The sequence below is a fragment of the Mirounga leonina genome, unplaced genomic scaffold (genome assembly GCF_011800145.1).
Source record: "Mirounga leonina isolate KUSES-001 unplaced genomic scaffold, KU_Mleo_1.0 Mir_174, whole genome shotgun sequence".
Classification (NCBI taxonomy): Eukaryota; Metazoa; Chordata; class Mammalia; order Carnivora; family Phocidae; genus Mirounga; species Mirounga leonina.
In genome coordinates, this window is record NW_023270451.1 from 83,710,488 (window position 1) to 83,772,553 (window position 62,066).

At 48.1% G+C, this 62,066-nt stretch overlaps 2 protein-coding genes across 2 annotated transcripts in view; both read left to right on the forward strand.

Annotated features, from left to right (window-relative positions):
* The first annotated feature begins 4,217 nt into the window (after nt 1-4,217).
* On the forward strand, nt 4,218-33,747 carry ZNF398 (zinc finger protein 398). Its single transcript, XM_035021335.1, has 6 exons — nt 4,218-4,515; nt 7,936-8,331; nt 16,681-16,807; nt 17,362-17,475; nt 26,888-27,001; nt 28,344-33,747. The coding sequence occupies exons 1-6, from the start codon at nt 4,492-4,494 to the stop codon at nt 29,495-29,497; spliced, it is 1,929 nt and encodes a 642-aa protein (XP_034877226.1). The 5' UTR covers nt 4,218-4,491; the 3' UTR covers nt 29,498-33,747.
* A 6,303-nt stretch (nt 33,748-40,050) lies between these two features.
* The window catches only part of ZNF282 (zinc finger protein 282), a 23,010-nt gene continuing 994 nt past the window's right edge, over nt 40,051-62,066 (forward strand). Inside the window, exons 1-8 of the mRNA XM_035020324.1 lie at nt 40,051-40,328; nt 42,583-43,002; nt 49,758-49,884; nt 50,406-50,525; nt 52,223-52,342; nt 54,267-54,380; nt 55,767-55,880; nt 61,911-62,059. Of these exons, the coding sequence (XP_034876215.1) occupies nt 40,164-40,328; nt 42,583-43,002; nt 49,758-49,884; nt 50,406-50,525; nt 52,223-52,342; nt 54,267-54,380; nt 55,767-55,880; nt 61,911-62,059 (1,329 nt within the window). The 5' untranslated portion in view covers nt 40,051-40,163. The remainder of the gene's footprint in view (nt 40,329-42,582; nt 43,003-49,757; nt 49,885-50,405; nt 50,526-52,222; nt 52,343-54,266; nt 54,381-55,766; nt 55,881-61,910; nt 62,060-62,066) is intronic.

Sequence of the window (62,066 nt, forward strand, 5' to 3'; positions counted from 1 at the left end):
TCAGCTACCATGTCATCTGCTCCAGGAAGCTTCCCAGAAACTCCCAAGACATAGAAATGTTTTCTTTCCTATGTCCTACTTACAACAGCTACTTTCATTTCATGTTTGTATCTGTTGTGGGTGGAACTATGGAGATTTTCATCTACAACCACAGTAATCTGATCACTGCACAGTTGCCAGATTTTTCAAGTGTGCCTAGATGAAAGCTACATGCACCGTGTACTGGGGGTGCCCCGACCTTTGGCTTCAGACTCAGAGTTTGTCCAAATTCTACCATCCAGCCTTGACCATTGCAAAGTAGAATAGCTGATGCTCACTCAGTGTCGTTGCTGGTGTTCTTAGACCTATTCAAGAGTAATGGCTGTGCGATTGGGTAGATTTCTATCATGTCCCATCGGTGCATCAATCTTCAATAACATAAACATGGCATCTCATTTATATTTATTGTTAATATCTGAATATCTACTTTCAAATGTAGGTATTCTAAATTCTAGATAACTTGGTAACTTGAAATGCTAAATTTGATGATGTGCTTTATATGTTGAACTGCTAACAGTCAGTTGAAGTATTGTATTTTTAATATTGCAAAAGTAAAATGTTGCAATAATTATTGAGGATTATGGAAGATGTTGGTTCTATGTAATAAAAAAAATTTCAAGTAGTTAAATAAATATGTTAACAGTTAATGTGAATATTGAAAGAATGCTATCCAGATAGCTTTAGGAAGAATATTATATCCTTTTTGAGCCTACAGGTATTTATAAACATATAAATACTACCATAGGGCAAAATAGTAAAGTTTAGATTATATCATAATTCTAATTACTGTAGAATTCTTTGATGCAATTGCATTTTAAATAAAACCTGTAGAAGGGCACCTGGCTGGCTTGGTAGGCAGAGCATGTGACTCTTGATCTCGGAGTCATGAGTTCAAGCCTTATGTTGGGCATACAGCTTACTTAAAAAAATAAAATAAAATAAAAAATACTTTATAAAAATATATAGAAACTAATGTTTAATTACTTAATTCCATTTAGTCTATGAATCTTAAAAAGCCCTATTTTGTAATTTTTCACATAGGAGGATAAATTAAAAGCAGAATGTCAACACGGCCACCTCAATATTTCACAAAGACAAAAAAAACTCATGTATAACACAGATATGATAAATCATCTTTGAGTCATGTACTCTATACTTAAAAGTATAGAGACAGCATTAAAAAAAAGAACATTTAGATAAAATGAGACACCCAAAATACATTTGTCTCTCTAAACAATGAACTTTTCAAGAATGCTTTTAATAAGGCAATATGTCATGGTTTAGTATCTGTGAAGACAAATGCTTTTTAAAGCTTGTAGAAATAATTGCAATAGATTAATTAAACAATTTCAGCAGTGGAAGAGAAAGAATTTTTGAGATTTGCCAAAGCTGTGGATTCTAAATATTGCTTTATTTTAGAAAACATTCCTTTTTTTTTTTTTAAGATTTTATTTATTTATTTGACAGGGAGATAGAGCCAGAGAGCACAAGAAGGAGAGGGTGAAGCAGGTTCCCCGCTGAGCAAGGAGCCCGATGTAGGGCTCCATTCCAGGCCCCTGGGATCATGACCTGAGCTGAAGGCAACGGCTTAACTGACTGAGCCGCCCCTAGAAAACAGTCCTAAAAACTTTCTCCTGGTTTATATTTTCTTATACACAAAAAGGTTAATGAAAATGTTAAATGTGCTCCCAAAGTATATGGTGTGATGTTTGGACCCAAGGTTGGAAGAATCAGCCTTAAGTTTTTAGGTTTGATGACATAGAGGATTACTTTCCTTACTTGATGAAAGTTTCTTGGGGCACCTGGATGGCTCAGTCAGTTAAGCATCTCCTTCCAGCTCAGGTCATGATCCCAGGATACTGGGATGGAGCCTCACATCAGGCTCTCTGCTCAGCGGGGAGTCTGCTTCTCCCTCTCCCTCTGCCTGCCTCTCCCCCTGCTTGTGCTCTCTCTTTCCCTCTCTCTCTGTCAAATAAATAAATAAAATTAAAAAAAAAAAAGAAAGATTCTTGTGTCTCACACAGTGAATCTGACTTTGAGAAATATTTATGGAATATAAAATCAGTAAAGACAAATGCACAAAATTATCATTGACTATACAACAAATATGGTAAAGGCTGTGAGCTCAAACATACTGTAATTTGTTTGCACCATTCAATTTTATATTCAAAAAATGGTTATAGCTTTAAAAGATGTAATAAAAGGGCAACCCCTTTGGGTCCCCTCCCTCCTTGGGAGCTTTGTACTATCACTTTGCTATTGCTCAATAGACCTTGCTTTGCTGCCCACCAAAAAAAAAAAAAAAAAGAAAGAAAAAGAAAAAAAGATGCAGTAAAAAATGACTGGCTGCAAGCAGAACGATTGTAGACCCCTTCCATAATTTTTCTTTAGCCAATAACAAATTATACAATACACAAGAGATTGTGAAATTGTCTTGTCACATACATATACAAGATATTTAAACAAGCTATTACGTCTTTCAAAGGCTGATCAATAAGGCCTTAATTTTGTATTTCCCAGAGAACATTACCAAAGTAGCAAAACTTACTAATAATGAATGGTTGGTTATATAGAAAGCAGTTTGTTTATTGGAACATGCTGAATAAAATGATGTGCCTTAAGAGTGTATTTCCTGCACAATGATTCCTGCGGAAAAGATCTTCCTTTGATTCTTCCGGGAAGAAGCTGAAATTGGTGTGCATACAGGGAAAGCTACTACAGATGGAAACTTTGATTATTTTCTTAACTTGAAAAGTAGTTAAATTGCTTCATTGTCATATTTCTAAATCCAAACTTTAAGGACAAATTTTTTCTCTAGTGATTGTGTATAGTGGCAAGAACAGACAAGAATATTAGAAATTAAAAATATGAATACAACCATCTTAAATCTGCTTCTGAAAATATGCATCTTCTTGAAAGTACAGAAAACTTCAGTCGGTGAAATTGTTTCACTGGAATCCTGTCACCGCCCAAGAAATTATCAGGGTCAAGAATTAAAAAGGAACAAAGTCTTTACCATAATAATTGCCTATTAGAGGAAGAAACACAATAAATTGGTGGCAGTATTACCATATTATGCTGACAGAAGTAGCCTTGCTACTCCATGAAGCTCAGTTTAAAGTATCTTATTAAGTAATGTAAATGTCCCTATTTATTGGCCATAAGAGCATCCAGCAGTCGCCAGAGCTGAGAAATTACTGTTCTTGACCTTATAAGGTCAAACATTAACATTTTAACTACTACGTTTTAATGATAAAATCAAAAATGAATTTCCTTTCCAAGAAAGTTCGTGTTTTTTCTTTTCTTTCTCCAAGTTCACTCTGTTACGGTGACATTCTCATTTAGGGAATAGCAATTTTTGACTATCAAACATTCACCATTTGACCAAAATCTATTTCCCGGCAGACTTCAAACTACAGGTATAGCGAGTCTAAAAATCGCTTGCGCGCTCCAGAGCAGGTGCCCCAACGGGGTGGTTCTCACACTTTTGTGATTTGTTACTTTGACGGTTATGGACATTGATTTGATTCGTTTGTAGAAATACAGGTTTGGGAGGATTTCCATTCGTGCTGAGCATGTCTGACATGAGGGCTGAGCCAGAAACTCGGGGTCATGTGGTTATCGTAACCGTAACACACACTCCGTCAACCCGAAACACACAAGCCCCATAGATAACGCTTGGCTCTCCCCTGTCCGTTAGTGTAGACCCAGCAAACTGCAACCTTGATAATCCGAGAGCTAAAGACGACTATGGATTTCAGTTTGGGTCCTAACACGGGCCACGTGAGACGCGAGCCGCTTCATCTTGTTCGCCACATTTGCTGTTCCTGCAAATGACGAATGTCTCTCCATCACAGATTCGTGCCACTCGCTGTAACGCACCGGCCCGCTCGCACCCCGCCCATTGCCGCCTTTCCAAGTTGGGCTGCCCTCCCGCCGGAGCGCCTCCCTTCGGGCGGCGCCTGCTCACTGGGCCTTCAGAAGAAAGCGCTCCCCAGAAAGAGCCCTGGTTCGGGGCTGGGCCCTGAGGTCTCCTCTGGTAACGCCTCCGGGGGTAAGGAGAAAACCACCCTCGGGCGCCGCACAACCGCCGCCGGGGCGGAAGTGGCCGCCGGGGCCGGCAGGGGGCGCGCTGCGCGGGCGGCGCGGGCCTGCGGCGCGTCTAGGCCGAAGCCGCTCCCAGGGTGCGCTCGGTGCCCACAAAGCGCCAGCTGAGGGGCCGCTGCGGGCCGAGCGCCGCTGAGCCTGCCCGCCACCCAGCTTCACCCGCCGGCCGCCGTGCCTCCGCTGAGTCCCCGCGCCCCAAGCAGCCGCGCGAGCCGGGCGGGGAAGGCAGGGCCGGGCGGGCGCCGCCTGCGGAGAGGCCGGGGGCCGGCCTGCGTGGGACCGCGCGGCGGCGGCGGCGGCGGCGACTCCGGCGACTCCGGGCCGGGCCGGACACAGCGCAGGGCCATGGCCGAGGCGGCCCCGGCTCCGGTAAGGGCGGCCGCGCGCCGAGCGCTGCGGGCCCGGGACGGTGTGGCGCCCAGGGCTCTGCGCCGCGGACCCGAGGGAGGGGAGCAGAACGGGACGCCCGGCCTGTCCGGCGCCGGGCGCTCCCGGGGTCCCGCCGGCGGGGAGGGGCCTGAGGCTCCGGGTGGGACGCCGACGCCGAGCTCGGGGCTGGGAGGGCGCGGCCCCTCCCCCCTCGCGAAGTCCCCGCGCCTCGGGTGCGAGGCCCAGGGCTCCCCCTTCCCATTTGGACGTTTGTGGCGGAGAGCGCCTCTTCCGCTAATGAAAGAGGAATGAGTGCAGAGGGGCTCCTGCCGCTTGGTGTCAGCCCCCTGCAGCCCGCCAGACTTGGGGCGGTTCGCTGGGTTTGGGTTTTGCATCAGCGGTTCTCGGCTCCGGGAGCCGTCCGCACAAAATCACCTTGGGTGCAGTCCACCTGAGCCTCGCACAGCCGCAGATGCGGCGGTGACGGTAACAGCGAGGCGGGAGGAGGGACTGCGTGAGCCCAGGGATCCCCGGGGCCCGGTATCTGACAGTGCCCGCCACGCGGGAGGCCCTCGGTCAGGACTGCTGAATGACGGACTGGTGCGGGTTCCGAGGATGGGATAAGCTTGCATGGGTTTATTCATTCCGCGGGTGTTTACCGCAGGCCCGCAGCGTGCCAAGCGCTCTCCCAGTTGCTATAGCTGCAGAGATGACCAAGAGAGTCCCTGCGCACGAGAGCCACGTAGGACCCATGGGGACGGGTCCAGTAACAGGATTGAAACATGCTTTGGGTTTGTCAGCGAAGAAGCCTTTGGGCACCCCGAGGAGAGCCGTTTTATGGGTCAGGGGCCAGAATGGGCAATTGAGGAGTGCTGGAGAGTGAGAAGGGAAGGAAAAGAGGGAACGGTAGCAGTGGGGTGGGGAGTAGGGCAGAGGGGAATGCTGTCTCTATCCTGAGACCGATTTTCCTTTTTCCGAGTTTGTTTTTTTTTAATGTGGTAGAGATGATCCTGTCTCTAATGCCAATCCTATCTAAGAAATACGACGGAAACTACAAATTTAACTTTAAATTTTCTAGTAGTCACATTCAAAAAGTAACAAATTGATGAAATTAAATTTTTTAAAAAGATTTTATTTATTTATTTATTAGAGAGCGAGCGAGAGAGAAACAGCATGAGAGAGGAGAGGGTCAGAGGGAGAAGCAGGCTCCCCGCCGAGCCGGCAGCCGGATGTGGGACTCGATCCCAGGACCCCGGGATCATGACCTGAGCCGAAGGCAGTCGCTCAACCAACTGAGCCACCCAGGCGCCCGATGAAATTAATTTTAATATATTTTATTTAACCCAATGCATACAAAATATTTCAGTGCATAACCAATATTAAGAATTTAATGAAGTTGTACATTTTTTTCCCCATACTGAGTGTGCAAAATCTGGTGTGTATTTTATACTTATGGCACATCCCAATCAAAATAACCACATTTCAAGTGCTCAGTAGCCATATGTGGCTACCATATTGAATAGTGCAGGTCTTTCTTACAGAGAAGCATCAGGAGAGACTGAAATACTGACCATAAAAAAGAGAAAAGAACAATGTCCCTAAAAATGTGGAAGGAGTTGACATTCAGAGCCTAAGTGGAGAGATTAGTTTTAAATAGGATCAAACTTTTTGCTGTGGGAAGGGAGAAAGCATGGGTTAAGCTACTGATGAGTTTGAGGTGGCAAGGGGTGTGGGAAAAAAGGAGAAAGTTGAGAGAGTTTCAGTCTCATTACTCTAATTTTTTTTCTCAAAGTAGGAGGCCATGTTGTCCCCTGAGATTGAGGGGGCCTGCAGTGGACAAGAGTCTTAGTGCTCCACGCATGCTCCTTGCACCAGCACCAGCAACATCAGCATCAAAATGCAGAATTGCAATTTTCCTCCCAGACCTATTGAATCAAAGTCTGCATTTTAACAAGATCTCCAGATGATTCTTATGCACATTACTTTGAGAAGCGCTGTACTAAAAGTTTAAGGAGTGTGCTGGGGGTTTGTAGTGGCCACTTTATGGAATGGGAAGAGAAGCACTGGGGGGAGGGGGGTGGACACCAGGCAGCACTGAGTTCCTGCTTTGCTTAGAAACCATTGGTGTGTGGTGACGCCAGTTTTCCCTGTTGTGTGACTTCCTTTAGTAGGGTTTACCAGCTTGCTTATAGGAAGAGAGGAAGAACAATTAGATTCAAAGCTGGAGCTGGTGAGGCAGAGAGACAGAAAGGGGTTGAAGGTGGTTGAAATGATCAACTGAGGAAGAAAACAAAGCCTGGAACAGGCTAGTAAGCCAGGAGCAAAAGGCATGGTGGGCATGGTGAGGGGTTTAGTAGGATTGAAGAGCAAGTATAGCGGGTGAGCTGGAGAGATGAGAGGTTGTGGCCAGGGAGGGCATTATCAGATTCATGGAGTTGGAAGGCTTTGTAGAGGTCATTCTGGTCCAACCTCCTATTTGGAGATTTTTTTTTTTTTTTTTAAGATTTTATTTATTTATTTGAGAGAGAGAGAATGAGAGAGAGAGAACACATGAGAGGGGATAGGGTCAGAGGACAAAGCAGACTCCCTGCCGAACAGGGAGCCCGATGCGGGACTCGATCCCGGGACTCCAGGATCATGACCTGAGCCGAAGGCAGTCCCTTAACCAACTGAGCCACCCAGGCGCCCTGGAGAATTTTTTTTAATACACTTTTTGTTTCGCAGCATTTGCAGCGACGAGGCAGCCTGTTATTTTCTTGGAGAGATCTAGTTTCAAAAATTATTTATATAGGCCAGGGTTTGCCTGCCTGAAAATTCTGTGTTGGTTCTAGTTCTGCCCTTTGGAGTAAACGCAGTATAATATTAAACAAGTCTGTTCTGCCTTCTGTTTTATAGCCATCAAATATTTGACAGTAGCCATCATGTTTTCTCCATACTCAACATTCTCAGCTTTAATTAACTATTACTGAATGGTGTGGTGGTGGTTTGTAAGCAGGGTGGTGGACAGGGCCAGAGCATATGTCATTAAAGGGTTTATCAGAGGGCAGTGAGTTCAGTGAAACCTGGAAAGATCTGATGCACTTTAGGCCTTTTCCAGAAATAGAGGGTACAGCAGCAACCTGAGCCCCTGGACAGTTGGCTCTAGGGCCTAGCATCTCAGGGAATATGCCAGGTTAGTTCTCTATCCAGTTTCACTCATTCACTGTCTTACTTAATTCATCTCTGAGCCACCAAAGCAATTTCTCTTGGCTTTTGATCCTGATGAGCTCCACAAAGATGAAGCTTATGCAGGCAGTATGAAAACTATATTTAGAGTCATCTCAGCTCGTTAACCAGTTAACCAGTCCTGCTTTGATTTTAGTTTGGATTAGGGCTCCTTCCAACACTCAATGTCTTGTCTCTTCTCTCCACTGCATATAGACTTCTGAATGGGACTCTGAATGTCTTACATCCCTGCAGCCCCTTCCTCTTCCCGTGCCCCCAGCAGCAAATGAGGCGCACCTGCAGACCGCAGCCATCTCCTTGTGGACCGTGGTGGCAGCCGTGCAGGCGATAGAGAGAAAGGTGGAGGTCCACAGCCGGCGACTCCTACACCTAGAAGGACGGACGGGGACAGCAGAGAAGAAGCTAGCCAGCTGTGAAAAGACAGTGGCTGATCTTGGGAACCAGCTGGAGGGCAAGTGGGCCGTGCTGGGGACCCTGCTGCAGGAGTACGGGCTGCTGCAGAGGCGACTGGAGAACTTGGAGAACCTGCTGAGGAACAGGAACTTCTGGATCCTGCGGCTGCCCCCGGGCATTAAAGGAGATCTCCCAAAGGTAATGCCCTCCCTTCTGGCTGGAAAGTGGTGCCACTAGTCCTTAGATGAGGAGGAAGGGATAGTGTTGGCCAATCAGGCTAAAGGAAAGATGAAGGTATTTTTTTGTTTATCCATTTGGGAAGCATTTCATGTTCAATTTAGCGATGATTTGAAGTGTCAAACTTAAGAATGGAAAACTCCAGTTCAAAGTTGACTACCTGGCAGATAGATTTTTTTCTCTTATGCTTTTTCCTATCCTTTGCCTCTGAGTCACTTTTTTCTTTTTTTAAAGATTTTATTTATTTATTCATGAGAGACAGAGAGAGAGAGAGAGGCAGAGGGAGAAGCAGGCTCCCAAGGAGCAGGGAGCCCGATGTGGGACTCGATCCCAGGACCCTGGGATCATGACCTGAGCCGAAGGCAGACGCTTAACCATCTGAGCCACCCAGGCACCCTGAGTCACTTTTTTCTTTGTTAACCTGCTTGCTTCAATCTTGGTGTGGAAACTAAATTAAATATTATTTAAATTAGCCTGTTTGAATCTTTTGGTAGTTCTGGAGAAAAAGAGGAGGACAAGGGAAGAGCTGTAGAGTAAAGGGTTAATAGAAGGGTTTGGGGCGGGATCACACAGGATCGAGTCCCGAGTCCCGCATCGCATCGGGCTCCCTGCTCAGCAGGGAGTCTGCTTCTCTCTCTGACCCTCCTCCCTCTGATGCTCTCTGTCTCTCATTCTCTCTCTCGCAAATAAATAAAATCTTAAAAAAAAAAAAAAGAAGGGTTTGGGGCTCTGTAGATCGAGGATTGACATGTTCCTGTCCCTCAGCATCCTTTACAGAAGTGTGCTGTGGTGCTAGGGACCGGCTCTGCTGCAGGGAGTAGCCCATGAACCAAAAGAAGATAAACATCCTTCCTAAGCTATGGAATACAGCCTTGAGGCATCTAGTTTCCTTGGGCACATACTGTTTGCTCCATATCTACATCCTGAAGGCACAGCATTGAACAGTTCATACAGGCTTCCCTGGAGCTTAAATTTTAGTGGAGAAAGAGAGATAATAAATATAAACATACAAAATAAATTCATGTAAGTGCGTAGATAAAAATAAAAGTGCTATTTGGTGGGCGCCTGGGTGGCTCAGATGGTTAAGCGTCTGCCTTCGGCTCAGGTCATGATCCCAGGGTCCTGGGATCAAGTCCCGCATCGGGCTCCCTGCTCCTTGGGAGCCTGTTTCTCCCTCTGCCTCTCTCTCTCTCATGAAGAAATAATTAAAATCTTTAAAAAAAAAAAAAAAGTGCTATTTGGTGATTTATTTTAGATGGGATTTCAGAGAAGCTATCATAAAAGCGCTAATATTCAGGCTGAGACTGAATGACAGGAAGGACCCAGCTGTGAGAAGATCTGAGGAAGAGCTTTCTAGGCGGAGAGAATGCCCAAGTGCAAAGTCCTGAAGACACAAACAAACATGCAGCACTCAGGGCAAGGGGAAAGGCCCATTAGCTGGTGTGCGGTGAAGAGATAGGCATATGCCTGGAGAAGTGGGTAGGGGGCAGGTCATTCAGGGCAGTGTTTTTCAGCCCTGACTTTTTACATTTTGGTGGACATCAGAGCTAGAGATTCTGACTTAGTGGGTCCCAGATGGGGTCTAAACATTAATAATTCTTTTTTTTTTTTTTAAGATTTTATTTATTTATTTCAGAGAGAGCATGCAAGCATGAGGCGGGGGTAGCGGGGGTGAGGGAAAAGCAGACTCCCTGCTGATCAGGGAGCCCGATGCAGGGCTCGATCCCGGAACTCTGGGATCATGAACTGAGCTGAAGGCAGACGCTTAACTGACAGCCACCCAGGCGCCCCAACGTTAATAATTCTTACAGCTCCATAGTGGAGTCTGATATGCAATTGGGGCTGTGAGTCACTGATATAGGGGTCTGGAGACCAAGGTAAGGAATTGGTTTTATCTTGGGTGTAATGGAAAGAAATGGAAGGTTTTAAGCAGAGGAGTTCTATCTGGTTTATATTTTGAACGAATCGCTTTGGCTGCTTTGTGGAGGACTGGTCCAGGTGGTAAGAACAGAAGCAGGGAGAACCAGTAGGCAGCTGTAACAGTGGGAGGGATGAGAGTGGCTTGGGTGAGGGTAGCAGTGGAGGAGACAGACAGTGGACAGATTCAGGACGTTGGGTGGAATTGATGGGTAGGAGTCACTGATGGGAATTAGGGAATGAGGAACAAAGAACAATGATCATTGTAAATTTACTGTATGATAACACACTTAGAACAATTGGTTATTTTCATAAGAACCCTAAGGGCGCCAGGGTGGCTTAGTCGGTTAAGTGGCTGCCTTCAGCTCAGGTCATGATCCCAGGGGCCTAGGATCGAGCCCCACGTTGGGCTGCTTTTCCCTGTCCTCTGCCTGCCACTCCCCCTGCTTGTGTTCTCTCTCTCTCTGCCAAATAAATAAATAAATAAAATCTTTAAAATAAACTTAAAAAAAAAAAAGAACCCTAACTCGCTCAAGATCATATAGTTTGGGAATACAAATAATAGAGTGGTATCATAACCCAGTTGGCTCCAGAGCATATGCTCTTACCCACCTTAGGTTTACTGACGGTTAGGCTTTTGGCTTGAAGAACCAGATGGATGGTGGTGGCATTTACTGAGATAGGGAATGTCTTGAGGAGTGGGAAGGAATGAGGACTTCTCTTTTGGCAGTATTAGGTTTGAGATGCCCGTGACACATTTAGGAGAGATGTTAAGTGGTCTCCGCAAATCAAAGATGAGAAGTATCTGGCAGTCACTGGTGCACAGATCATATTGTAAGTCATGAGACTGGAAGTCATTGCCTCAGGAGAGAAAGTAGAGAAGCAGGAGGAAGAGTCCAAGGATCATGCTCCAGGAGCAGGCAGGGCCAGCAAAGGAGGCTGAAAAGGAGTGGCTAGTGAGGTGGGAACAAGATGGGAAAGTATGTGGGGTCAGAGGACAAGGAGAAAAGGCATTGAAGGAGAGAGTTGTTGTTTGGGTTGCATGTTACTGAGAGGTCTAGAAAGATGAGGACAGAGTATGATTTGGCAACACAGACCTAGCCGGTGACCTTGCCCAGAGTTCTCTTGGCCCCATGCATGTGTGTCGGGGCGGGGGGGTGGGGGATAGAAATCTGAAAGGGGGCAGGTTGAAGAGTGAGTGGGAAGAGAGAACAGTGACCGACATCTCTGTCCAGGATCACAGGGAGGGACATTAGTCCACATCTGACAGAGAACCTTCCCCAGTATGTTTCACTTGTGTGTCTGCAGCCTCTCCCGGAGTTCTGTGGGATAATTTAGACTTAATATTTGCCATAAGATTAGCAGAAAAGGTAAATTAAAGTGTGTATCCATTATCTTACCTGGATAAATGGATAACATTTAAATTCTTGGGGTGCATTTAAACTCCTGGGATGCCTGGGTGGTACACGACTCGGTTTAGGCCCAGGTCATGCACCACCCAGGCACCCCAGGAGTTTAAATGTCCCTCTGCCCCTCCCTCCCCAAATAAATAAATTGTTAAAAAAAAAAAAGTAGGGCGCCTGGGTGGCTCAGTTGGTTAAGCGACTGCCTTCGGCTCAGGTCATGATCTTGGAGTCCCGGGATCGAGTCCCGCATCGGGCTCCCTGCTCGGCAGGGAGTCTGCTTCTCCCTCTGACCCTCCCCCCTCTCATGTGCTCTCTCTCATTCTCTCTGTCTCAAATAAATAAATAAAATCTTTAAAAAAAAAAAAAAAGTAAATTCTCCATCTTAAACTCCAAAATCATATATAAAATGTGATTTTTCTTAAAGATTTCTTCTTGAAATTAGAATATACTGAAGATTTACTAGCTTTAAATATGGGAAGTAAATTTGTGACTTTGTTGAAAATGCTCTTATTCTGTCCTTACTTTTGAGGGCCAAGTTCAGAATAATTTTCCCACAGTTTTCTTATTAGTTTCAATTTTTAAAATTGTGGTAAAATTGGGGCACCTGGGGGGCTCAGTTGGTTAAGCGTCTGCCTTCAGCTCAGGTCATGATCCCAGGGTCCTGGGATCCAGTCCCACATCGGGCTCCCTGCTTAGTGGGGAGTCTGCTTCTCCCTCGCCCTCTGCCCCTCCCCCTCACTCATGCATGCTCTCTCTCTCTCTCAAATAAATAAAATCTTTTTTAAAAACCCTTTTAAACAGGGCGCCTGGGTGGCTCAGTTGGTTAAGCGACCGCCTTCGGCTCTGGTCATGATCCTGGAGTCCCGGGATCGAGTCCCTCATCGGGCTCCCTGCTCGGCGGGGAGTCTGCTTCTCCCTCTGACCCTCCTCCTTCTCATGCTCTCTGTTTCTCATTCTCTCTCTCTCAAATAAATAAAATCTTTAAAAAAACAAAACAAAAACAAACCCTTTTAAACAGATTCACATGGTGGCAGAGAAAACAGGCCAGCTTCCTGAAGTTAACCTATTAATCAGTCAAATCCTTCATTTATGAATATATAACCTAGCATTACTCAGTATTAAAAAAAAATTACAGCACCACGATGAACAAACACTACAAACTAGAAGAAACTACTACGAACTACAATCCTGGAAGAAAAAAACGCCAACAGTGAACTAACAGACAAGCCCCTAATACGTATTCCCAGAGAAATTCAGATGTTGCGTCCGTTTGAAAAAGTTCAGCCTGCTTCAAAAAAGGAGCTAGAAATAAATGTTCTTGAAAATTAAATTGTTAAAATAAAAATGAGAAAGGCTGGAAAGAAAGGTCGGGGAACTCTAAAAAGGTGAAGAACAAGAAGGGCAAGTTAGAGACAAAGATGATCCATCTTCCCAGCAAGAAAAGGAGAAATGGGGATGAAATATTATAAAAATAGAATTATGGAAGAAAAGGTCCCAGAGCTGGACAGACACCCGTTTTCTGACTGAAAGCTCATACCAAGGTTCTGACACAAATATTAAAAGACCTACCTCAGACACAACCTCAACACCTTTTAGAAAAACAAGTATAAATGGAAGATGAAAGCTTCCAGAAAGAAGAAAACAGACTTCTTACAGATGGATTTGCTGTTTCTTTGGAATACCAAAATATTAATTTGGAATTGAGTTGGCCCTAAGGTTTTCATCAATGGCATTTGATGTTACGAGACAAAGCACGAATGCCCTTAAAGTTCTGAGAGAAACGGAATATTATTCAGCCTTAAAAAGGAAATGCTGACACACTCTAACATGGGTGAGCCTGGAAGGTGTTACGCTGAGTGTAATAAGCCAGTCACGAGAGGACAAAGATTTCACTTATATGAGGTCCCCAGAATAGTCAAATTTACAGAGACAGAAAGCAGAATCGTGGGCGCCAGGGGCTAGGGCAGGAGGGCTGCGGTGAGTGTTTCATGGGGACAGAGTTTCGTTTGGGATGTTCTGGAGATGGACAGTGGTGATGGTCACACGGTAATGTGAATGGACTTCATGCCGCTAAACTGTATTAAACATAGCTAAAATGGGGCGCCTGGGTGGCTCAGTCGTTAAGCGTCTGCCTTCAGCTCAGGTCATGATCCCAGGGTCCTGGGATCGAGTCCCGCATCGGGCTCCCTGCTCAGCGGGAGGTCTGCTTCTCCCTCTCCCACTCCCCCTGCTTGTGTTCCCTCTCTCACTGTCTCTTTCTCTGTCAAATAAATAAATAAATAAATCTTAAAAAAAAAAAGATTTAAAAAAAAATAGGTAAAATGGTAACTATTATGTTGTATTTATTTTACCACGACTTTTAAAAAATATTTTATTTATTTATTTGAGAGAGAGAGAGCAGGAGCGCGGGGAGAGGGAGAAGCAGGCTCCCTGCTGAGCAAGGAGCCTGACATGGGGCTCGATCCCAGGACCCTGAGATCATGACCTGCGTCGAAGACAGATGCTTAACCGACTGAGCCACCCAGGCGCCCCCATATGAGTCTGTTTAGCCAAAAGATCTTTCCTTTACAGGAGAGAGCTGTCTCCATTGATGCTAGATCTAGGTGGGCTTCACTTTGAGGTGCTGTGGCAAGGAGCAAATAGGGAGTGCAGGGGCCACCCAGAGGCCAGGAGTAAGGCAGTGCTGTGTTGTCAACACCCACCCTGGGACCGCATGCCGTCTCCAGGGAGGCTGTTCCATTTCCTTAGAGGTGATGTCTTTGGTGTCAGCTTTGGGGTCAACACTGCTGCTTAGTCGCTCTGCCAGGTCTGCTGAGAGGACCATGGAGGGCCTGCTGTTCCAAAGACAGACCTTCAAACTGCAGTCTATAATCACTTTTATTCCTACTCCGTGTTTCTGCCAGCTTCGAGCTTGGAATTCTCTGGATTCCTCAACTATAGTCCCTCCTGTGCGTGGTCGCAGAGCTGCAGCTTCCTCATGCACCCTGGGCCCCAGCGCATGCCCGTCCTCTGTGTCTCACTGAGAAGCTCATTAAAAACTCTGGTCCTGGGCACCTGGGTGGCTCTTAAGCGTCTGCCTTCGGCTCAGGTCATGGTCCCAGGGTCCTGGGATCGAGTCCCACATCGGGCTCCCAGCTCGGCGGGAGGCCTGCTTCTCCCTCTCCCACCCCCCCGATTGTGTTCCTGCTCTCGCTATCTCTTTCTCTGTCAAATAAATAAATAAAACCTTTAAAAAAAAAAAGAAAATATGCTATTGAGTATCTACATTTGTCCCCACCCTGGCTTTAGATGCTGAGCAAAGTGTAAAATGAATAATTATAGTTCTAGTCCCTAAGAACAAAATTTCTAGTTGGAGGCAAAAGAAATTCCACAAATGAAGCAATTGGAAAATAAAGCCAGTTACCTCATAGTCTTGTATAGACCTTTGTTTCTCAATGGGTATGTTAAGTTTATGAAGATGAGTATGTATTTTTGTTTTTAAGATTTTATTTAAGAGAGTGAGAACAAGCAGGGGGAGCAGCATAGGGAGAGGGAGAAGCAGGCTCCCTATGAGCAAGGAGCCTGATGTGGAACTCGATCCCAGGACCCTGGGATCATGACCTGAACCAAAGGCAGACACATAACTGACTGAGCCACCCAGATGCCCCGAGTATGAATTTTTTAATTTTGGGGAAAAGAGTGTGTGTGTGTGTGTGTGTGTGTGTAGTAGTTACCAAGAGTCTTTCTTGTTCTCTGATTTTTCTTTTTTCATAGCATCCTGTTTTATTTTATGGGTGGTGTTATAGCTCTTAAATCTTTGTGGGGATACTAATTAGGAGTTGGTGGTGGTATGGTTTTGTTTTTTAAATTATGTTGCCTAGGTATTTTTGTTCTTTACACATTTTCCTCCCTCATTTTATTTTATTTATTTTTTAAAATATTTTATTTATTTGTCAGAGAGAGAGAGCCCAAGCAGGGGGAGCAGTAGGCAGAGGGAGAAGCAGGCTTCCCGCTGAGCAAGGAGCCCAATGCAAGACTCGATCCCAGGACCCTGGGATCATGACCTGAGCCGAAGCAGACGTTTAACCAACTGAGCCACCCAGGCATCCCTCCTCCCTCATTTCAGTCTTTATTGTTCGTGTGGCAGTCTTTTCTAACTGGTCATTGAGACTTAGTGCTTAGCTCTTATTTAAGAGTTTAACTATAGAAAGCTGTCCAGTGATAGGAGGTTGAGCTAGCCTTACGATGATGAGCAGCTAAACACCAGAATGAGGAGAGTGTTATACTAGGTGATAGTGTCCATACTAGGTACCTGGGGAGGCAACTCTTATATTTCTTTACAGAAGAACCTTCTAGTTTTTACCCAGGGGAAAGTACCTAGCTTTAGACAAAACTATGCTGGAGGGGTGAGGGATTCTGTTCTGCATATGACCATTCTCTACACGAAGCCTGAATTCCAACTAGGCCACCTTCAGAATTCTCCTCCGAAAGTACTCTCCAGTCTTCTGTGCTTACATGTTCTCCTGTTCCCATCAAGCCTGTCTGTCTTTTAGGACTAGCCAGAGCCCCACCTCTTCTAGACTCATCCCAGCCCCATTATAGCTTGGTATCCAAAATTTCTGGTCCATGTCTTTAATTTGAGTATAATTATGTGCTTATTTTGGGCAGAAACCATTTTTTTATAATCTTGATAATTGGATAAGCCTTGTACTTAGTGGATATTCAGAATATGTTGTATTATGTGAATTAAATACTGCTTGGCATTGGTGCCTATCTATGAGGAACTATTTACAAGTAATATCCTCCAACCTCCCAAAACTTGGAGCCCTAAAGTTTATTACCGTTCTCCCTGAAAACATCTTCAACTCCTGGAGGTTGGATCTGTGCCTTAAGTTTTTCCTCTGTCCTTCCAGCAACTCACAGTTTTTTGTGACAAGTAGGTACTCAGATAAACGGAATGACTGAATTGCAGCAGGAGGGACTAACCCCAGTATGATTATAATTTCAGGTGCCTGTGACATTTGATGATATCTCCATCTACTTTTCCACTCCAGAGTGGGAAAAATTAGAAGAATGGCAAAAGGAACTTTACAAGAATATCATGAAGGGCAACTACGAGTCTCTCATCTCCATGGGTGAGGCCACGCTGTCACCTTTTGAATGAGGTGACCGCAGCACTAAGGGGACTTTGTACAGGCCCTTGTCCTCCAGCAGTTCTCATTTTCACTCTGTCCTCACACACTTCACATTCTGATCGCAAACCAAAGATTTCCAGTTCGCCCTTGCTAAATGGAAAATCATAATCTCTCCTTCTGCCAATTTGCAGGACGGAGAATGCAGCTCAGAGTTCTGGCTGGGCGGGCAGGGTGGTTTCCATGGGCGTCCTTCACCTTGAAAGGGCCTTGTTCTCCATCTTGCGGCACACTGTCCCTGTCCCTCAGTGAAAGTAGCAGGCGAGCAGTGCTAATGAGGCATGTGTACCTTCCCACACATTACCTCTCCTCTTACATGCTTTCCGAAGAGATAGCGTCCGTGCAGGAGGTGAATAGATGGGGCCGAGTGGTAGAGATTCTGAAATGAATCCTCTGGGACCATGGACCTCAAAGCCTGTAGCTCAGCCTTAATGGCAGTTCGTTGTCATCCTCATTGATCTCTTGGTCATCCCCCCTTTCCCTTCTTCCTCTCCTAGATTATGCCATGAATCAACCTGATGTCTTATCTCAGATTCAGCCGGAAGGAGAACATAATACAGAGGAGCAGGCAGGACCAGAGGAAAGTGAGATTCCCACAGACCCCAGTGAAGGTAAGTAGCAGAAGAGATTATCCATTCCTTGTCTCCCTTGCCTGGTCAGAGACAGTGGCTCAGAACTGAGTAAGCAGGGCTTGGGGCTTCCAGAGCCTCTCCATGCTGAAGCAGCTAGGAGAGAGTACTTAGAGATTACTGGTCCTTTGCCTTCTTCCGTCAGTACCACGAATCTGAGGGCTGTTAATGGTATTCCATGACAAAGTTCTGAGACTTAATTATTTAACAAAATAAACGTATCCTTAGATGGCAGGGGAAGCAATTATGCTCATATGAGGGGAAGTGGCTTCTTGAGTGTACACCTGATTGTTCAGAAATGCTGGGGGTGGGCTGGGAGTCCACACGGTCCCTCGGAGACGCACTGAACCAGCAGAGGATGTCCACCAGAGGATGGGCCAAGCGGATTTTGCCTGGTTTGGGAGCCAGCCAGCATTAATGAACTCTCCCTCATTTATTTGGTTGGTAGCTGCTTCATATTGTGCGGGAAAGACTGCTCACCAAAGTCCAGTTGTATTTTCTCTGAAGTCCCACTTCTGCTCTCAGAAAAAGCTCATCATTTTGTTCTTTGCTGGATAGAAAGCTCACAGAAAGTTCATCCTTCAGACATCTCTATTAGATGAACTTTTCTTACAACCTACCCCCTCTCCCATACACTGTTATTTTTTTTTAACATTTTATTATGAAAATTTCCAAACAGAAAAGTTGAAATAATTTTACAGTGAACACCCAGACACCTACTACCTGGATTCTACCACTAATATTTTACTCCGTTAGCACGTATTTATCCATCTCTGCATCCCTGTCAATCCATCCTCTTTTCATTGTATTTCCAAATCAATAAAGATTTTAATACATTTCCCCATTAATAGTTCAGTATGAATATCATTAACCTAGAGTTCACTATTTTTTTCTTTTGAGGTAAATTTTACATACAATGAACCTTTCAGATCTTAACATTCTCTGACTTTGGAGGAATGCATGTATCTGCCACATTTTTTTTTTAAGATTTTTTAAAATTTATTTATTTGAAAGAGCACAAGCAGGGAGAGCGGCAGAGGGAGAGGGAGAAGCACCCCCACACATATTATTTTTTAAGAATGTGTGGGTGAGGGGCGTCTCAGTCAGTTAAGTGTCTGCCTTCGGCTCAGGTCATGATCCCAGGTCCTGGGATTGAGCCCCACGTCGGGCTCCCTGCTCAGCGCGGAGTCTGCTTCTTCCTCTCCCTCTGCCTGCCACTCCCCTTGCTTATGCTCTCTTTCTCTGTCTAACGAATAAATAAAATTAAAAAAAAAAAAAAGAATCTATGGGTGATTGTATTAAGCAATGTAACAGATTGAATTTGATTAACTTTATATCAGGGATATAAATAATAAATCTAAAATCATATCAAAAAGTTGGGTGACTTGATTACAGTAATTATTGGAAGTTACTCCTTAGGGGCACCTGCGTGGCTCAGTCAGTTAAGTGTCTGCCTTCGGCTCAGGTCATGATCTCAGGGTCCTGGGATCAAGTCCTGCATCAGGCTCGCTGCTCGGCAGGAAGCCTGCTTCTCCCTCTCCCACTCCCCCGGTTTATGTTCCCTCTCTCGCTGTCTCTCTCTCTCAAATAAATAAATCTTTAAAAAAAAAAAAAAAGGAGGGGCGCCTGGGTGGCTCAGTCAGTTAAGCGGCTGCCTTCGGCTCAGGTCATGATCTTGGAGTCCCGGGATCGAGTCCTGCATCAGGCTCCCTGCTCAGCGGAGAGTCTGCTTCTCCCTCTGACCCTCCCCCCTCTTGTGCTCTCTCTCTCTCACTTTCTCTCTCTCAAATAAATAAAATCTTTAAAAAAAAAAAAAAGAAATTACTCCTTAGTTTACATTATTAGTTATCTGACATAGTTTTCAGCTAGTATAAATCAGTGTGTCATTTTATTTTTGGGGACAAATGGCAGAGATGTAAGTAACTTGGTTTTGTAATAGTATATGAAAGTTTCATTTCGCTGCCATCTTGTCAGTTCATTTTTACCATGGTTTTTAAGACTCCATTTGTGGGTGGTCAACCAAATATGTTAATGCATGTTTACATAAAATTAAAACAAGCAGGGGCACCTGGGTGGCTTGTCGTTAAGCGTCTGCCTTCCACTCAGGTCATGATCCCGGGGTCCTGGGATCCAGTCCCGCATTGGGCTCCGTGCTCAGCAGGAGGCCTGCTTCTCCCTCTCCCACTCCCCCTGCTTGTGTTCCCTCTCTCACATTCTCTCTGTCAAATAAATAAAATCTTTAAAAATAAATAAAAATAAAGATTTTATTTATTTGAGAGAGAGTGAGCAGGGGGAGGAGCAGAGGGAGAGGGACAAGCAGACTTTGTTCTGAGAAAGAAGCCCAGTGCAGGGCTCAATCCCATGACTCCAAGATCACCACCTGAGCCAAAATCAAGAGTCAGATGCTTAACTGACTGAGCCACCCAGGCAACCCTTTTTTTTTTTTTTTTAAAGATTTATTTATTTGAGGGGCGCCTGGGTGGCTCAGTCATTAAGCGTCTGCCTTCAGCTCAGGTCATGATCCAGGGTCCTGGGATCGAGCCCCGCATCGGGCTCCCTGCTCCGCGGGAAGCCTCCTTCTCCCTCTCCCACTCCCCCTGCTTGTGTTCCCTCTCTCGCTGTGTCTCTCTCTGTCAAATAAATAAATAAAATCTTTAAAAAAAAAAAAAGATTTATTTATTTGAGAGCGAGAGAGCGCGTGTGTGAGTGCAGGGGCAGGGGTAGAGGGAGAGGGAGAGAATTTCAAGCAGACTCCCTCCCCACTGAGCGTGGAGCCTGACAAGGGCTCCATCTCATGACCCTGAAATCACGACCTGAGCTGAAATCAAGAGTCAGACACTTAACAGATTGTGCTACCCAGGTGCCTCAGTACTGGTTTTCTTTAAAAATATGCTCCAGGGGCACCTGGGTGGCTCAGTCGGTTGTGTCTGACTTCGGCTTAGGTTATGATCTCGGGATCCTGGGATCAAGCCCCAAGCTGGGCTCTGTGCTCAGCAGGAAACCTGCTTCCCCCTCTCTCTGCCCCTCCCCCCGTCATGCTCCTTCTCTCTCTCTCTCAAATAAATAAATCTTCAAAAAAAAAAAAATATATATATATATACATGCTCTAGGCTGTGTTGGTCCCCAGCGCAACCCCCAGGTTCGGTCCCTTACTAGGAGGACACACAGGATTCAGCATAAAGTCATGTTTAGGGTTAAGGTTTATTACAGCAAAAGGACACAGAGCAAACCAGCAGAGATAAAAGGCGCACAGGGCAAAGTCTGGAGGGGACCGGGGGCAACCTTCCAGAGTCCTCTTGCAGTAGAGTCTCACAGGACACATGCTATTCCTCCAGCAGTGAGTTGTGACAACATGTGCAGAGTGTTGTCTCCCAGAGAAACTCATTAGAGAATCAGCACCCAGGGCTTTCACTGTGAGCTGGTCACGTAGGCATCCTTTGCCTCACACATACCAAAATTCTAGACTCCCGGAAAGAAGACAAATGTTCAGCATCAACTACACTACACAAACAATTTAGGCCTGGTGAAGCACTCCTAACATTGAGGGGAAGTTTTCTATCAGCATAGGGATGTAAACCTTGCAGGCAGGCCCTTCTGAGAATAGGCAGCCAGATTTTCTTTCTCCTAACACACGAAAAATCCTGATTCCTTTCAGTGGAGAATAGTAATAAACTGTCTGCTTATTAGGGTTCATAACAGATTTTTTTTTTTTAAGATTTTATTTATTTATTTGAGACAGAGAGCACGAGCAGGGGGAGGAGCAGAGAGAGAGGGAGAAGCAGGCTCCCTGCTGAGCAGAGAGTCCGATGCAGTACTCGATCCCGGGACCCTGAGATCATGACCCGAGCCAAAGGCAGACGCTTCACCGACTGAGCCACCCAGGCGCCCTGGGCTCATAACAGATTGTTCCACACAAATATGAGGCAGAGGTACTAATTCTAGGCCACTTTAGTGATGTAACTAATAAAATGTCTTTTTGATAGATTGTTCTTCATTTACAGTTTTTGGGGTTTTTTTAAATAATTTCTAGGGGCGCTTGGGTGTCTCAGTCATTAAGCATCTGCCTTCGGCTCAGGTCATGATCCCAGGGTCCTGGGATTGAGCCCCGCGTCGGGCTCCCTGCTCAGCAGGAAGCCTGCTTCTCCCTCTCCCACTCCCCCTGCTTGTGTTCCCTCTCTCTCTGTCAAATAGATAAATAGAATCTTAAAAAAAAATAATAATAGGAAAGAAAAAAGGCAAGACACAGAATTTAAAAAAAAAAAGTAGTTTCTATACCAAAGAATCAAATTTTTTTTTTTTTTTTGCTTTTCAGCAAGCAGCTTCTCTAAAACATCGTAGTTTTAAAAATCAGTTTTCACATACTGTGTAATTTTTTGTTAGACTGGTGTGTTTATGTTGGAATATTGATATAATTTTAGAAAACTTAATTTTCTAAAATATATTTGGATTTTATCCATATTTCTTATAACATAAAGCCCATAACTTATTATCATATTTCATTCTGGAGCTTTAGAAGACCTGTGCATTATAATTAAATATATAGGTAGAATGGGTAGAATGGATTTGAGGATAGTAATGGTACCATGTGACACCCCTTTCCTTTTATGTCCAAATATCTTGGAATTAATTTTACATTCTATCTCTATCCCCATCATCTGAATCCGATGAAGGGAAAGAAAAATTATTATATCTCCCTAGGGAATAGTCATTGATGCCTACTGTCTTAGATAAAATTGCATACAATTAGTGGAGAATAGTAGTGAATGGGAGAACACAGAAAAACATAATCTTGAGATTTTCTGGAATTCTTTAACTGTATCACCAGGGCCTCATGCAGACCAGCTGTGTGTGGGGCCACTATTTGGTCACTTATAGTTTGAATATTGAACTACCAAGTTTTTAGAATTCTTTGGAGAAAAACTTGACCCAGGAAGTTCAAATGGAATAATTACTGAAAGTCCATTATCTTTGTCTTTCTTCTGGTTCAGAAGCCATGAACTCATGCCAAGATTGTAGAATGACCCGGAAGTAAAGCAAATTCATTTCTAAATCTTGCAGTTGTGGGGAGACTTCGGGGTCATTGTTTCATGTGCATTTCCATGATCCCCTATCTGCGTCTGTTTACTCTGGTCCAGCAAGGCCATCTTTTCCTAAACAAAGCCAGTGATTAAGGCATATCCCAATATGATAATCCTTTTATTTTAGTTTATCCTATTTGAGAACAAGAATCATCCTAGGGATGACAAAACTTTGAGGTTTTAACTTACTACACAAATACTTACCACATTCACCTGGCAATGTTTTAGTCCCACACCTGTTTAACAGAAAATTTCAAAAGAAAGTTTTTATATTTTTACCACTGGTTGTTTCATGTGTTAAGTATTGTTTGTTGTCTGCTTAAAAAGTCCAATCTCAGCACCATTTTAGCTCGGTTTATACCTTTGTACATACCCCAGAACCTCAAGGTTCCAGCTTCTTTTCAGACAGCATGGGTCCTTACCTGTTTAAAACATACACAGACACACAAAATGATTTTCACACAAAATCAGATTTCCTCATAGTTAAAATGACATTCAGGGGCGCCTGGGTGGCTTAGTCGTTAAGCGTCTGCCTTCGGCTCAGGTCATGATCCCAGGGTCCTGGGATCGAGTCCCGCATCGGGCTCCCTGCTCAGCGGGAAGCCTGCTTCTCCCTCTCCCCTCCCCCTGCTTGTGTTCCCTCTCTCACTCTCTCTCTGTCAAATAAATAAATAAAATCTTTAAAAATAATAATAATAAAATAAAATAAAATGACATTCAACCAGTGTAGACATTAAATTTTTATATTTTATTGTGATCAGCTTTTCTATTTTTTTTTTTTTTTAAGATTTTTATTTATTTTAGAGAGAAAGCTCGAGCAGGGGAAGGGGCAGAGGGAGAAAATCTCAAGCAGACTCCCTGCTGAGTGCAGAGCCCTACGCAAGGCTTGATCTCATGACCCTGAGGTCATGACCTGAGCCAAAATCAAGAGTCAGCCGCCTAACTGACTGAACCACCCAGGCGCCCCTCAGCTTTTCTATTTTTAACTTCCTCTCAAATCTAGAACCTCAGCATTTTTCCATTTCCTCCTATCTGATAAGTATTCAGTTTTTCTCTGTTCTCTGGCTTTCTCCAAAGCCTGCTGCTGGTAGGAACCCATGATTTTACTTTCATTCTATGTTTCTGTAAGTATCCACTGTTGGGGTTCCTTAGGCCTGTGAGGGATGTGCTTTGAAAGCTCTTGTGGCCGCCTGACCAGCAGTTGCCATATTCTGTCCCCATGCAGGTGTCTATCAGGCCATCACAGTGTTCAAGTTCTCCTGCTCCTTTCATTTCACTTGCAAAAGGTCCTCAGGCTATACTCCCACCACTCCCACCAAAGTACAGTAGACACTACAGTATGCTGTGCATCCTATGATGTGCCAAGCCCCAATTATTTAATCAAATCAGTATTTCCTTAGCTGTACTGATCTAGTGAGATGACCAGAGGAACTTTTAGCATCATTATTCAACAGGAAGGGTTCGCTTCCTGGGATTTCCCAAGCTCAGTGAAGATGTGCTTAGCCAGTGGGTTCTAATAACAACAGCCATTTACATTTCTGGAGAACTGGGTTGTTTTTTTTACCACTCCAAAGCTTTTATGGTTGGCTGCTGACTAATGTAACAAAAGATTGGAAAGAATCCAAATACCCATCAATAGGGCACTCTTGAATAAACAATGATACCACTACATAGTACAGCTATAAAAAGGAAGGAGAAAGATCTCTATACTGCTATACACATGCCCAGAATATATTGTCAAGAAACTGGGATACAGAATAGTTTGATTAGTATGCCATATAAAGAGGAAAAACATGAAGATGTATATATATTTGCTTCTATTTTTACAAAGAAACAATGGAAAATTGAAACAAAAACCAGTAAGAATGGCTACCTATACAAGGAGACATAGATGTGAGATGGAAACTAGTCCTCTCTGAATGTATCTTATTTTATAGTTTTGATTTCGGAACCTTATAAATATTTTACAAAATTTAAAAAACAAAAATTTTTAAAAATCAGGCACAGGCTGAAATAATTACTGTATGATATATATGTAACATAAATACATAGAATAGATTTCTTCCAACTGACTAAAACAATATTTTAACTATATATCCCTAGAGGGATAGATCCTGAAGACTAAAAGTATCACAAAATAATCTTAAATTGAGTTCATATTTTTGTTTATAATATTGGTATTACTTTGACACAAGTATTCAGATAAAGCAAAGATTATGTTAATGTCATCAGGAACCAAAATTTTCAGGGTTAGGGAGAAAAGATACAAGTATAAAATCAAAGGACTTAATTAAAACCCTGTAATCTTAAATATGAATCATAAATATTAATATAAACTCATGACACTTTTTTTTTTTAAAGATTTTATTTATTTATTTGACAGAGAGAGAGCGAGAGCAGGAACACAAGCAGGGGGAGTGGGAGAGGGAGAAGCAGTCTTCCCGCAGACAGGGAGCTGATGTGGGACTCGATCCCAGGACCCTGGGATCATGACCTGAGCCAAAGGCAGATGCTTAACGACTGAGCCACCCAGGCGCCCGACACTTTTTCTAAAAGATATGTATTTTAATAGCTCTGTCCATGGAAAGGAGCTAGAAGCAACAACAGCCTATGAGCAGTTAGCATCCTTATCATCCAGATTGCATTCTCTAAATTCCATTTCTCAGATCAGTGATTGTGTGCATGGAGCAGGAAATGTACAGGATGAACCTGGGATAGTCTGTCACCCCAGAAATGAAGGAAACTACATGTTTGATGATGTGAAAAGACAGAGCTGCTCTGAAGAGGCTCCTGCTGGCCAAAGAAGGGACAATTTGAGCAATGGACTAAAACTCTGATATCAGATAGATAACATTCTATGAGTTCATAATGCTAAACCAAAAAAAAATAAAAAATAAAAAAAGTCATTTGAATGCCATTTGGAGGTTTCTAGAGCACTAACTCATTCAGAAAATTAATGAAGAGACTCAATTATGCATTTTAAAAGTCTCATAGTTTTAATGAATAGAAAGTTCCTCCTCTGGATATCTGCGAGAAGACCCTCTTCCTCAAACCCAGTCTGTCCCCTCCTGCTTTTCTCTTTATATATGTGTGAGTATAAAATCTGGGAGAAGAGAAAGAAAAGGCTGGACTATGTTTAATACATTTCATCCTGTAGTTTAAAGTCAGGAGTTGGTAAGGCAACCTGCCGCATGTGCCCAAACCTGTGTCTCCCCAGTCTCACCGTACAACCTGCCAGTCTTTCGGGCCTCAGTCTTGTCAAACCTCATATTTCTGCTTTGGGCACACCTTTAGATTTCAGTGGTCTCTAACTGATTTAAAAGGCATTGGGCAAAAACAGTGAGTTCTGCCTATCTGCTACACATAAAACCAGAACCTGCGTACAATTTGAATTTACTCTCCACACCTTCTCAGCTTACCAGCTTGTCCTCTTAGGTCAAAAAAAGGCTACCTAGGCCTTGGCTGGGATAGCTCACACAGCTGTTTCTGCACTGACCAAATGAGCCATGTTATGTGCAAAGCCTTGAGAGGCTGTTCTTTTTTCTTTCCAAAAGAACCACCCCCCCCACCCCCGCCACCAGGCCTGAGGGACTCACAAAGACTGCTATCCCCTCTCCTGGGGGTTCAGGAAACAATGAGCTATATCATTTAATAGGCAGAAGTAATATGATCTTTTAGAGTCCAGAATTGGGAACCTGAAAAGTGTGTTTCTAAGGAGTCAGATCTGTGTTTAAAAGGACCTGACTTTGTAATTCTGGGAATGTCTTTGTTTTTTAATTAACATCTAAGAAAAACTTTTTTGGTCAATCTTGGTTTCTTCTGCTTTTTTCCTGCTATATTTTAAAGCAGACCTTTGATAATATGGCGTTTCATCATAAATACTTCCTTACTGGCAATGTATTTAACCTCTGAAATGGAGAAAATAATCCCTCTCTACTGAAATGGAGAAAAGAGTCCCTGCTTCATTATTTCATAAACAAAGCTGTGAGAGAAAGTAAAAACATTCTGGAAGTGAGAGTGCTAACAAAATGAAAGGCACCACTAATTCTAGATGCATGTCAGGGCATCCTCTCCAAAATAAAAACTGATTTGTTTTAAAATGAAAACAGTCACTGAAGTTGAGTATATCATGTAAAAATACATTAAATCTGGCTTCATTTTGAACTGGTTCTCAGATGTATGCCTTTTTTTAAAGGCTGGTTCAGTTTTGGTTTTGTAATCAGAGATAAATATTTGGGCAAGACAGTGTTCAACAAGCCAACGAGATCATTTTCGGAGTCGAGCCCTGAAGGCTATTCTCTTTTTCCCCCAAATAGAGCCTGGCATTTCAACATCAGATATTCTGTCTTGGATCAAACAAGAGGAAGAGCCCCAGGTTGGGGCCCCACAGGAGACCAAGGAGAGCGACATGCACAAGGGCGCCTATGCTGGTGAGTGAGGAATCAGAGATGCCCACACCCAGCCTCTGCTTAGGCCAGGACCAACAGAGGAAGCCGAGGACAGGAGGGGGTTATGGAGGCAAGGAAGTGGAAGAAGAATGGGGAAAGGGGGGAAAAGACAGGCTCACATAAGTTAGAGATGAAAATGAAATCAAACTAAGATATATTTTAAGTGAGAAAACACTCTCTTTTAAGTATAAAGACAAAGTAGATTTGTTAGAGGACGAGAAACAAGTGCACACAGAGGGACTAAAGGTATGAGAATGGGGAAAGACAGAAGAACATTTGAGGATCATTTAGAAAAGGATAGAACAAAAATGGGAGGAGACTAGCCATAGTGACAAGAGTGTCCTTGGAGAGGCACAAATGTCGACCAAGAGCTCTCCCTCAGGACAGTGATGGCAGAAGAAGCAAACAGCTTCTTTCCAAGGTCCTTAGCACCATCTATATTTTGCCATCTGAATTGTAGAAGAGAACATCAAGGCCAGAAGGAAGCTAGTCATTTATATTACTTAATGCAACCTATTTTTAAGTATCTTCTATTCCCTATGTTCTTTTAGACTCTAGGAAACAGAAATAAAAAATAGCCGTTTCTGCTCCTTGGGATATTTATATCGGGCACACACACATCAGTACTGGGCGTGCCTACTGTTAAGTCTCCAGGGTGAGTGGGACGGATGACTTCTATAAAAGAAATGAGGAGTTTGGAGAACATACGTCAGTTTTAGTTTGGGTGTCTAGATAAGGCCCACAGCAGGCTGTGAAGCCAGAATTGGGCCCTGCAAGATTGGTGTGACAAGGTTGGGCATACTTTGGGAAGATGGGAAGAAAGGGATGCAGGCTACAAAAGGGAGGGCAGACTGAGCAGAGAGCAGAGGCAGAAACACGGACTCGATTTTCAGGGAAAGTATGGAGAGCTAACAGGAAGGATTTATCTGGCAGACTGAAGGGGAGTAGGAGTGGGTGAATGCGTAATTTTAGGCCTTGTCACAAAAGGCAACAGAATCAAAGTCCTGGAGCAGAGGAGAAACCGAATGAAAGGAGAGCTGGCAAAGGTGGATGCCGGGGTTTCTCCCTTTCCGAGCAGGGAGCATTGGAGAGGTGCAGCGGCGAGCCCTCTGATGATTTGCTGCAGGGACTGTACATGCCTTGATGATTATCTCAGACCTCCACTGAGCTTCCTATCTGAGCCAGTTAAGAGCTCCGTGCAGTCTGCTGGAGCTGGGTAGGATTACGGCAGTTGCCACGAGACAGCTGTTGACAGGCGTGACTCTGAGTCCTTTCTTTCAGATGAAGAGCTTGTCATGGTGTGACTCTGAGTCCTTTCTTTCAGATGAAGAGCTTGTCATCAAAGCCGAAAGCCTCGCCAGAGCCTCTCTGTGCCCAGAGGTTCCAGTCACCTTCTCTTCTCCGCCACCAGCGGCAAAGGATACTTTTCCAGAGGTGGCTTTTAAAAGCCAGCCGTCCGCATCCATGGCGCCTTTTGGACGTCCAGCCACTGACCTGGCCGAAGCCTCTGAGGGCCAGGTGACTTTTACTCAGTTGGGTAGCTACCCCCTGCCACCTCCAGCCGGGGAGCAGATATTCTCCTGCCACCACTGTGGCAAGAGCCTCAGCCAGGACATGTTGCTGACCCACCAGTGTGGCCACACGGCTGAGCCCCCCTTGTCCTGTGCCCAGTGCCCGAAGCACTTTCCCCAGCAGGCCGATCTCAGCGGCAGCTCCCAGCCCCATGCTAGCGAGACACCCCCCACCTGCCCACACTGCGCCAGAACTTTCACGCACCCGTCAAGACTCACCTACCACCTCCGGGTCCACAACAGCACCGAGCGCCCCTTCCCCTGCCCCGACTGCCCCAAGCGCTTCGCCGACCAGGCCCGACTCACCAGCCACCGGCGGGCTCACGCGAGCGAGAGGCCCTTCCGCTGCGCGCAGTGCGGCCGCAGCTTCAGCCTGAAAATCAGCCTCCTGCTCCACCAGCGGGGGCACGCGCAGGAGCGGCCTTTCTCCTGCCCCCAGTGCGGCATTGACTTCAATGGCCACTCGGCCCTGATTCGCCACCAGATGATCCACACGGGCGAGCGTCCGTACCCGTGCACTGACTGCAGTAAGAGCTTCATGCGCAAGGAGCACCTGCTCAACCACCGGCGGCTGCACACGGGCGAGCGGCCGTTCAGCTGCGCGCACTGCGGCAAGAGCTTCATCCGCAAGCACCACCTCATGAAGCACCAGCGCATCCACACGGGCGAGCGGCCCTACCCCTGCGCCTACTGCGGCCGAAGCTTCCGCTACAAGCAGACGCTCAAGGACCACCTGCGGTCGGGCCACAGCGGAGGCTGCGGCGGCGACGGTGACCCATCCGGACAGCCGCCTGACCCCCCGGGGCCCCTCCTCCCTGGGCTCGAGACCTCTGGCCTAGCCGTTAACACCGAAGGGCTAGAGGCCGGTCAGTGGTATGGGGAAGGGAGCGGAGGGGGGGTTTTGTAAACCTCGCTCCTTTCACGGGTATCTATGTTCTCCGGTTACCTGTGCCCGCGAGTCCCTGCACCCCCCCTGCGGTAATCGCTATGTGGCCCGGCGATGAATTTGGGATCTTAGACACTTGACTAGAGACATTGCTGGAATTTTGGAACTTCATAACATCACAAGAACACGACATTTTGAAACCCAGAAAGACCTGGAAGGAAGCCCAGCATCCCGATCTTTACAAAAGTATTACCTGAGCAGAAGTTATATAAGAAGGTTGCAGAGAGCTTGGAAAGCAAGATTTGGCCCCTGTTACTCCATCACAGGGTGATAAGTTGATAATGATTGTGGCTCTAGGTGGGGACAGGTGCATGGGAAGAGCCTCCAGAACTCGAAGCCCATCACCAGGCATGAGGATATTTAATTGAACCTCATTAATTCCCTGATGGTAAGATGGTTGTTAGAAGAGAGTGCTGGAGCCTCGGGCCATGGTACTGCTTCTCCCTGGCACGAGCTAAGGTCTGCCCCTCTGCTCATGCACTGCCTCTCCCGGAATGGTAACTCAAGACTGCCTTCCTAGGTTTCCTGGATTAATTCTTCTAATCCATTTTGGTTAATATTGGGGGAGCAAGAAGTTTGACTTTAAAAGCTTCTTAAGGAGAACAGTTCTTTGCATAGTTTGATTTGCAGAATTCAGGCTCTTACTGGCATTTAAACCGCTAGGAACGTTTGCCGAAGTCCTGGTTAAAAAAGTGGGAGCAGTGTTCTCAGCACTAGCTTTAAAATCTAGAGAGCCCAGAGAAATTTCAGAACAGCCTAAGATTTGTGCCTGAACCATGTTTCTTAGAAGGAGTCATTTACATCAGATTTTTCCGTATTTCCAAGCTAATAAGCTGATTTTTCCGTTCCTGGTGTCTTGTATTCTTGACAGTCCTCAGCAGAATAGATCACAGCACTTTCCGGAAGCGTTATGGAGCTTCAGAAAGTGCCAGTGGGTCTCAGGTTTCATTTCCTCAGTTGTGAGATGATGGTGCTGTAATGCAGCTTTCTTGAGCCATCAGAGTGTATGTTCACCCCTTCTGACTCTCCCCAGTGGCAATGGGCAGATTGAAGAACTCTGTAGATCCCTGAGCGCTGAGCACCACATACAGACAAGGACAGCCTCTTGCTGCTTGTTCTGCTTTTAGGGACCTTGGCTACCATGTGTTCTTTTGTCGGGGACATTCGGTCAGAGGAGAGTATCTGAGCGTGGTCCTACTCCTCAGTGGCTTTGCAGTTAGACATAACTCCCTTTCCCTTTAGAAATTGCAAATTTTCATCTGCAAAATGAGGCTGGTAAAAGGAAAAAAGTGAGCCTCTGGAAGTTAAAAAAAAAAAAAAAATCATAAAACTTGTGACACATTTCTTCTGCCAGAATTCTCTATCTCTGGCTTCTATCCAGGCAAAGCCACATAAGACCCCTAAATCAGAGCAGAGACATTTCTTGTTGAAACTTGACGGAACTCGATTTGTGTTACTCTTGCTGGGAGCCTGAGGTGGGAAACAAAGACAGCCCTAAGTCTTGGGCAGTAAAGCTGTTTATTCCTATACTCTGTTTCCCCTGAATCTTTCCAAGATGCCTGGAAACAAGGTCTGCAAGTACTTAGAACACTTTCTTGATGAAATGATAACAGAGAGACCCATTTTTTCCTTATCACCTAGCCCAACCTTCACCCAGCCTAGCTCTGCCTAAACACACTAGGAAAGTGTTACCCCAGCTAGCTTTGCTCCTGGGAAGGTTCTGTCTGAACATGCTCTTTAGAATGATTGCATTTATGAAACATCTGCTCTGTGACATTCACAATACCAGGGGTCATGGGAGACTTAAGAAATGGGTGTGAGACCTAGTCTGCTGCTGTAATTTATAGTCTGAAGGCGATGAAAAAATCCCAATATAGAACAAACCAAGACAACTGACGAACAGAACCCTGGCCTGTTGTTATTAAGAGCTTTCTAGCTAGAATCTGGACCCGTACCACGCGTAAACGTGGGGGTTCTGGGGCTCCCAAAGCCAGGGTTCCAGCTTCACTGCTGACCCACTAGGAACTTGGTGTGAGACCCAGCTCTGGTTTGCACCTTGGTCTCCTAATTAAGAGGGAGAAGAATCAAAGTATTATCTTTAGGTGGTGAGCTCCCTTTTCTGGAGGCATTTAAGCATTTGCCAGAGTGTGCTTGAAAGGGATTCCTACATGAGTTGTGATGTTGGTCTAGATAACATCAGAAATTCTTTTTCTGTAAGTCAAAGATTTAATGAGGACACAGAGCTTATTAATGAAAGAGACCTGTGGGTTAAAATGCTGCAGATAGAGCCCACAGTCCTTTCTGCAAGGAACTGTAGCCAGCAGGGACCCAAACTTTGTCAGGCTGTGAACACGGTTCAAATACCAATGAGGCCAGAGCCACGAAGCTCAGTGAAAGGGAATGGGCAGGACCATGCCAGAAAGATGCAAGTAGGTGTTCTCCTAATCCTCAGCTCCATACACACCAGGGGGTTTCAGCTGTGCATTCTGGTCTCCTTTCCCAGCACCCATCCTCTACCAGGTAAAACTCCAGGCCAGCTCTAGAGTTTGTTTGCTTAAGATTCAAGGGTGGATACATAAAATGCGCTCAGTGGAAAAGTTAAGTCGAACCGCGAAGGTTTCAGTGTGTGGAGAAACCTGGTCCATCGAAGGCTCCTGAGAGAAACCATGCATTTAACTGCAGTTGAAGTACCTGAGGATTGGTTGTCAGGACAAGGCAGGAAAGAGGAGAACCCAGGAATGTGCCCTTCATCAGTCTGCCCCCTGGGCTAAGAAGTCTGTCACACACAAATAGGCCTATCTCCTCGGAGTAGACCCAGATGTGGACTGTAACCAGATTCACTCTTTGCTTACTAAGTTTTTCATTGTCACCATTAGATGAGCCTCTGTTTCAGCCACAGATGTGAAAATAAATGAAGTTGATTGCTTATCTAGAAAGTGAAAGGTCTCTGATCCTTTTTGCTGGATATTCGATATTGGAAACACCATAGCTGGGCTCTGGCTAGAGCAGTGCTTTACGTAACTTTCTCATCATTAATAATAAGGACTGCAAAGTTCCGGTGGGGGAGATTCTGCGGGGCTTCTTTTTGGAGCATTTTGGAGAGACTTGGGTGACCATGCCTATCCCAACCAGGATCAGACCCTACGGCTTATTGGGGAATAACAAATGTTCACTGTCTCAGTTCCTTTATCCATTCCAAATGGGATGGAACACCCGGTTCCTGCTCACGGTTTTCTCTGAGGAGAGTCAGAATACCCCAGTCCTTCTCCCCACCTATCACCCCATATCGCAGCTTCCTAGACAACAAAGAGCTGTCTGAGGGCTGCTCAGCAATGAGTAAAAGCCAGTCTTTCCCCAAATGGCTTACAGATGAGGAACTCTTTGTCATCAGATTTGTTTTTTCTATGTGTTTGGTGGACGCCTCGACCCTGTTCTGTTCACTCTACAAAGGAAGCACTCACTTCTCACAGGGCCTATATACAAGACAGTCTTAGACTAGGGAAGTGTCAGACTCTTAGCAGCAAAAGGACCTCAAGTGAGGTCAAACTGGTAGGCACTGGAGGAGGAGGAGGATTGGGGAATGCAAAGAACCTGAACTTAAGGACACATGTGGGTGAGTACAGCGTCATGGGTCTAGACTCTGAGTCAGACCTGTATTCAGGTCCTGGCATCATCAGATGTAACATATGTTACTTAACCATCAGGAGCCTAGTTTACTTATCTGTGAAGTAGTGAGAACAAGATCTGTGTCTCAGCGGGAAAGGAAGCCAGTGTGAAGTCCTTAGCGCAGAGCCGGACACAGAAGGCGTCACAATGACAGCTATCACCAAAGGTGTCCGGGCCTGACCAGAGAGACGGTCACATCCGGGCTACTCTATGGAAGCGCATGATTGCTGGATGTCTCAGCTTTTTGCCTGCCATCTTTTGTTTCCGTTTAACCTGTTCTTGTATCCTATCTTTTCTGTACTTGCTGGCTCCCACAAGTTTCTATGTACCATGACACCATGTGGCTCTGAGTCTTTTGTTGCTCTTCAGATTCTGAAGCAGGGGGTCTGGCCCAGCTCCTCTTCCTATACCAGGTCACACAAGTTTCCAGCCAACCCTTGGATTGGCTGCCCTCGGGTTACAGGCTCATCTTGGGTCAGCTGTAGTCAGGAGGAAAGGGCCTGTGTTCCTGTGGGCCCAGTAGATTCACTTGGGAATGGCAAATGGTAGCCCAGATTGCACTTCTGGTACAGTAGGATAGGCGAAAATCTGTTTCCCCACCTGTGACAGGGTTCCTTCAAAGACTTCTATCTACTTCATTAGGACTATCATAGACCAGAGCTTATTGTCCTTAGCATAAAGGACCTGGAAGGTACTATTTATGTATCTTGCAAAAGGAGCAATCTCTCACTTTCTAGGGTGTTACTCCTCCCTTTATGACCCTTCTCTAGTTTCTTTTTAAACGTGTAACTCTGGCCATGATCACATCCACATCCACAATGACTTTTGTCAACTTGGTCAAGTTGCCTCTTCAAAACAAGAAAGTTTTTCACCCCTAGGACCAATCAACCACTGAAGAAGGCAGATCAATACAGCCCAGTCAGAGAAGCCTCAAAAGCAGTGTGCTGCCACGTTCTCAAACATTGCCAGGTACATTTAAAATATTTGATAAAAATCTCATTGAGCTGTGTGGCTTTGTGTTTGTTTATCAGCAAAGCCAGTATGCATTGTAAAATCTTGAGACCGGTCCAAAAAAGAGGCCAAGAACAGAGGCCATGTCTTGTTTTGTATCCCTCATGGGCCCAGTGCTGGAGGGACGTGGGTGCTCAGTGCATGATCACATAGTGGGAAGACCACCGGAGTAGGGGTGAAGAACTGGATTCCGGTCCTAGCCGAACACTGTCTACCTACTTGATATGGAGCAAGGCACTGAATTTGTGTAGATCTCATTTTCCTAATTCCGATAGAACATGATGGTAATATCCAATCCCTTCCAGCTCTAAAATCCTGGAATTTAAGAATTTATGTCTGGGTCCTGTTTTCCTTGTCTGGTTTCTCCCCACATTCTGCCCTATTGAGAGATTGCTTTGACACAGCAGAATAAACACCTTGGAGAGGTATGCATTTTTAGAATCTCATTCTAACCATATTATCATTACTCCAAAGCCACACGAACTGACAGAGTTTTAGCAAAACTATAAAATGTTTTAAATATGCACTATGCATTTCATTGCATTTTTTTAAAGCATAGAAAAATAAAAAGACCTACCAAAATAATAATGATGGTTCTAGGGTACTGGGGTCATTCAGTGGTTATTTTCCCCTTGTGTTTATAATGTAAAATATTTATATACAGCATTTATAATATTTTATAAGAATAAGGATTATTGGAATGGAAAAGTTCTTGGAAAGGACTCAGGAGGCCAGAGTTTTTTAATCTTGCTTCGATTTTCTCATTCCTAGCATGAGGATAATACCTACTTGATCAACTTTACATAGGTGTTGGGACGCTCAAATGAGGATAGGTCTTCAGAAGTGCTTTGAAACGTATCGCAGGCCTGTGAAAGTGTTGACATAGTCAATGCAGAATTACTGACCGGTTAAACAATTTCCTGGATATTGTTGGTGCTTCTCTTCATTCAGGACTGGGCAGTGGTCCTTCCTTTGCTTCTAGTTTGCTTGCCTGTGCTGGGGAGAAGCTAGCCCTAGATTGCCATTTGGGGAGCAATAGGACAACAGCAGTATGTGTGAGCAGAGATCAAAAGCAAAGTGCTGCAGAAAGTGTCAAGTCAACCTATTTAACGCGTTGTCTTCTACCAGCAACTTATTATGCAAGATAACCAGTTTTATGTACCTGTGGAATTATAACAAGTTAAGAAGGCAGGCATGTTACTGGAGAGTTCGGGTTAAGCAAGCAGAAAGTACAGAAAGCAGTGTGTGTGTGTGTGTGTATATATATATATATATATGTCAGTTCTTGGCTTTGAATTATAGTTTTAAAAAATTGTGTAAGAGAAACAATATCTACAAGCCAACCTCACTGAATAAACAGCAAGATAAAAACAATGAACAATTATTAAATCAATCCTATATTTAACAGCCACTAAGTAATAATTCAGGATGTTCATTTCTGCATGGTGATCCCGTGAGGCTGGGACAAGCACATGGGGAGGGTTCTTGGCTGAACATTAGAATCACTTGGGGAACTTAGAGAAAAATATTTATGCCAGGGCCCACCCTGGCATGATCTAATTTGCCTGGGGCAGAGCCTGGGCATTTTGTTTGTTTTAAGTTCCCCCACGTGATTCTAATGTGCCTGCAAGTTTAGAAGATCAGAGAATGAGAAAGTGAGTTATTGGACTGGAAATGACCAGTTAGCCTGCTTTACTGGAGCAGGGGGCTGTGGACTGGAGATTAATAAAAGGCAGATGAATCCACCATGGGACGTCATAATTTAGTAGGAAATAAGGCTATGAGAATTGCTGTTGAAAAAGTTCTGACTGATCTCCGTAGTTAAGTTAGGACCTCTAGAGGCTGTGGGAAAAGCAGCATTCAGTTCAGCTGTGCCCACCGCAGGCGCTGTCCAGACACCTGGTCTGGGAAACACGGGCAGGATCCTGGATGCGCACAGACGGGAGCCGCACGGGTTCCTGCGCTGTACCCTGACTTCTATTGTGGTGACGCTAGCAGTTTGCTGAAGAATGAAGAGGGACCGTGGTGATGTCATTACCAGCTTGGATTTAACCATAACATGTGGTTTCACACCCTATTTGTGGCATTTAGAAAAAACAGTATTATTCTGTATGCGCTCCGGACTTCATTTTGAATGAATTTTGGCCATTTTTAGTAATCAAATCCACACTTAAAAATCGAAGGGATACCCATTGAGAAGATTCAAGAGAACATAGTGCAATTGTTAATTCCCAACACAAAACCTGTCTGCACATACAGGGTTTCTAAGCCCCAGGTACCCATTGCGGTAGAACTCTTGAGTAGCTAACTCGCTTAGTCACTCAAGCAATTACATGTTTATTAAGATTGAGCAAAGTACCACACAGTCATTAAGAACTGAAGAAAAGCCAACAAACTTCACTTGTCTACTGTGTCAAGACTTGTGAAAAAGGTGATGAAATGCCTGTTAAAGTAGGCTGAGAATAAACTCAGGAGGGAAAAAGTAGTATTTTCTCTAAACTTTCTGAAAAGCAGGAATTTTCAGAAGTTAGTGGGAAAGAGGGAAAATGTATGTGTGCGGGTGTGTATGTACATGCACACGCACACTTAAGTTTGAATAAAAATATTGGCAAAGGGTGGATCTGAAAAGGCAAGCATGTTGAAAACTCATTAGCAAGAGCAAACTGACCTAAAAACTGTGTGATACAAAATATTGTACTGTGATCCCCACATCAACACTTTCTCCCTCTTCCATTGTCTGATTTTTAGTCACACTTAGGATGCCAGTGATTTGGCCACCTACAGGTTACCCTTCCTTTGGAGGCTGACATAACTTAGATCCTCAAGTGAAGACAGGAAGTTGGAACCACAGACATGCCAGTGGGTGAGGGGAGCTGAAGCTGCTCTCCTTTCTCCTTCCTATGGATTACACTGTTGTCCTTATTAAGCCTGCTTGTTAAATTAGGCATGGGAGATACCGAGATAGCAGTGCTAATCTGGTTACCCTGTTCACTTAGCTGAGTGAATCTGGAGGTTTCCTTTCTCAAATAAAGTTTGCAGTTGTTGGTGGGGCATGGAGTGCACGGGAGCACCAGGAAGACTTAAGAAACGATGGACACATGTATTGGGTTCTCCAGAGAAACGGAACTAAAATGATACACAGAGATATATGAAAGGAGATTTATTCTAGGAATTAGCTCATGTAATTATGGAGGTCAAGAAGTTCCATGGTCTGCCATTGCAAGCTGGGGAACCAGGAAAGCCAGTGGTGTAAGGCCCAAGAACCAGGACAGTTGGCATCCAAAGGCAGGAGGAGATAGATGTCTCAGCTCCAGGGAGGAGCTAATCTGCCCCTCCTTGGCCTTTTTGTTCTATTCAGGCCCTCAAGGGATTGGGTGATGCTCACTCACATTTGTGAGGGCACCTTCTCCAGTCTACCGATTCAAATGCTAATTTCTTCAGGAAACACCCTCACAGACACACCCAGAAAAGTGTTCTACCAGCCAACTGGTCATCCCTTGGCCCAGTCAAACTGATGCATAGAATTAACCATCACGACACATAAGGGTTCTAGCATTTCTGCATCCCCTCTCCTCTGGCCTCTCTCACATCCTCTGGTTCAGCATCTGTCACTTCAAATACCCTGTCCAGAGCCATAGCTATAGAATTCCTACCGAGGAGATGAAAAGCAGCTCCCTCCTGAGGCATGGAGGGGCAGTCCTGGGTCCTTCCCTTTCAGGAGATGTTTATTAACGACGATACTTGACATCTTATAATCCACATTACCCAGCTGCTGACTCTGCTCCTCAGTAATTCAGGTAACTGCCTCACAATTACCCAGTGATTCAGAGAAACGAGCCTAGTGACCCGGCAGCTGTCCCAGGACAGGGTCTCTCCCTCCCCAGCACAGCTCCCAGCCCCGCCAGTCCCTCAGTCACTGGAGTGCCCATCAGAGGGTCCACGGCCAGTGCAGCTACAACAGCCGCCTCCCCACACCCTTCTTGTTTTCCTTCTGGGGGGTGTCCCCTAATCCCCGCATTCACGTCTCCCCCTGCCGCAGCCACTAACCCGTTTCGGTGGCCTATGGTTGCTAGGCATGGCAGTTATGAAACCATGCTAGTACAGTGCAACTGTGCATTTAAATTCCGTTGGAGCTGAGTCGCTTTGCGCATGTCATAGCAGTGAACGCGGCCTCTGGCCCTGGGCAGCCACTCTGGCTGCAGGGGTTTCAAGTGTGGCTGGCTTTGTGAAAATGCACCCTCTGTGAAGGGAGAAACGTGCAGCGGATATGCTATGATGGTGACTTACTGTGTAAGCCAGTTATTATAACTAGTATTATAACTAGTTTAGTGCTTAAGGGGAGTAGTTGTAACTGCTTTTTACTGAAAAGATGGCTTAAACCTTTGGGGCTAACCCAGCCTCTCCCACCTTTAGGAAAGCGGGATGATTGATGGTTGGTGGGTCAGAATGTGTGCTCTGATGTGTGTCACTCGTGGAAATGAATTTACCTGGAACTTTTCAGACTCTGCTTATCTGGTTCCCCTAAGAACAGTGGACATGATATTTACAAACAAGGGACAGCCTGTGGCCAGGGAATGGAGGGAAGGAGATCACTAGCTTCTGGGAACATAACCTTCACCAGCCTGTAAGCTCCTTGAGGATAAGACGGTCCACAAGATACTCATTCTGTATCCAGGAAGGATGCCTAACAGAGAAAGCACTTGATAAGTGTTCTGAATATGTTGCTTTAAGCACATGTCTCACTTGGGGGGATAATGCCTTTTATTTTACTAAGTGCAGTGAGACAAAAGAGTACCCGTCTGGGGTGATTCTGCGGCAGGTCTTCCTCTACACAGGGCAGTAAGTAGCTCTGGAGATCTCTGTCTTAAGAAGATAGGAACCAGTCATCTAGGAAAGCAAAGTAGATACAATTTAATTATAATTATATAATTATAAGATTTATCTTTGGGGAGTAACTACCTTTGTTGGGTGCCTGCTATGTGCTAAGCACTGATCTCATCTCATTTGACTGTACAACTGTGGAGTAGACATTATTTGCTTCATTTCTATTTGGAGAGACTGACGGAAGCTCAGAAGTTAAATTGCGCACAGTCACAGCTAGAGCGCTGTGATTTTGGAACTTAAACTCAGGTATATGCAAATGCAAAGCCCACCATCTAAGTGGTACCTGGCACATAGTAGCTGCTCAGTAAATATTTGTGGAATGAATGAGTGAATTTCCCCGCCCTCACCCTATCTTCTGCATCAGCCTACCCGAGCCTTCCCCTGGTTCCTCCTCTGATTTGGCTTAATGTTTCAAAGTGCTGTTGACCTACATTTAAAGGTTTTGGAAGAGGCTGCTGCTGAAATGCGGTGCGCCTTACCTGGGAGGAGGAGTACGGCCCTCTTCTGACACATTAGCCCAGATCCCTTCTGTAGCATCCAGACCAATGCGAAGGCCTGGAATTGGTCCCGGTGTATTTGGACTGGGGAGGGAGAGTGGGAGGTCAGGCCTGCAAAAGCGTGAGGGAAGGGCAAAGGCCAGAAGATAGAGTCCGCAGACACAATTAGTCTTGCAAATTTTTCAAAAGGGTCAGGCACCATTTTCCTTTGGGATAGCCCAATACATATTTGCAGAATTAACAGAAATCGGGACCTGGCATTGTCTGGGACTTTGGGGCAGGCCATCCCACACGGAGGGCTCTGACGAGCACATCCTCCCAGGGCCACTTTGGGGGCGGCGGTGGGAGTGGCCTGGGCCCCGAAGTGGCCCCCGCCGGTCCCCGCAGGCGGGCAGGAGCTCGGAGACCATTGGCTGGCGAGCTGGCTGCGCAGGGGCGGGGAGCGCCGCCGAAGGGGACTGTTTGCTCCTACGGGCTGTAGATGGAGCTGTCCGGCCCCGGCGAGGGGGAAGGCGCCTGGAAAACGTTCTTCTCCCTGGCCGGCCCGAGCGGGGAACAGCACTCCCAGGATGCAGTTTGTGTCAACACGGCCGCAGCCTCAGCAGCTGGGCATCCAGGGCCTGGGGCTGGACAGCGGGAGCTGGAGCTGGGCCCAGGCTCTGCCCCCGGAGGAGGTCTGCCACCAGGAGCCGGCGCTGCGCGGGGAAATGGCCGAGGGAATGCCGCCCATGCAGGTGGGTGCACCCTCGCCCAGCGCCATGGCCGCGCCGCCTGGCCGTGGGGGCGGGGCTGCGGGGCTGGGGGTGCGGGCGCGGGGCTGCGGGCGCCGGGGGGGGCAGGGGGGGGGCGCACGTCGGCGCCGGAGGGCCCTGGGTGGGCGGGCGCCGAATGGGGGGCCCGGGGGGGGCCGGGGCGCGGGCGGACTCGCGCGGCAGGCGGGGCGCAGCGGCCCCCAGCAGGCCCGGCCCCGAGTCCCGCGCCCGGCCCCGGCGCCCGAGCAGGCCCGGCCCGCGCGCGCCGCCGAGCAGCAGGCCCCGAGGCCGCGTGCTGCCCGGGCCCGGTGCCCGCGCCCAGAGGAGGCCCCGGGGGGAAGGCGGCGGGGACCTAGCGGAGCCGTGACCGCGGCACGCACCCCGGCCCGGGCTCCCCTTCGCGCACTTGTGCCCGGGCCCCGGCTGTGTGCGCAACGGAGTGCCCCATCGGGTTCACACCCTAGCCACCTGGACAAAAAGATTTGTATTAATGTTGTATTGCCATCTCTCACCAAGTATAACGTGTCATTCACTTCTCCTTTGCACCGGCTGTGACGGAGGAAGGGGGCCATTGAGAGGTGACTTTGCCGTTGGCAAACTTGGCTGCACGCTGGAGTCACCTGAGCAGCTTTTAAGACTCCTGACGCCCAAACTTCGTCCCCAGCCAGTGAAATCGGTGTCTCTGGGTGGAGAGTAGACCCCGTCAGTTCTTGAAGCTTCGTAAGGATCTCAGTGTGCGCCCGAGTTTTGAGAGTCAGTGCTCTGGAGTTGTGTACCGTGTACAACGTGAGGCGGTGGTGCTGATCGAGAGCGGAGTCGTGTTCCCCGGGCGAGTGTGGGAACTGACCCGGGGCTGGCCCCGCAGAAGCCCCCTCTGCTCCTAGCCTGCTTCTCCACCGGCTCTGACCAGTTAGCCAGGAGTTGCTGTGTCGGATCATTTTTCAGCCTTACCTCTCCAACCTTCCAAAAGTCATTTGGGCCTGGTGACGCTCTGAACTTCCACTGACAGCCCTTGTCTTCTTCTCTGGGCCGTCAGGAGCGAGGCCTGCATGAGCTCAGATGGATGGCTTTGATGGAAGCATGGTCTCTTTACTTAGCAGGGTCTGGCACCCAGGGCCCTGCTCCCATTATCCCACGACTCGGAGCGAGTCCCTGGAAGCTGTGGGGGTGTTCCTCTGTGGCCATCACAGCTGCTCTGAGTTAGGGCAGTTGGCATGTGTGGCCCTGGCCTGCCCACGTCACCTCTCAGCAGCAGGCCTCCGCTTTGCCCAGCCCGAGGACCTCGTCAGCAGCAACAGGGAGGAAAGAAAATGACACCTGCCATCCCACATGGCAAGGAGAGTTGGTTATCAGCCCTGCTGTTGGCCAGGAAGCCCTGGGTACGGGTATACGGTATGGGGCCAGTTCCCAGGTCACCAGTGAACTGGGAACACCCCCTCTTGGCCATAGGGCTCAGCTCCCAAAGCGGACCCATGGGGCCTCACCTTCCAGGGACAGGAAGTGGACTAGAAAGTCTTCTCCTCTCAGGCGTGTCCCCTCTTCAGTGAATGACGTTTTTTGGCAAACCTATTTTCATTTTAGAAAATATGAATCAGGAGTTGGATATGGAAAAAAGGCTGCTCATCTGCTCACTCAGGCTCTCTGGGGTCTCCCTTGGTCACAGCTGCCGGGTATGGGGGCAGCACTTACCTGAACCGTGCTCTTGTTACCTGTAGCACCTAGCTCTGCTCCGGTGGGCAGTGACACCAGGAGCCGTGGAATGACCAGCCACATCTCTGTGCCTCAGTTCCATCATCTTTAAAGCAGAGATAATCATTCTTGCCCTAACCTGCTTGGAGATTGCAGGGGAGATTAGGGTCAGGTGACTTAGGCCAGAATTCTTACTTTGAATCAGAAGGCACTAGGTGACTTTCGAGAGAGTTCATCATCAGGTCTAGCCCCCGAGGAGACAGCTGCGCTGTGAAAGCGGCAGGTGACATTTTGGGCGGGGGTCTGCAGCCTTGGCTTACGAAGGGTCACGTGGGTAAACGAGTGACCGATCTTGATGGGAAGGTTGGCCGGGAGGCTCCTCGAGGTAGTGCTGGGGCCAGGAATGAACACCATAGCCTGGGGCCGGGGGCACGGTGGAGGGGCGAGAGTCTGCGGCATCTGGTTAGTTGTTCTCTGTTCCCAGGCCCCCCTCCCCACCTCACATAGGCTCTCAGCCCCCGCTGTCACTTTCTCCCCCTGCACACAGGCTCAAGAGTGGGACATGGATGCCCGGCGACCGATGCCTTTCCAGTTCCCGCCCTTCCCAGACAGGGCACCTGTCTTCCCTGACCGCATGATGAGAGAGCCCCAGCTGCCCACGGCAGAGATCTCACTCTGGACCGTGGTGGCCGCCATCCAGGCCGTGGAAAGGAAGGTGGAGGCTCAGGCCAGCCAGCTGCTAAATCTGGAGGGGCGGACGGGGACGGCCGAGAAGAAGCTGGCCGACTGCGAGAAGACGGCCGTGGAGTTCAGCAACCACATGGAGAGCAAGTGGGCTGTGCTGGGGACCCTGCTGCAGGAGTACGGGCTGCTGCAGAGGCGGCTGGAGAACATGGAGAACCTGCTGAGGAACCGAAATTTCTGGGTCCTGAGACTGCCCCCGGGCAGCAAGGGGGAGGTCCCCAAGGTACGTGGTGGTCCTCAGGGACAGGGATGGAAGTGAGGACCAGCACATGTCAACGAAACTCTCAATTTCATTTGGCCGGTCCTTCCCACAAAATTCTCTGGCTCCCTCTTGTATGATTTCAGTGTCTCTCTCTCTCTCTCTCTTTGTTTTTTGAGAGAGAGAGAGAGAGTGCGCACACGGGGGGCGGGGGGAGCAGGGAGGGAGGGGCAGAGGAAGAGGGAGAGAATCTTAAGCAGACTCCCTGAGCGTGGAGCTGGACGTGGGGCTTGATCTCATGACCCCAAGATCATGACCTGAGCCAAAATCAAGAGTTGGACGCTCACCTGACTGAGCCCCCCAGGTGCCCCTTATTTCAGTGTCTCTTAAAGCCTGCCTCCACTTAAACAACTGAATGTTGTTTGACATGAATGTTCTACCTCCACGAGGCTGCCCTCCACCCGTTCCCCACAGAATCTGCCTGCTTCTGTCTGTCAGGCTTTCCTGTCACCTTTCCCAATACCCCCGAGGTATCTGGGTGTCTGCAGACTCCTGCCGCTCGTCATGCTTGGGTTTTCCACTTGGCACCTACAGAGGACCATTTGCCATTGGTTATCTTTGTACATGCTCATTGGAACGCGGCTGAGGCAAACCACGCTGACTGGACTTGCTAGGAAGTTGTGACCATCCCCTCTGCTGGCTTTCTTGCAGCTCAGAATTCATGTTCCATTTCGCCCTTCCATTCCCTCGCCTCCTGCACCCACCCTGCCCCCCCTACCCCCGGATCATCAACATTGTACTGTCAGTCGATGACCCAGCCTTCTGGTCTACCGAGAACATGGAGTCACTACAAGAGGCATACATTCAGCCACGACCCTCACCCACCCGATGCTGCCTCAAGCCTGTTGCCTTCCCTGTTCCCACGGCCTCGCCGGCCCACCCTTCCCCCCTTGGCTGACTCCCCCCACCCACCCGCCTTCCCCCCATTCCCCTCTGTGTCATCAACTCTTCCCCCTACTGGTCGTTCTAGACGTCCTAGAACATCACGCGTCTCTGTGATGAAAACCTCCCTCGGCTCTACCTCTCCCTGCAGTTGGTGCCTCATTTCTCCGCTCTTCGTTAAGCAGAATTCCTTAAACGTGTATTTGCTGTCTCCAGTTCCTTCTCTCCCTGTCCTTTTTAACCTTTTTATTATAGAAAACTCAAACATCCACACAAGTACATAGAATAGTGTGAGGAACCATCACGGACCCATCATCCAGCTTCCGCAGCTGTTGGCTCTCGGCCAGTCTTGTTTGCTCTAAAGCCCGCCCCCCCACATCCCCTCCTGTTTTATTTTTAAGCCAGTCTCAGGCATCAGTCTACTTTCTTTCTTTTTTTTTTTTTTTAAGATTTTATTTATTTGGGCGCCTGGGTGGCTCAGTTGGTTAAGCGACTGCCTTCGGCTCAGGTCATGATCCTGGAGTCTCGGGATCGAGTCCCGCATCGGGCTCCTTGCTCAGAGAGGAGTCTGCTTCTCCCTCTGACCCTCCTCCCCTCATGCTCTCTCTCTCTCTCTCATTCTCTCTCTCTCAAATAAATAAATAAAATCTTTAAAAAAAAAAAAAAAAGAAACTAGGCCTCACATCCTCTTGAGTTTCTTACTCTCTGGATTCTGCTGCTGCATCCTCCACGGTCTCATTGAGCATGTTCCTCTATTCTCAGTATTCCAGTAAGGTTGTGATTGGATCATTCTGGAGTCTCTGCCAATCAGGCTTCTGCTCCTACCTCTCCATCCTGTTGGTCTTGCCAACGCCCTCATGATGTCCACACTCAGTTCTGCCTTCATCTTCTCTGCCCTGAAGGTGGCGTTGCATGCAGGTGGCCACCCCCTCCTTGAGACACCTTTTCACGGGGCTTCCAGGTGACCTCTCCTGATTCTGTTCCTATTTCCTAGTGGCTCCTACTCAGTCTCCTTCACAGGCTTCACCTTCTTTTCCTGGCCTTTTATGTTTGGAGTGGTCCAGGGCTGGGTAATGACCTTTGGCTCATTATCTACACTCCCTCCCTCATGATTTCGCTCAGTCTCGGGGTTTTAAATGCAGCCTGTGTGCTGTCAGCTTCCAAATGCAGTCTCCCCCGCCCACTCTCTCCCTGTCTCTTGCCCAGACTTCCTTCTTCAATGCCAGATTCACATGCTTACCTGCTAATGCAGCGGGACTCGGTAAATACCTAGATTTAACACGACCAAACTGAACTCCCATATTCCGCCTGAAACCTGTTCTACCCCATTCTCGTCTCCGTGAAGACAACTCTACCCTTCCAGTGGCTCAAGCCAAAAACTTTGGGGTCATGTTTGCTTCTTCTCTTTCTCAGCCCTCCTTCCGATATATTAGTAAATGCCATCTGAGTTTTCTTCAAAATACTGTCCCCAGGCTGACCACTCCTTTCCACCTCCACTGCTCCCACCATCATCTGGTGAGAGACTCCGTCACCTCGCCTCTGATAGTTGCCATGGCCTCCTGCCTGCTCTCCTTGTCCCCGTCCTTGTCCCTCACCCTCTACAATCTGTTCTCAGCAGAGTAGCCAGAGTGATTCTTTAAAAATATAAATCAGTTACCTCTGCTTAAAACCCCCAACTGGCTTCCTACCTCATGCAGCATAAAAGCCCCTGTTCCGTCAGGGGCCCTCTCTCCGGCCCCACCTTTCTGACCTCATCTCCCCTCCACCCCTCTTGTCCACTCCTTTCCAGCCACACAGTCTCACCTCAGGGACCTCCCTCCACGGGAAAGCTCCCTCCCTGGGAACCTGCCTGGCTCCCTCCCCATCGCTTCCATCAGGGGTCTGCCCTTCCATGGCCCCCCAACACCAAAGAACCACGTCCCCCCAGTCCCAGCACTCTCTTTTCCCCGTCCCTGCTCCCATGTTCTCCAAAGCACTGTGCCATCGGGCACCTTAAATATTTATTTCTTTTTGTGTCTTCTTGGATGGTCTTCCCTGACCAGAATGTAATTTCTGCTTGGTTCACCGCTGTGTCTCCTTGTCTATAACTGCACCGGCTTCGGTCAGTATCCAGAAGGTGTTTGCTGAGTGACTCTGTCCAGCTGGAGAGCTCACGCTTTCATGTGAGGGACTGGGTCTTCTAGGTCTCCATATCTTTTGGAAAGAAGTAAAGTATAAGTAAATAATTTTGTAAGTAAATACCCAGCTGGTCACTCTGAATTTCAGGGTTCTCACCTGTAAGACGAAGATGACAGCACATTTAGGACACGGGTTGTGAGGATTCACTGATTTTGTAGATGGACAACACTGTGTACCCTGTCGTCTTAGTTTTCTTTCTTTTTTTTTTTTAAGATTTTATTTATTTGACAGAGACACAGCGAGAGAGGGAACACAAGCAGGGTGGAGAGGCAGAGGGAGAGGGAGAAGCAGGCTTCCCGCTGAGCAGGGAGCCCGATGTGAGGCTCAATCCCAGGACCCCGGGATCATGACCTGAGCCGAAGGCAGACGCTTAACGACTGAGCCACCCAGGTGCCCCTGTCGTCTTAGTTTTCTATTGCCATGTAGCAAATTACTCCCCAAACTTAGCAGCCTAAAAAAAGTAATTATTTGCCATCTTGCAGTTTCTGTGGGTTAGGAATTCAGGAGCAGCTTGGCTGAGTGATTCTGGCTCAGAGTCTCATGAAGTTGTAATCAAGCTATTGACTGAGTTGGTGGCGATCTGAAGGCCTGGCTGAGGCCTGAGGATCTGCCTCCAGGATGGCCCACTCACTTGGCTGTTGGCAAAGCCTCAGTTCCTCACTGTGTGGACCTCCCAACATGGCCGCTTGAATATCCTCACAACATGGCAGCTGGCTCCCCCCAGAGTGGGTGAGCCAAGAGAGAGACCGGGATGGAGCTGTCCTGTCTTTTATGACCTAGTCTCAGAAATTGTACACATCACTCCTTAATGTGTTTGTTAGAAGCAAGTCACTAAATCCTGCCCACGCCAAAGGGGAGGAACATCAGGCTCTACTTTTTGAAGGGACTGCCAAAGAATTTGTGGACATATTTTAAAACCCACCCCCATGAAGCACCATGAGAGAGTTAATTAATGTTGCTCTTAATAGTTATAATTCATTGTGTACTGTTGGCCATGCTAAGTGCATTCTCTTTGTCAGATTCAAGGAAGGCTGTTGTCTCTCAGATCCTTTGTGCCTCCTGGATTCTAGTGTGCCTGTTAATTGGCTGACAGATAATTCACAGGCAGTCTTTTCTGTCCAGCTAGACTGTAGGCTCCCTGCCGTCTCTGGCCGGTCTCAGACTTCTGCTGTATCCTGGCACAGGGAAGTTTTTATGTAGTGATGGCTCTTTCCAACTGTGGGAATATGATTCCAGAATTGTGACTCTTCATAAAAATGGTGAGGTGAGGCAGAGGAGTTGGCATGTTGGAAAAGATGATGAACTTGGTGTTGGATACATTTAGTTTGAGGTACTTAAGAAGCGATTAAACAGAGCCACTCAGAGGGCTGTTGAAATCTGAACTCTATAGGGAACAAGGAAAACTGAAGAGTATCATCCGCACAGAGGTAACCACTGAAGTTGTGCAAAGAATGAACTTGCTGAGGAAAAAGTGAAGGGACAGGGAAAGGTAAGGGCAGAGCCTTGGGGTTGGGGGAGGAAGAGAAGGTAGTAAGCTGAGTGGGCAGGAGGAAGCAGAGTCGTGGAAAACAAGCAGGAGATTCCAGAAAGGCGATCTGCCCTTGCAAAGAGGTCTGAAAGGGTAAGGGTTAACAGGAGGCTACCGACAGCCTTCCAGGGTGTGGTTTCAGAGCATGGGGAGTTCATAGACAAGATTTTAAGGCGTTAAAGGATGCATGAATTGTGAAGAAGGAAGCACAAAGCGTGTCTCTTGGGGTGTTTTAAGTGAAGAGGGAGAGTAGAGTCGCTTGAGACGACAGAGTTGAGTGGCGGTTCATCTTAAGTTGGATGACCCGCAAGGGAAAGCCACTGGAGAGGGAGAGCCTGAGATGTCAAAGAGAAAAGTTTGTTTGAGTCGAGTTTCACAGGCAGGGGCTGGAGGAGAAATGAAGGGCACATTAGCGGGGGGTTGGCTTGGTGAGAAGGGCAAGGAAGCTTGCCAGCAGCTACCTGGGATCAGGATCCAGGATGGATCGGGAAGACGGGGGAGCGGCTGGGGAGGGTTGGGGAGAGGGGAGAGTTTGGAAGAAGCCTCCCAGAGAGCACAGGAGAGGTCCACAAGATCCACCAGAGGCTTCCTGGGACGAGTGGTATGAACGTATGGTGGATGTCGCCTGCAGAATTGTGTGACTTTTGTCTAGGGGCAGGAAATGAAAATGAAGAAAGTGGTCTGTATCGGTTTTCGCGGCTTGGGGATATGCCCCAGTCTGGTGGAAGGTCCAGGAAATTAAAAGTTCTGTTCTGTCTCTAAAGATGGGTGGTGGGTGAGCTCTCAGTCAGTGGGTGACATACAAGTACGCACACAACACCTGCACAGGATACCCGTAGGGTTATGAGCACCTGATGTGACAGCAGACATTTCTTTCTTTTTTTTTTTTTTAAAAGATTTTATTTATTTCTTTGACAGAGAGAGAGAGCGAGAGAGGGAACACAAGCAGGGGGAGCAGGAGAGGGAGAAGCAGGCTTCCCGCTGAGCAGGGAGCCCGATGTGGGGCTCAATCCCAGGACCCTGGGATCATGACCTGAGTCGAGGGCAGACGCTTAACGACTGAGCCACCCAGGCACCCCGAGAGCAGACATTTCTAATTTGTGTAAAGGCGCTGCCCACTCACCGAGCTGGACACCAGTGGGCCTGGAGCCCAGAGGGCTGGTCCTTTCCTAATGGGTGCCACATAGGCTGGCTTGGCCCTGTGTGCAGGTGCAAAGACCAGTGGACTCAAATTAGGGCCAGGGAGAAGGGAGGGGTTGGATTTCTGAGTGCGAGTGGATGTGAGAGTGGGTGTGAGAGTGGGGGGTGGGTGGGGGCAGGGCTGGGTGTCCGAGAAGGGAAGTTCAGATGTTGAAGTCATGGAGTGAAACCATTCTGAACGATGTGGGCCAAGGCAAGGCCACGCTGCTGAGCATCCAAGATGAGTCCAGAGGACCCTTGTCAAACCGAAGTAACAGTTTTATAGAACAGACGAGACCGCCTAAAATAACAGGGGCCCGGCATCTGGGATGGATGACTCAGGCTGCGGTGGAACTTTCTAGTATTGGCAACAGCCAGCCGCTCAACGTATTCAACAAATATTTACTGGCTCCAGACTCTCTGCTTCTAGATGCTTGGGATATAGCGGTGAACGAAACAGATCAAGATCCTGGAGCTCTAGCACATGCCCTTAGATTTACATGTTTTAATGACAAAAATGTAACTGTGTACCTTACTGAGATAACCTGACTGGAAAGACAGGTTTTGTAACAGGGTTTTACTGTCCTCGGCTCACTGATCCCCTCTCGGAGAACCTTCCACACCTCTGTCACCCTGAGTGCCGAAAGCAGCACATTGACTTTGGCTTTACCTTCAGGGACCCAGTTTCCCTAAACGTGGAATTACAGAGGATATGGTTAAATGCGTTTAAAAAAAAAAAAAAGGTAGTGTTGACCATCCTTGTTTGGGGAGCACGAGAAGATCAGGAATAGAGTGGGCTGACTCCACTCCTGTGGACTGGGCTGGGATTTGGGGGACGGGGAGCCATGGCGAGCAGAAGCAGGCTCGAGGGTGGAAGGGGCCCCGTGGCCAACGGAGGGGAGGCTGTGGGGAGAAGCAAGCAGGTGTCAGACTAAAACTCTTCTTGGCCAAGGTTCCCGTGACGTTTGTCGACATCGCTGTTTACTTCTCTGAGGATGAGTGGAAGAACTTGGACGAATGGCAGAAGGAGCTTTACAACAACCTTGTTAAGGAGAACTATAAAACCCTGATGTCCCTGGGTAAGAGCCCCTTCCCTCCTCCAGGGCAAGCAGTCTGTGCAGAGGGCAGTAAAACGCTTATCAGCCTGGGCAAAGTGTTTGTGTTCATCCCTAATGGAAATGCAAGTAACTATCTGCTCATAACGCTATAAAGAAAGAATGAGTATAACAAGATGACAGTTAGAAACCCAGTAACAGGGCCTGTCACTATAGCATTGAGCACTGCACTGCTTTTGTTCTGGAACACGGCCAAACTGCATCATTGGCATGTGACTACACGCTGCCTCCCCATGGATGAGCCGCAGTCTGTCTGCTGTTGGCTTTCGGAGTCCTGCTATTTCTACGCTGGAAATTGGGCGTCTGTTGGCTTGTTTTCAGGGTTCCTTCTACGAGATGAGCTAACATAGGTATCGGCGACCACCGAGAGGGGCTCTCTGCTGGGGAGGGGGTCTTGGGTGGGGGAGACTTCTGCGGCTGCCCTTGATCGGGATCTGTTGGTCAACTTCATTGTGTGTGCTTCCTTCCCCTCCAACTCATTCCAGACACGGAGGGTGCAGTGCCCAAGCCAGATGCTCCATCCCAGGTGGAGCCCAGGGAAGAGCCTTGCGTGTGGGAGCAGCGTGACCCAGAAGAGAGAGAAATCTTAATGGATCCAGACACAGGTGATGGCCGCTGAAAAGAGCCCCAGGGGCAGGAGAGGAGCCGAGGAGATGTAGTTCCTGACAGCGCTGTCCCTGGTCAGCTCTCGCTGGAATGGAAGGTTCCAGGGCTATAGTCCTGGCTGTGCCCCGGAGGCCTTTCGTCAGGCCCTCAGCTCTCCTGAGTGGTGCTGCCCCTGGTGCAGCCGAGCCTGAACTGTGTTCTCTGCCTTATCATACAAACTCTGCCCTTCTTCAGGAAGTTCCTTTTTTTTTTTTAAAGATTTTATTTATTTATTTGAGAGAGAGAGCATGAGAGGGAGGAGGGTCAGAGGGAGAAGCAGACTCCCTGCCAAGCAGGGAGCCCGATGCGGGACTCGATCCTGTGACTCCAGGATCATGACCTGAGCCGAAGGCAGTCGCTTAACCAACTGAGCCACCCAGGCGCCCAAGATTTTTTATTTTTTATTTATTTGACAGACAGAGACACAGCGAGAGAAGGAACACAAGCGGGGGGAGGGTGAGAGGGAGAAGCAGGCTTCCCGCGGAGCAGGGAGCCCGATGCGGGGCTCGAACCCAGGACCCTGGGACCATGACCTGAGCCGAAGGCAGACGCTTAACGACTGAGCCACCCAGGCGCCCCACCTCAGGAAGTTCCTTTAGAAGGTCACTCAGAGGCAGCCCCTTCCGTTCCAGTCTGTTCTCTTCATTGGAATATAATTCATATGCCATAAATAAAGTCACCCTTTTAAAGTGTATAATTCAGGGGTTCACAAAGTTGTGCAACCATCACCATGATCTAATTCCAGAACCTCTTCATCACGGGAAACCCCGGACCCGTGAGCAGTCAGTCCCACCTCCCCCCAGCCCCCAGCCCCTGGCCACCACTGATCGGCTCTGTCTCTGTGCATTGGCGTGTTGCAGACAGTTCATCTGGCGGCCCACTCCCCATCTTCAAGCACTGCAGGGGCTGAGGTCAGCAGCTGGGGAAGCCCTTCATGCTTACGGCCCTGGACCTCAGCAGTGTCACCTAGTTGTCATCCATCACTGTGCGTGCGCTGGCATGGTGACCGCTGTGCCCGTGTTGTGGGTGGAACGAGCAGGCCGAGAACCAGAGAGGTCGGATGGCTCACCTGCTGGGCTGGGGGCACAGTGGAAACCAGGATCCAAGTCTTCCGGTTCCTCCTCTGATCTCCCCCCAGCCACCTGAGCCGCCTGCTCTCAGGGCTAGTACGTCGCACCACAGAACATCAGGACACACCCTGTTTGTCACATCTTGGGGTCTACAGAGAGGATGTATCATTGTCCTGTATGTGTGAGGACACTGCATTATCCATCCAGGTTGGGGCCAGGCAGAAGGCTGGTAATGGTGTGTGGGTGTGGGTGTGTGTGGCCACCTCCCTCTGACTGGGGTGAAAAATGAACATGAACATCTTGTACACAGAGGTCAAACTTCTGGCCTTGCCCTGATTAGCACCAAACCCAGGCTGGGCCATTTTTGGAACTCTCTCCGGGCCTCATTACACCGCATCCCGTGGCTTGGCCTACCCCTTTGTCCGGAATGCTGATTATTTCTCTGCTCACAGAACCTTCTACTTCCCGCAGTTGCCCACAGGAGCCCGAGGCTCCTGTGCTTCTATGTGCTGTATTCCTGACCCCGAGAACATCTGGGTGATGATTGTTCAGAAAAAACCCCAAATGACATCCTTCTCTCTCCCCAGGAGCAGAGCCCCTGGTGTCTGCACAGGATTCATCATCGCAGGTGAAACGGGAGGAAGCCCTATGTGTCCGGGGTCAGCGGGGCCTGGAGGAAAGAGCCATCCCCACGGAGTCCATTACTGGTGAGTGAGCCCAGTAGCTGCCCGAAGCCAGGGAGGGAGCGGAAAGGGCCAGCATGGTCTGCAGGCCCCCAGCATCATCCGTCGTGGGTGGCAGACCAGAGGCCAGAGCTGGAAATGTAAGAGTTGGGTCCGGAATGGGCAGAGAGACAGGATTTCCCATAGGGCACAAACATAGCACATCTGGGCTTAGCTCGTCCTGTTACCTCTCTTTTTATATCAGTTTTTAACTCTTCCTTCCTCCCCTTGAAGAGGAGCATCAGGGCAGAAGTACTAAGTGTAAGAAACTTTATGATGAAGCGCTGTGGTCTGGGAATATATCAGTCCATAGGACCTGCTCCTGATTGGGAAGAGCTTTCATTGTTTTCAACAAGTATTTATGGGTTGTTGCCTCTGTGCCCGTGGGGTAGTCGTGGGGGCGGGGTGGGTTTCCTCTTAGGTGATGTTCCAGCTGGACTCTGTGTGAGAAGCTTCTGAGAGCATATGTGTATTAGGGTGCTCCAGAGAACCCACAGGGTGTGTGTGGGTATGTATCTGCGTGTGGAGACAGACAGGCAGACTGATTTTAAGGAACTGCCTTCAGTGATTGTGGAGGCTGGCATGTCCAGAATCTGCAGGCTGGAGACCCAGCACAGTCTTCTGGCCGGATTCCCTCTTCCTTGGGGGTGGTTTGTCTTTTTCTGTGGAAGCCTTCACCTGTTGGTATGAGGCCCACCCACATTATGGAAGGCAGGGGTTGCTGATTGAAATATTAATCTTCTCAAAAAATAAAATCCGTTTACAGAACCCTCTAGAATAATGTCTGGGGGCGTCTGGGTGGCTCAGTCAGTTAAGCATCTGCCTTCAGCTCAGGTCATGATCCCAGGGTCCTGGGATCAAGCCACACATCCCTGCTCAGCGGGAAGTCGACCTCTCCCTCTCCCTCTGCCTGCTGCTTTCCCTGCTTGTGCTCTCTCGCTCTCTGACAAATAAATAAATAAAATCTTTAAAAAAAAAGTTAGAATAATGTCTGGCCAACTATGTGTGTACTGTGGCCTGGCTGTCACAGAATTACCCATCACAAGATCTAGTAACATACGTATCCACAGGTTAGAGCTCCACAAGCCTTAGCCCCTCTTAGTCAGAGCCTCACACTCCCAGGTTAAGTAATAGCGGCATCTGAGTGGGGGAAAGGCCGGTCCCTTTCCATCAAGCATGCTCCTGGATGGCGGCACAGTATTAATATCTTCAAAGAAATCTGTAAGAGATAAGAAGGCAATAAAGTTAAATGAGTTTTAGCAGACCGCAGAGGAAAAACGTAGCATACACCTTAGAAAAATCCCACTAAGGGGCGCCTGGGTGGCGCAGTCAGTTAAGCGTCCAACTCTTGGTTTTGGCTCAGGTCATGATCTGGGGGTCGTGAGATTGAGCCCTGCGTGGGGCTCTCTGCTCAGCACGGAGTCTGCTTGAGATTCTCTCCCTCTCCCTCCCCCCTCCCCCTGCTCATGTGCTCACTGTCTGTCTGTCTCTCTCTAAAATAAATACATAAATCTAAAAAGAAAAAGAAAGAAAAATCCCAATAAAATGGTGGATCTAAACGGCTTCATGGAAGGCATCCTGTTCTGGAAAATCCCCTTAAGAATACCTCTGTCCATGGTGGTGGTCTGTACTCAAGCTGAGTCTCAGTCTAAGGACTGAAGTTCCCAAAGCACAGCAAGACTCTCTCGAAGTCACTGTGAATGGCGCTCCCCTATAGTATACCCTTATTTGCAGCAAAAGCTCCATTAATTGGGGCCAAGCCGACTTAAACCTTTAATTAATTAGCATACGTTAATTATGCCTGAATTTTAAGGAAAAGAAATAATTGCAGGAAATGAGAGATTTACTCAGCGCACAAACTTGCAGGCATTTCATGTCCCCTGATGCCTCCGTTGTTCTTTTCCCACAGACTCCCCGGCCTCTGCCCAGGACCTCTTGTCCCGGATTAAACAGGAGGAGCACCCATGCGTATGGGATCAGCAGGATCTGGCAGAGAGAGATATTCCAACGGACCCCAATTCAGGTGAGCAAGATACCAGGATGAATATCAAGGACAAGGAGACTCTTACTGAACTTTGTATGCGGGGAAATCAATGTGATCACTTTTGGTTAAAGGCCAATGAAAGGCTCAGAGAATAAAATACAGCATGTTCTTCAGTTAGGAACTTCGTACGGATTTTGGAATATAACCATTTGTAAAGTACAGAGGACTTTTCTTTTTTTTTTTTAATTTTATTTATTTATTTGACAGAGAGAGAAATAGAGCAGGAACACAAGCAGGGGGGGTGGGGGAGGGAGAAGCAGTCTTCCCGCTGAGCAGGGAGCCCAACTTGGGGCTCGATCCCAGGACCCTGGGATCATGACCTGAGCCGAAGGCAGACGCTTAACGACTGAGCCACCCAGGCACCCCAAGAGAGGACTTTTCTAAATGAATCATTAAATTGATAATTTATTGTGTCAACGTAACTGATACTAAAATTATTTCTGCAACAACAGTTTTTGAACAATAAACATAACCAGAAAGGCTTTTAAAAGTTGGGTATATTTCTGTGACAGAAAGAAAGAAATTTACCTTTTATGCAAGTTTTCCTGGGTGAACACTAGTTAAATGTCTTCCAAGAAACTTCTGGGTAAGGTCCAGGCATATAGAACAGTAAAGAAGCTCCACCCGTCTGGGGCCTGCACACATATGTGTGTGTGTGTGTGCATGTGTGTGTGGGGGGGTGTGTGTCCATGTGGGTATCTGTGTGGGTGTGTACGCACGCACGCATGTGCTTGCACAGCTGGGGAAGTCCAGTGTCCTCTCGTTTGGTTATGACCCATAGTCTCATCCTCCCCCACATACCAGGAAGAGAAGATCAGACATAAAATCTAGCATTCCTTGTTGTTTCAACCCTACAACTTCACAGTGGAGAAACTGAAGGGGTCCAGGCCAGGAGGGGAAGCCAGCCCTTCCTGATAGAGAGTCAGCAGTCTACACTCCAGCTCTCTCGAGACCTTTGTTCACCGCTCCTCTGGCTGCTGGTTCTGAAGTCCTACCACTCAGCCCTTGGTCCCACGGGCCGTCAGACAGCAGGCTGCCCTCTGGCCTGTTCTGGACCCAGAGTTTGCTCTGGGGCTCCGTGGACAGAGCTGGGAGATGCAGGTTCCGATCTTGGTTCTGCGTCTGCACAGACACTGGGTCGGGCCGCCTCCTCCCTGGCCGACTCCCGATGTGTAGTGAGCACGAGCGAGATACCACGTCTGAGGGCAGGGAGGGTGAGGACGGCCAGTATGAAACGCAAGACCACTGCCACCACGTGCCCTGCGAGCACCAGCAGGGACCTTTGCACGTGATGGTTCTCTAACCTCTGATGGGAGGCTCAGTGGACGTGAACAGCATCTCCGACTGCCTTCTTTCCATCAACAGAGTCTCTGATCTCGGCGCACGACATTCTGTCATGGATCAAGCAGGAGGAACAGCCGTACCCATGGGGCCCTCGCGACTCAATGGAAGGAGAGCTCGGACTAGATTCTGGCCCCAGTGAGTAACGCGCCCCCTGGGGCCCCTGGTCTTTCATCTGCGGGGATGGTTGCTTGCCTCCGCCTCCCCCACCCCCCATAGGTGATGTTCTGTCATGCCAGCCTTTCGCCCATCTGTATCAGAGCACTGTCCCCTTTCCTTTTGGAGGATGGCCGGTGTGTTTTTGTCCTAGGGCTGATTTAACCAAGTACCACAAACTGGGTGGCTTAAAACAACAGAAATGTGTTGTCTCTTCCGGTTCTGGAGACCAGAAGTCCAAAGTCGAGGGGTCGGCAGGGGCATGCCCTCTCTGAAAGCCGTAGGGGAACCCTTTCTTGCCTATCCCTAGCTTCTGGTGTTTGTAGCAAGGGTTAGCGTTCCCTTGGCTTATAGGTGCGACGCTCCGTCTCTGCCTTTGTCCCCCGTGGTGTTCTGCCTGCGTGTCTGTGTCTTCACCTGGCCGTCTTCAGGGCCTACCCTACTCCAGTCTGACCCCATCTTAACTAATTACTTCTGTTAAGATCCCATTTCCAAATATGGTCACTTTCTGCAGTCCTGGGGGTTTGGATTTCAACACATCTTTCCAGGGGAGGTAGTTCAGCCCCTAAGAGCAGGGAAAGGAGGGTGGGCTGGGAGGGAGCTGACCCACTGGCACCTGAGCAGGAGGTAATGGTGGTGGGTGGCTCACGTACCAGAAAACACTGGCCGGAGTCCCAAGCCAGCCCTGAGCGGGCACCCCACAGTAGCTGGTGAAGATACTGAAGCTCAGATAAGGAGAAGGGTTTTGTTTTGTTTTGTTTTGTTTTGTTTTGTTTACCCACAACAGGTATGGGACCAAACGTCTCACCTGACTTGGGTCTCCTGGGTCTTTTTTTGAAGTTCCACTTATTGGCCACAGACCTTAGGCATATGTTTGTGGATTATTTAACACTTAGCGTCTGGCTGGCATTCCTTGCCAGACCCGCTACCATCTCCTTGTTCTCAAGACGGCTGACTTAGCGTCTGCTGGTCAGTGTGCTGAAGGAGCAGCTAAACAATATATTCCTTGTGCATACTCCTGACACCCTCCGGGAGCTTAAAGTCCAGGGCAGAGCTGAGGACATAGATTATTTCTGATCTGGAAAGCCATTTAAAAGTCAGGTAAGTGGATCCCAGTGTCTGAGACAAATTTAGTCCAGTCTGGAAGGGCAGGCCGGGGCCGGAGGAGTGGGCAAGGAGCAGTATGCCCTTGTTTCAAATAGAACTTAAAGTGGTTCCTCTTCTGACCTGCTGCTGGGGTGGGGATGGGACAGGGGAAGCCAGGCCACTGTCTGTGAGGACGGGAAGAAGTGCCAGCAGTTTCCACTTCTTTCTTGACAGTGCTCAGGCCACTATTTCTGGCCTTGAAGGCATACGTACTAGTTCATCCAACCTCATGCCAGGAATTCTGCCCAAACCTTTGTCCCTCGATGCTACCATCTGATTTTTCCAAGTTGGCTAGGAGTACGTGGGCCTGGACAAGCCTTTTCCTGGAGACCTGTGCGGTTGTGGGGACGGATTTAGGGAAGTCCATGCAGAGGTTGCAAGGCTTTGCAAGTGACCAGATCATTTTACCTCCTCAATTTGGATACACCGAGTCATAGAATGATTTGCTTCATGTTTTATCTCTGGGAGGCCTTTGAACCGTAGCACTGGGGAGGCAGTGCCCAGAGTTTGGGCGACAGAAGCATCTGGAAATGCTCCTCCTACGGGCCCAGTCACCAGAGCCTCTTGACTTTCTCCCAAAGTGGGCCTGCCTTCCACTTGCTAATGTTGAAATTAGTATCTCACCTGTGGTTTCTTTGAAGTTTAAAGACATGGAATCATGTCTTCTGGAGAGGAGCTGGAAGGAGAGAGGGTAGTGGGAGTAGAGAGTAAAACACAGAACCTGTAAAACACAGGTACCCGTCCCTGCCAAACTCCTTTCCCCAGCCCGGGGGTATGCAAGAAAGACCTGGTGTCCTAGCTGACTTCAGCCTAACTGGACGTTATATTTTAGTAAAAGGGATTCCTCAATTGTATATTAAAGAATGTGTATTTTTTTAAGATTTTATTTATTTATTAGAGAGAGAGAGAGCAGGGGGGAGGGGCAGAGGGAGAGGGAGAAGCAATCTCCCCACTGAGCAGGGAGCCTGACTGGGACTCGATCCCAGGACCCCGAGATCATGACCTGATCCAAAATCAAGAGTCAGACGCTGAACCAACTGAGCCACCCAGGTGCCCCCTGGTTTACATTTTAAAAAGATAAGTTCAGGAACGGACTGCAGTGCGGGGGGAACCATGAGCCAGAAGCAGGGAAGCCATTTAGGAAGCTAAAGTGGTTGGTACAGAGCAGGTAAGAGATGACCATCCGTCAGAGTTGGGATGGGGTCAGTGCTCAGGGAGAGAAGTGGACGGGATTCAGGACAGACTCTGGACGTGTCGCTAAGGGACTATGTGTGGTGGGCGAGCGGTCAAGAGTGACACCCAGGGTTGGGCCCTGAAGAACCAGGAGAGCAGGGGCGCCCTTTACGGAAATGGTGAGTCCTGGGAAAGAGCCAGTTTACTGTGTAAACCCAGTGCTCTATGTTGGGCCTGTTCGATCTGAGATGGCATCAGGTAGGCAGATGAACGTAGCGGGGTCTGAAGTTCAAGGGAGAGCTTGGGGCTACATGAATTTGGGGATTGTAGCTTGCAACGACTTCTCACTGCAACTACCTGGAATTAGACCAAACTTCATAGGTGAAGGGCCCTGCTCCACAAGACTGCTCTTATTCGCACACCAGCTGCAAGTTCGAGGGTCCCCAGCCCACTCACTCCTGACTGGCTGGCTACAAATCCAGGGGTTCCCATTAACCCCTGAGGTTCAGCAGTTGACTAGAACAGCTCACAGGGCTCAGGAAAGCTACTATACTTAGAATTAGTTTTACTAGAGCAAAAGGATTCAAAGCAGAACTAAGCCAAAAGGAGAGATCCATAGGACCAATTCTAGAAGGGTCCTAAACACAAAGCTGGTGTCTGCTCCCTGTGGGATCAGGAGTGTCACTGTCCCAGCACAGTGATGTATGACAATACACAGAGCACTGCCCTTTAGAGAAGCTCACCCAAGCTTCTATGTCCAGAGTTTGTGCTGGAGTTTCCTTACGTACTTGTGATTGATTGAACTACGTACTGGCCGTGAGGTGAACTCATTCTCTAGCCCGTCCCCTCTCCAGAGGTTGGGCTCAAAGCCCCAACCCTCTAATCCTGTCTGTGGATGGTCTTTCTGGCATACCCAGCCCCCATCCTGAGTCCTCCCATTAGCTTAAACTGTTTAGTTAGCTTAAACTGTTGAGGCACTTACCGTGAATTACCCCGTCAGCATAAAACATCAGAGCCTACCACGAATAACAAAGACATTACTATCACCCTGGAAATTCCAAGGATTTAGAGGCTACCTCCTAGGAACCAAGGACAAAGGCCTGCTAAATTATTACACAGAGGCTGTTTTAAGGCTGGGGACTCTCTGAGATCTAGGGAGAATGTAGACAAAGAGGCCCAGGTGTGAGCCTGGAGGAAATCCAGAGGAGCAAGGGCATCACCCACGCTAAGAGGAGAGACTCTCTCAAGAGAGGAAGGGGTCAACTAGCTCAAACACAAGGAGGGGTTGAATATGCCGGATTGGGAAGAGACAGGTGGATTGATTTGGCAGGTTGGAGGTTGTTGGTGACCTTGACAGAAGTTGTTTCGGTGGTGTGCTAGGACACATGCCTGACTGTCAGAGTTAGAAAGCAAACAGTAAAAGCAAGGGTAGAGCACTCGTCAGGAATATTGGTATGAAAAGGAACAGAGATGAGGTCAGAGATGAGGTGAGACTGTAGCTGGAGCCTGGGAGCACATGGGGTCCAGGGAGAGTGTTCTTTTAAGTTGGGGGATAACTGGACCTCTGTCCAGTAAGCTGCTCTCCATTAGCTTTAGAACCCTGATTCAAACTGCCTTGAGGAACAAAGACCTGTTTTCTCCTATAGAACTAAGAGGCAGTTCAGTTTCAGCCTCAGTTGATGCAAGGATGGGGCTACATCATCCGGGACCCAGGTTCTTTCCAGCTCTCGGCTCCGCTTCCTTGGTATGACTGGAGCAAGATGGCGGCAGCTGTTCTAAGCAATCACCTCCAGACCAGAGGGAAAGGAAGGGCCATCCTTCCTGCACTCTAAGGAGTGTGAAAACTCCCAGAAGCCTCCTCCTCAATGTCATCAGCCAGAACGAGGTCCTGTGCTTCTGTCTGAATCAGTTCCCGGCCAGTGAGGTCTAGAGTAAAAGTGCTCACTTTAGAGGCTGGAGGAGAAGGTATGACGACATTCTCGCAAAGGATGGAAAAGGAGGGCACACTGAGAAGTGTAGTAGGGTGCCTCGCGGGGCGGGGGGGGTGCTTCTGAGATTTGTGCAATTTTCTCTAGCTGTCTTCAGCTGCTTGAGCACGGTTGGGGGTCCCCAGGCAAGCAGGGCAGAGGAGAGGAGAGGAACAGAGGCATAAAGGGCGTTTCATGGCAAGTGACCCCAGTGCTGACCACGGGAGCCACGCTGGGTCAGGAAGGGAGATCAAAGGTTGAGAAAAGTGGACTGACATGCACACGGAGTCTGAAGAGTTATCTGGGTAGGATTAGGACCGTTTCAGGCTGGGTTTCCTGGGAAACAGCCCCTGAGATGGAGGCTCCTATGCATGTGGTTTCCTTGGAGTCCTTTTGAGAATAACACCTATGAAGGAGTGAGAATAGCAGATTGTGTGGAGGGACAAACAAGGCCCACAGTCGGTTCCCCAGGATGGAAGACCTGGCACCCGGGATCGAGGCCAGGAGAGTTACTTCAGCCTCGGCTGCTGGCCGCTGTCCTGTGCAGGGGGCTCTCTGCCTGCTCAGTTTTGATGGGGATGGAGAGGGCAGGCTGGGCCCTGCGTACTTAGGGGTGTCGTGTAAGGACAGGCCTCAGTCAGACACTGATGAGCATGGAGGGGAAAGGGGTGGGAGCATGGTAGATGTGGCCTGAGAAATGGCCTCCAGGGAGCAGACGGGACCTGGGCGGAGGATGCCTACAGGAGGTGGGAACAAAGATTCTTCCACCAGCTGCCCCTCAGTGGAGGAAGGGCTCCTCCAGGGAGAGAGGACAGTGAACGGGCACTGAGGTGGGGGGGGGGGGTGAAGGAGTAAGAAGACCCCTAACTACAGTGGGCACACCAAGGAGTTCTTCAAGCAGAAGTCTGGACGGCTGGGCCTGGCACGCTGCTCTGCTGCTCAGAGCCTGGACTGGGTGCCCCGCTGACCCCGAGGTAGTGGAGGACCCGAGGGTCGGAGGAAAAGGCCGCAGTGTGTGGGCCACAACAGCGCTTTCTGGGGAGGCTGACAGGGCAGCTGCCCCCCACACCGGGTGGAGAGCGCCCCAGTCCCTTGTGGTCAAGGTGCAGATGGGGTCAGACTCCAGGGTGGGCCCGGGACCATGCTGCTGTTCAAGTCTGAAGGCCACCTGCTTAGAGGAAACCTGACTGAAAATGGCAGCATGGTTTTGGTCTGTGGGCCTCCTGTGTGGCTTTCACCTTGGATACGTTCTGGTCCATTCTTTCCCCCCCAGTGGAGAGATTCTCCTTGGATAAATTAGCACTGAACATCAGAATGCAATTAAGTCTTAGTATTTCCTGCCAGTTCCCTTCCAACTGGACTTCCAAATAGCTCCATCCCCACCCCCATCCCCGCCTCCCTGCCCCGCTTTCTGGAGGTGTTCCCTCTCCTAACTGCGTGCTGCCTGCTCCACGCACTTCCGGTGCTTCTCCCCACCCCCCACCCCCCCAGGTGGCTTGGGGCAGGTCAGAGGGTCAAGGAGCCCCAGAGCCACAGGGAACGTGGCCTCTGGCCTTGCTCAATCCCCCCACTTTTCAGAGAAACTGAGGCCCAGATTGCCTGCGACTCGCACGAAGCCGCAGGGGAAATGGGTTAAGGACCTGGGCCCCTCCCCGGGGCGGCGGGGGTGCGGGGCCCGGACCGAGCGCGCTCAGCATGTCACGTCTCCGCGTGTCCTCCTCCGCAGGTGACAGCCTGCTGCTGGTGAAGAGCGCGCCCCCCGGGCCGCCGCCGCCGCCGCCGCCGGCCCCGCCCAGCCTGCCGGTGCTCCCGGCGGCGGGCGAGCACGCGAACGCGGCGGGCGCCGGGCCCCCCGACGAAGGCTTCCCCGCGCTGGCCCGGG

Excerpts from the sequence above, each read along its gene's own strand:
- ZNF398 (XM_035021335.1), top strand. The coding sequence starts at position 4,492 with ATGGCCGAGGCGGCCCCGGCTCCG. Across the intron at positions 4,516-7,935 it reads CCGAGGCGGCCCCGGCTCCG|ACTTCTGAATGGGACTCTGA; the intron begins GTAAGGGCGGCC and ends CACTGCATATAG. Across the intron at positions 17,476-26,887 it reads TCCCACAGACCCCAGTGAAG|AGCCTGGCATTTCAACATCA; the intron begins GTAAGTAGCAGA and ends TCCCCCAAATAG.